General features: G+C 41.1%; 4 protein-coding genes across 4 annotated transcripts; 1 reads left to right on the plus strand and 3 right to left on the minus strand.

Annotated features, from left to right (window-relative positions):
- Positions 1-3,084: 3,084 nt before the first annotated feature.
- pane1 (proliferation associated nuclear element) lies at positions 3,085-14,926 on the minus strand. The gene is made up of 6 exons (XM_076295609.1): positions 14,826-14,926; positions 14,617-14,696; positions 12,102-12,200; positions 3,934-4,013; positions 3,705-3,796; positions 3,085-3,483 (listed from the first exon to the last, which is right to left on the minus strand). Exons 1-6 carry the CDS (start codon positions 14,874-14,876, stop codon positions 3,337-3,339), a joined length of 549 nt encoding a protein of 182 aa, XP_076151724.1. The 5' UTR covers positions 14,877-14,926; the 3' UTR covers positions 3,085-3,336.
- Positions 14,927-18,099: 3,173 nt separating this feature from the next.
- On the plus strand, positions 18,100-21,820 carry smdt1b (single-pass membrane protein with aspartate-rich tail 1b). The gene is made up of 3 exons (XM_076295620.1): positions 18,100-18,283; positions 18,536-18,677; positions 21,510-21,820. Exons 1-2 carry the CDS (start codon positions 18,140-18,142, stop codon positions 18,671-18,673), a joined length of 282 nt encoding a protein of 93 aa, XP_076151735.1. The 5' UTR covers positions 18,100-18,139; the 3' UTR covers positions 18,674-18,677; positions 21,510-21,820.
- Positions 21,730-43,367, minus strand: triobpa (TRIO and F-actin binding protein a). Its single transcript, XM_076281242.1, has 15 exons — positions 43,325-43,367; positions 41,786-43,055; positions 40,994-41,162; positions 40,732-40,797; positions 36,749-36,805; positions 36,067-36,135; positions 27,538-27,627; positions 27,266-27,369; positions 26,062-26,449; positions 25,639-25,963; positions 25,437-25,530; positions 24,709-24,865; positions 23,098-23,217; positions 22,252-22,338; positions 21,730-22,161 (listed from the first exon to the last, which is right to left on the minus strand). Exons 1-15 carry the CDS (start codon positions 43,365-43,367, stop codon positions 22,006-22,008), a joined length of 3,195 nt encoding a protein of 1,064 aa, XP_076137357.1. The 3' UTR covers positions 21,730-22,005.
- Positions 43,368-46,035: 2,668 nt separating this feature from the next.
- dla (deltaA) lies at positions 46,036-51,679 on the minus strand. The gene is made up of 11 exons (XM_076277725.1): positions 51,243-51,679; positions 50,823-51,125; positions 50,506-50,566; positions 50,140-50,397; positions 49,297-49,357; positions 48,977-49,107; positions 48,568-48,737; positions 48,020-48,236; positions 47,080-47,899; positions 46,847-46,970; positions 46,036-46,728 (listed from the first exon to the last, which is right to left on the minus strand). The coding sequence occupies exons 1-11, from the start codon at positions 51,291-51,293 to the stop codon at positions 46,723-46,725; spliced, it is 2,202 nt and encodes a 733-aa protein (XP_076133840.1). The 5' UTR covers positions 51,294-51,679; the 3' UTR covers positions 46,036-46,722.
- Between the last annotated feature and the right edge of the window lie 14,237 nt (positions 51,680-65,916).

A 65,916-nucleotide genomic window follows, 5' to 3' on the forward strand; every position in this document is an offset into this window, starting at 1 on the left:
AATGAATGAATAATTTATTCTATTATTTAGAATAAATAGTTATAATTGGTTCACCCTGATATGAAAATTCATGGGCAAAAACTTTATTAATGTGTTTATAATACTTTATGAATCATAGGTTAACAGAAAGTGTCACCAAAGATTCTCTCTGATGGAAAGCATTTTTCACTAGCCTGATGATATGATATCATACTATACTTGATCAAGGTGCTTCTTTGTTGGCACTAATTTGTTCCTGCAGCACAGTGTGTATGCTCCAGTTCTCATGCATTAATAAACGGCTGATGCTGATATTTGCTCATTTATCCACTTTACACTGTGTAATGAACCAGAAATCAGTCAATTTGTGGCATTTTGTTTAACATTTTTATAAATGTGACCCGGGATCGTCTTTGTAGTAACATGTTACGATGTGCATACCGCATTAAGACCCCTGTGTCCTTTAAAATAGTTAATTTTCCTAGTTTTTTCTGATGATTTTTTTTTCTGGAATGATAGAAAGGGATATTAGCCTGGAAATCCAGACCCAAATCTAGAAAGATTTAGGGTCTGGCTGTGAGTAATGAAAATTTTCCCAGCTGGAGAGGTGGCACCAAGCATGCATTTGAAAATATCACTGCACGCAATTAGATAACACTATGAACAATGTTTACTGACTGATTCCGGACTTTGACGCAATTGGATAATACTACGACCAAAGTTTACTAACTGATTCTGGACTTTGTTGTCGCAGCGATGTCGTCATCTGTTTAGCTCACAGTAGTCAGCACAAATACACTCAGTCAACGTAAAACATGAGATAATAAATAAAGACATAATACACATATACAAACTGCAAAATCACATACCCTTGTGGAAGATTGTCTGAATGTCTGAATAAACATATCAATGATAAGCAAATGCAAAGTTTAATGGTGATATTAGTTAAAATATTTACCCTACTCACCTTATGTCTCACATTTACATCAAATGTATTTTGTGCTCTATTTGGAAATTTTAAAAATCTATAAAATCTTTACGGAAGCCTCATGTAAAATTTGGTGTTTGTATCCACTCTGTAACAGTAATTTCACTATGCCTCCCCTGTTATTGCTGAAACATATGAGTAGTGTTTTGGTCCTGCCCCATTTAGTGAGTTTACAAATAGCAGTGTTTTAAATTCAATTGAGTTAGGAAGATTTGTGTTTATTTAGTAAAGTGATCTAAGCATTCAGTGCGCACGGCTCTCCGTAATATTGTCACCCCTGGTGAAAATGAGTAAAACCTGCTCTATAAAAAAATTACTTTTTAGTCAGTCGCTTCATCTCACACAAGTGAATTGATTCTGTGGGGAAAAATCAAGAAATTCTTATCTCTAAGAAAATCATGTGCCACAATTACTGGCACACCAACAAAATCTTTAAAAAAAAAGGTTAACTAAAGGCTGTTCATTTTCCATGAAGGCTGTAGCCTGTTGGTGTATTTTTGTACTTTTTTACTTCATTGTAATCTTCATTGAAAAATCCAACCTTGAAGGGAAGCAAATTTATTTTGAGAAAAAGGAAAATCTATTGTTTTTAACATGTTTTTAACAAAAACATGTTGCTCACAATTATTGGCACCCCAGCTTGTAATACCTTCTTAAGCCTCCCTTTGCCAATAAAACAGCTTGCAATATTCTCCTATGACACCCCATAAAGTTAGAGAATACAAAGCAAGGGATTTAAGACCGTTCATCTTTACAAAATCTCCCCAGATTGTCCAGATTCCTAGGTCCACACTTGTGTATTCTCCTCTTTGACTCACCCCACTGTTGTCCTATGGAGTTTAGATCAGGGGACTGAAATGGCAATGTCTGAAGCTTGATTTTGTGTTCAGCAAACAATATTTGTTTTGATATGGACGTTTGTTTTGGTTCACTGACCTGATGAATGATCCAATCATGACCAACTTCTAGTGTCTTGGCAGAGATAGACAGATTTCCTTTGAAAATGTTCAGGTTTTTCTTGGTGTTCAGGATACCATGTACCTTAATTAGGTTCCCAAGGTCTTTGGGAATAAAAACAGCCCCACAATAGCACAGCCCATCCACCATAATTCTCATTAGGCATGAGGTTCTTTTCAGTATAGCCATTCTACTATGTATGCCAAACACAACTAAAGTGTTTCTAGCCAAATAGCGCAAAGACCACAGTTCCAGACAAAGTCACTGTATCATTCAGTAACTCCTGCTGTTTACATTGGTAATTAAATGACTAGACAGGCTTTTACCTGGCATGCCCTCTAAATAATCAATTAGTAGTGAGGTCACTTTTGAAATAAATGTTGGGGACTTGTTGACCCCAAGATGATACCTTTGTCTGTAACTCTCCAACAGTGGTTCTTATGGAATTTTTTGCATATCTTACCATCCTCCATACTGTAAATGGGGGCATTTCCAGATAATTAGAACCTTTTAATCAGTTTTAACTGTAAATATAGGCATTTTCAACAAAGTACCTAGTTGTCATAGACATTCTTTGACTGACAAATGTCAACACTTTCTTTTTATTTAAATTTAGCGTATTCTCGTCTTTCCGATGTTGAAAAATGACTAGAGGACTTAGCCTCTGTGTGACTTTATTTTCATACCATAGTGAACAAGAAAGTCATGAACTACTTCTGAAAGTTCATAGACACTCTGATTAACTTAAATAAATTTAAATTAGATAGGAAAATGCTTCTGGTTTTGTATATATGATTTTTCAGGGGTGCCAATATTTGTGAGCAACGTGTTTTAGTTAAAAATACTTATTTCTTTATGAGATTTTCCTTTTTCTCCAAATATCTCAATTTGCTTCCCTTCAAGGTTGGACTTTTCCTAATTTTTTCCCTAAGATTGTTTTTTATACCGGTTTTTAGTCAACTTTAGCAGAGGTGCCAATAATTCTGGAGGGTACTATACATGGAAAAATACCCATTTTATCTTGATTATGACTTTTTTTTTTTAAATACAACTCTTTTTTTCTAAACTTAACCAGCGGTTGTGAGAATGCTTTATGAATGATTCTGTTGAACCATTTTATGTGCTACATTCGCAAACATGAAACGGGGCAAACTTGAAACTTTTGTGAAAACTGTTTTTTTATTCAAATGAAACAGTGAGTAGATCAGAGAGTATACTGATCCAGTTTAAATACCAAAAATACAGTTCATATACATTGCCTAACCCACCTATAGGCTTACACATTTAAAAGTAGGCCTACATGTAGGGGACACATACATGCATATACACACAAAGACAAGGACATTCACAGGTTTAACGGCAGATGCATATATATACATTCAAATTCAATCGAGTTCCTCTCATCAGGTTGGTCAGTCAAGATTTTGCTCAAGGTCAGAGGGTATCATGCAATGACTCAGACTGTTAAGATAAAGCCCTGTTGCCAAGGGAACCAAACCAGCAGCCACTTTAAGTATACCAAGTAGTCTCACTGCAACTGTAATCACTCCTTCATTTGTCTACACAGGGAAAGAGGAGAAAGAAAAAGGCAAAATGCCTAATCAGGATCAACACAATAGCACACAATCACCTTCAGAACAGCTGCTGAAGCTCAGAGAAAAGCATTTTGCGTCTATGATTGACCATGATCACACAATCATGCTAGAGACTCAACTGAGCAAAAACATTTATCATTTATGACTTATACAATGTGACAACGTATTTTACTGGTGAAACAGACCTGATCTTCTGCAAACAGCAAAGGGCAGTGCAGAGATGCAGCTAACTTCCTCGCAGTCAACAAGCGGTTACTGGAACCTGACAAGCAGCGAGCTGTAGGCCAATTACACATGAACAAAAAATCATTGCAAAAAACCCCCAACACAAAACATTGGAAATATTTTTGCTATTTTATAAATAGTATCATCTCATTACTATGATCAGAGTAGTAGGGGGAAAAAAGTCCATACCACCAGTGACCAAAAAGCACACCTTCCCCAAAAAGAATCCAGGGTCCAGATACTTAACGGACTGTTCAGCAGACTGAAGACTAAAATGCATAAAGGCAACTCATTGGCATGAAACACTACACAATAATAAACAATAAGGTGTTTAGATTGAGCAAACAGAATTGCCTTTAAAAGCAGTACTATGCAAGGTTTAGACTACAACCACCAAAAACACAGCCTGGCCCTGTGAGTCTGGTGAAGCCAGGCTACCTAGGCATGCAGATGCTTGTAAACACCACCCAGAGTCTCATGGCCTGAGTGGTACGGTTCAGTTCAGTACAGTACAGTACAGTACGATTTGGAATGGTAAACCCTGACCTGGCTTGTGTTTTGACTGCCAACAGTACCCTTACTTGGTAGGCGGCGTGTAGGTGCGATGACAACGAACGCCACACACCGACAAACAGTGGAGGACATCCAGCATTTTTTCTGCTCGGCATCTGGCTGTTAATTTCAACAAGGTGTCAAGCTTTGTTTGAGAAAAGACTGCAGGCAGCGTGGAGAAGAAAAGATGCAGAAATCACGTGTTTGTTACACAAACTACAACAATACCCTTAGAGATAACACATAAAATACAGAATGGTAGCGCCTTGCTAGTTAGTGTCAGCTAGTAAACAATGGGACGCTAACAATCCTACCTTAATAGTTAACAGACTTGCAAATAAACAACAAGTTGTGCACTGATCATGGGTTTCAGTAAACCTTGTATACTGATTTAACAACTATTTGTGTCTGTCTGAAGAGGAAGGCAGCTACCTGCTGCTCAGTTAACCAAAGATTCTAGAGTGCTACGCTCATTCTTAAAAGATGCATTCAATCCAAATGCATGTGTGTCTAGTGACTGATTAAATAGTGAGACCGCTCTCTATCGTTATTTAAAGGGCTTTCAGACATAACCTCCAGAGTATATGCGGAGGCTTGTCAAACGGAGGTCCGACCCTTCGGATGATTCAGATATGATGCTAACATGCGGACCTTCTACTGACCTATGTGTGAACGACATACACGCACATTACAGAATCTCTGTGTGGTTGTCGAGTGAGAGGTGGGGGCTTGCAGAGTTCGCAAGAGGCGAGATATGACACAGAATATATGCGGCCGTTGTCACAGCTGCTGTTTTTGTTTACAAAATGTATGCATTATGTAGGCTAAAGAAGAAAAATCTATTGTGCGTAGGCTAATACTTAAAGTAGTTACGTAAGTGCGCATACTTGAAGCTGACCTACAGTATTTGTATGTGTGCTTCAAATAAACACATTTATCTGTTCTCAACGTTATGTAGCGGAACCCAAATCTAGTTTGCGTTGGAGAGAATATACACAAACTTGTAGGCTTTATGGTACCATGCATTTTCGTTGAATGGCTAAATGATAATTTTCCATTCACATGCCTTTTGTGTGCTCCTGCAAACTAGTCAAATACTGTAGGCTATGTGTCTATTGCATTTACGTAAGGAGCTTGGAACAAAGTTGGGTTTTCTTCATTTTCTCTAGGCATTGTTCATTCTCAACAAATATCAGGCTCAGCAGTAAGGTCATGAGAAGGCTATTAATGAACAGAAAACCGACCGTGTTGGCTAACAATTTATTAAAGGGACACCAGGCAAGCCTGAGTGCTTTTTCTCTACGAAGCTCCCCCTAGCGTCTGTACGTGTTGATACGTTGATACGTTTCGTTAGCCTGCCTCTGTGCTGTGGATGCAGGATGTAAACTGATCCTGCTTCTCGCAATGTCTGAGACTTTGTGAGACTGAAGGTTGCGGGTAGGATACACCGAACTTGCAAGCGGGATATTCTTCCTACAGGCAGTAGGGGCGGGCGAGAGTCTTCATTCGCCCTGTAATGAGTCATTTAACCATATAACGACTTACGAAGATGATTAATTAACACAAAAATGTTGCCTGGTGTAGGCTACTGCCTTTTCAGCGCCTTCTGCTTATGATGATTTGATCTTTTGAATTTCTTTGGCCTTGCGATGCGGTTGTACATCAACGTGTCTCTTGCCCTTCCCTTCATGTGTTGTATCACAACGCTGTCTGCCCTCATGGACAGTAGCTCTGTGATGTCTTCGTCTTTCCAGGTCGGAGATTTTCTGAGCAGCACTATGCCACTCCATCATGACACTGGCATTTAAGTGCCCCCGCCACATGGACGCACAAAAGAAACGCCCTCTCACTAGGTGTGAATTTTAACCGTATGTTTTACGCTTCGTTCAGACACAGCACATTTACATAATGTCCGGAGGAAATACTAGGAGGGGAGCAGTAGAACAACCGGCTAAGTTCGGACAGCCATATGACCAGTTATGTTGTTCAGATATGCGGTCCAACCGTTTAACATCCGCAGAACCTTCGGTCTTACACCTATGTCTGAAAGCCCTTTTAGTCAGGGAGGCAGCTAGTCGCTGCCTTCCGTTTCGAACAGAGCCTACATCTACGCTGCCTGCAGGAAAACGATAGGAAATGATTTTCTCGCAAAAACCAACTGACTGAAGTGGATCGAACCTGGTCTAGCTCAGAGGTTCCTAAACTGTGAGGCGCGCCTCCCCTGGGGGACGCCAAATAATTTGAAGGGAGGCGCGGAAGGTTGATTCAAAAAAGAAGGAAAAACGTTTATTTCATGTTAGAACTATGTTTTTTTTTCAATGATTATGTAATTGTCAACATTATACAATCTAAATAAATCATAGAAGAGATACTAAATGCTATACTAAATCTTTGGGATAGTGGAAAGTATTATTGATCCCCATCCTGAGTGAGAATGGATTGTGCCACACTTCATAACGTAATTTAGGCACAGTGCTGCCAGCCGAGCTAGCTGCAAGTTACCAGTGAACAGTAACTTGCAGCTTGGAGCTTGAGCTCCAAGCGGATTTGTACACGCAGCCTTACAACACTGTTTACAGCTCTTCGAGTCATGGTAAAATGTATTTTTTTGGTACATAGCTAATTTAGATAAACTTATGGTGTGGGTGCTTGCGTTTCTTTAGGAATCCGCCACCTTGGTTTGTATAGAAATTAATATTAAGTAGGGTTGCAAAGGGGTGGAAAATTTCCAGTAAATTTCCGGAAACTTTCCATGGGGAGTTAAGCTGGGGAATTTTGGAAATATTCCAAATTGGAAACTTTCATGGAATTAAAGGAAATTATGGGAATTAATGGGAATTTACGGGAATTAACTGGGAATTTTTGGTAACTCCTACTGTTTCATATACAGACATTAACATTTTGTTTCGTATTAAGCAATATGATTTATTTGTTCGTATTTTCGCTTAGCTTAGCATACAAAGATAGCTAACATGCTAGCGGGAATCCCATTCTCTGCCTATGGTTTACTAGCGTGCTAAGCTAGCAACACTGAAACCACTGAACTGCCCAAGATACACCACGCCACTCAACAACAAAATCCAATTGGTTGGAACATTGACTGACAATCAGTTTGTTCAGTTAAAATCCCAGAAAATGGTAAAACAAATAAAAATATAATGACACAACATACCACCCCAACCAAACCTTATAGATTATGTAAATTATATATAAATTGTCAAGCTTAATCAGACAGATTAATTGTCCCATTACAGTTTATGCAAAATGACGTATACCCATTTGAATGAGGACAAAGGTGACGACAAGCCCATAACTGGGCAACTCTGTTTGCAAACTTCCCCCAGTTTCACACCATAGTAGGGGGGCCTATGTGTCTAATATGGGGGCTTGTGGGATTCGCATGTTAATTTTTGGAGAGTATTATATTTTTGTTCTAGGGGTTCTTAAGAGTAAAAAAAAACATGTCTCCAAGGTTTTTAAAGACCCAATCAAAGGTCAAATTCAGAAATGGTCAAATTTGGTGTTTTTTCCATAAACCTCACATTGCTGGTATCATAGCATAGGGTTTGGTGCCAAAAAGCAAATATATTCTACAAGGTAGTGGGCCACATAAACAATACAACATTATAAAACATTTTTAGGCTGATGATTGATCTCTTTAACAAGAAATTGTGCCTAAAATTCTCGAAATTGTCCGCTTATAAAAAATAATACTTCAATATCAATACTATCAAATCATGCCTATTAGTGTGCTTGAGTGTAGGCCTAGCCTGCTCTGTCAGTTCTTGTCTACACCCATTCAGAGCAAAAAGTGCAGAGATCTCTGTTAAATCAAGTTTAATAGACTTTTACACAGTACCAGCTGAAGTCTGTAAGGCCTTCTGTAGCCTATGTAAGTGTGAAGAAAAGAAAGGGTAAAGGATGAGATAGACAAACAGACAGGTAGGTGTGTGTGTGTGTGTAAGAGAGAGAAAGAGACACTACCAGCAAAGACGGATTATGAACTTTCAGGCCCCTTGGCCCAGATGTATTAAGGGCCCCCCACTAATTGTTGCGGGGGTCATTTTTTCAAATATATTTGATGTGATTTCCTGTATTCTGGTGCATTTTGGGGATGGCCAATACTTTAATTCAATCAGATTCATAGCCTATGTGTTGATATGATATGATGATATTGAGGCAATGATTCCATGCAATGGCTTGGGCCCCCTGACTCCTTGGGCCCCTGGGCTTGGGCCCGGTAGGCCCGTGCAGTAATCCATCCCTGACTACCAGTGACAGTTGGCTGATGATAGCTGGCAGTGATAGAATTTAGAATATCGAATAACCTGAAGCACATAGTGCTCTGTTCTTCATGGTTGGTGATATTAGTGACCTTCTAGCCTTCTACATTTGAGCAAGCACATTTTCATAGTTCATGGTGGCACAGTCTAGTTAGGTTAGGTTAGGTTATATTCTGAGGTGTGTCTTTCTGTTAGTCAGGTGATGGCACACATATTCTAAACAGAAACAGATTTTGGGCTATGTATCCAGTGGCAGATATGTGTGGACTGGTGAATGATCCATCACTAAAGACATATGGCAAATTTCTTGTTTTTGTCCATGAGAGAGTATGGAGATGGGGATCACAGATCAGCCTACGATTACATTGTTACAGTGCAGTTATTTTACAACAGAACAAAGCAGTTTGGCACAGGAACTGCTACAAATCCACCTGTAAGTGAGCATCTGCAGCATGCTAAGATTCACTACTAGAAATGATGTGAAGCAGGCAGGACTCAGTGTGTTCAGAAAAGACGTGGTAGACCATCTTCTGAACCTGCAGCAACACCTGCAACTGCATCAAGTCCATCTAGAGGGACTTTGTACACTTTTTCAGCAGCAGCTGCTGCCAGCATAGATAAGTACTTCTTCTGTCAGAAGCAGACAAAAGAGCGTCTTCATGAGGTGTCCTCTTTCAATGCAGGCAACCAACCAAGAGATATAAGTAATATTTTGAAGTCAATGACTTTTAACAGGTAGCCAGTGTACAGATGCTAGGATGGGGGAAATATGTTCATATTTTTTGTGTGTGAGCAGCTGCATTTTGAATAAGCTGTAAGCTCTTTAGACAGGTATTATTACAGCCAGTATGATAGCATTGCAATAGCATTGCAATATTCTATCCTTGAGATGACAAAACATTAATCTCTTGGCATCTGGTAAGGATAAGGACTTCCTTATCTTTGAAATGTTCCTTAAATGGTAAAATTAAGTTTTGGTGATCTGTTTTATGTGATTACTTAGTGCTAGGTTCTGGTCAATTATAACTCCCAGGTTTTTAACACTTGTGGATGAGGTCAGCGGAAGATCACTATATGTAGCCTGTGATGTGGATAGGATATCCCTCATCTTTTTAGAACCTAAAATCATGACTTCTGTTTTATCTGAGTTCAAAAGCAGGAAATTATTCGTCATCCATGTCTTTATATCTCTTATACATGTGTCAAGTTTGGCTAACGGGGTTAATTCATCAGGTTTTATGGAGAGGTATAGTTATGTATCATCTGCTAAACGACAGGGGCCCCAGTACTGAGCCTTGAGGCACTCCATATTTTACCATAATCTGGATAGATGGTTTATTGTGGACCTGTACAAATTGTTGACGGTTAGGAAGGTATGATCTAAACCAAGCGAGTGCTGAGTCTTTGATGCCTATCAAATTTTCAAGCCTAAGTAGTATGTCATGATCTGTGGTGTCAAAGGCAGCGCTGAGGTCCAGGAGGACCAGTATCGATACAAGGCTAGGTTTTTTGAGGGAGGGCTTAATAACAAATTAATCTTAAATGATTGTGGTACATGCCCTGATAGAATTATTTATAATCTAGAGCAAAACATTATCCAGGAAGACCAGTCTTAAAAAGGTAAGTACAAATAGGGTTCAGTAGACTAGTTGTAGATTTTGATGAGGAAATTGTGGAGGTGAGATCTAATATGTTGTGTATATGTAGATTAATTAAATGTTGTTTGAGGTCTCATCTGTGATTCTGTAATTTTGCATCTGTGATCTTTCAGCAATGGAGTATGTGTATTTGGTGAAAGTGATTGGTTATTGATCTTATCTCTAATTGTTTGACATGCAATCATAATACTGACATACAATCATACTGTTGAAAATAAGAAAATAACTGTTTTGTGAACTTTATTCAACATAGCCAGTGATTTAGGCAAGATTTATGGTGTTAATTATAGTGAAATATACAATTTCACAAAAATAGGGTTAAAACAGGTAAAAAAATGGAGACATCATTTTTCTCCATGTTCAATGACCTCTAAAGACAGTCCAACCACTCTCCAAAAATTAACATTTCAATCCCACAGAAACCACATAGGCCCCCTGACTACCAGTTATTCCCACATGAGATGACATTTTCACTGGGAATTTATTTTCCCCATGCACATGAACGCATCATAGGTTTCCTTTATGTCTAGTAGCCTATGCTGATTGCTGTGTGCATGGGATTGACGTATGTGCAGGGTAGAAATTTGGTTGAAAAAAGGTTGAAAAAGAAGGTTGTTTTAACTAATATTATGTTGCAAGATGGGGTTTTGTCCACTACATTTAAGTTCCCTGTTATAGACTAACTTGCCATATTAAAAATTCCCAGTTTATTCCCATTAATTCCCGTTTATTCCCGTTAATTTCCGTATATTCCTGTTACTTCCCATGGAAAGTTTCCAACTTTGAAAATCCCCGAAATTTTGCAACCCTAACATTAAGTGACAGATACACATAAGAGGTTGGACATACGTGACGGTAATATGTGACGTTCCGATAGCTAACTTAAAATGCTATCGGATGGATTGGAAACAGATTTGTCACATTTTAAGTGGCTTAACTGAAGTGAATATCATTATTTGAAAATGATTGGAGGTGTCACTGTTTTCAGAGGGGAGGCCAACATTGACGGAGTTTGGGAACCCATGGTCTAGCTTCACCCTTTTAGGTACTGTACCATTATGATTGGTACCCCAACGGTAGGGTGCCAAAAAATGGTGCGGTACAGGTCAGTTGTTTTGGTACCATCCCAAAAACAGGGGGGCAGCCGTGGCCTACTGGTTAGGGCTTTTGGCCTGTAACCGAAGGGTTGCCGGTTCGATCCCCGACCAGTAGGAAGAATGTGGGCGGAGGAAGTGGTTGAGGACTGCTCTCCCATGGACTGCTCTCCCACATCCACGGCTGAAGTGCCCTTGAGCAAGGTACCTAAGCCCTCTCTGCTCCCCGAGCGCCACTGTAGCAGGCAGCTCACTGCTCCGGGTTAGTGTGTGCTTCACCTCACTGTCTGTTCACTGTGTGCTGTGTGTGTTTCACTAATTTACGGATTGGGATAAATGCAGAGACCAAATTTCCCTCAGGGGATCAAAAGAGTATATACTTACACTTACTTATACTTAAAATAATTGTGTACCGTACTGTAACAAACTGTACCGTACCACTCAGTGGAAACACACCATTATTGGCACTGCTAGAAGTTTGCCAATATGCCAACTGGTGTCTAGTCAGCAATGGTTTGTTTTGAAAAGTTGTCTTATTTTTGTAGCCTGTTCCTACACAGAACACAACATTGTAAGTGCATATTCTGGTGGGAATGACATGTGTTTCATCTCTCCTTCATTTGACCATATAATATCAAAATGAATTTCAAGATGATGTCAAAACTAGTTGTATAATAAAGCATACATCAAAAACTGAGACATTACTGCATAGCTGCAATTGTGGCTTCAACATGATAAAAAAAACACATAAAATAACAAATAAAGCCTACCTGCGCTCAGACCTGAGGTTTACTATAAACACTATAAGGTCAATCCGTGGACGGCTATCCTGGTTCTCTTCTGGCAGAGGGAGTTTTCGGGCCAGTCGCCTGTCAGAATGAAAATGTAATGTTGATCAGGCCTATGACAAGACCACATCTAGTAAACTTCAAATCTCAATTACAACTTCCAGAACGGCATCACACTTTGGTCAGTGTAAGCTGTGTATAAATGTGCTTTAAAAATAAATGTTACTTACTTACTTACTATCCAAAAATATGTTCTTTGGCAGTCTTTGATTTATAGCGTACCCTCAGAGTCTGAATTCCTGTATATCTTGACGCCGTTTAATTATTCTATCAACCATTTCACTTTGATGATAGAACATTTCAAAAGAAAAGACCTACACAATAAGAATAAACTAAATCTATGCAACAGATTTTGAGAAAATAACTTATATGATTTGCCTATAGGGTATATTATTGTAGTGACCTGGTGCGTGCAAGCTGCCAGATCTACACGTTTTGTCACTATTGGCATGTGGTTGACCATTTCAATGAGTTCAGCCTTTCACTCAAGCTACTACAGCATTTTAATACAGATTTCAGGAACAAATACGCTCTGCGTCCACAAAGAACGTTTCAGTTTCAAAATAGATCCGTTGTGCGTCCACATTATTACCATTGATTCGCAAATCTCACCACGATCATTCATCCTTTGTCAAGTCCTGCATCCCTGAGCTGTTACTAGATCAGATAAACTATGGCTATGCAGCGTGAAAACAAAAATCTGCATTAAAACTTGAAAATTATGGAGATTAACTTGTGCCATTATGTTCAAACAATGTGGGCTTAAGGCAGCATCGGACCTTTAAGCAAGACAATAATCTGAAACATCCAGCCAAAGTGGTAAATAAATGGTGAACAAGAATCAATATCAACATTTCAGAGTGGCCCAGCCAGAGTCAAGACCTCAATCCAAAAAAAGTGAGCACAAGGCAGAGTGGTGGCAAAAAATATTTCATCCAAGCATTCTTTTTCTGTTTGTACCACATTGTCTTACAACCTTTTGGCATGTGGCAGTGTCATTTTCAGTCAGAACAAATATGTTGGTCAAGAGAAAACAAACATTAAATCAATATTTGCCAGGGGTATGAATAATTTGGTTCCTAACTGTATATTCTGTATTTCTAACAGGTTGAATTGCCAAAATAGTCTTCCACACAATATGAGCACTTAACAGCAGCATGGGCCAAATTACTGATAAGCAAATAAGGAAATGATCTAGGTTACATATCATACAAGTCAGTCTCTCACTCTCTCTCACATGGATAGCAAGTTAGCTACTATCAAGTGTTTACCAAACTTAAACAGCTACTAGCTGAGCTGATAACAAAAGCATGGCCATACACACACACCATTGAGGTCACCGAGGTCCAGACCTGTATTTCTTTGCAAAGTCAGAGATAAGTTGCTTAAAAATAACACTACTTCAGAACAATATCCGTACAAGGTCAAAAATACTAGGCCTGTCTAATGTTATCATTAGTGTTATAGCTCATTGTTTTACTATAGTGGAGAGATCTTGTATTGTATTGTATTGTTGAGAGAGCTTACACTGTTTACCCATACCGGTACCAGACCTGCTGAGCAGAATTTGATTTTAATTTCCATATATGTGACACCACGCGAGGCGACAGTCTGTTTCTAGCCGAGTTGACACTAGACTGCCCATCTCAATTGAGATTGAGAGGGGGTGTGGGCACCTAGAACTTCCACGGACGTAAACAACAGTCAAATTAATTCTAAATAATTTCAGAGGTGGTGCAATCAAATCTTTTTTGTAAACAAAGGTTTTAAATGCAGTTGTTTACTCAATTCCAAAGAAAATAGGTTACACGTCCATATTTGTTTAACCCTGTCCCTATCGGTTGTGTTGAATGCACTGCTTTATTGATCATCATATATATATATATCCCATGCCGGATAAACAATTGTGATTGGTGCCTGGGTTTTTGGATCATTGGAAGTGTCGGGTTCTCCCAGCTTGGTCTGTTCACTTTCCTTGAACAGTCAGCATGGCAGCAAATCAGTATTTTCAAAACTCTGCATACGCCCTGATCAGAAGCTACTTTTCCATTTCTCCCTGAAATATTATAACGTTACAACTTCATGCACTCAATGATCATCATATCTCAGTAAGACATAAGCGACATTATTGTTACATGTAAAATTGTTATTTGGTGTAGGTATAGTTCTTTTCATTTGTAATCGTATTATCAACGTGAAATGGGTGATCCAGAATAATTCAACGGCGTGTCATAGACAGGACTTTCACATTCATGTTATGGGTTGAATGGATGTCAACAAACACCGTAACGTTAGCATAGCCTAAATCGAATTACCCTAACCAAGGGTGGCCAAAGAAATAGGATTGCATAGCGTGACGCCGCTCAGCAAAGCGACTTCTCTATAACGATAAGGTAACTTTAGGTGCACTTCTGAAAACTGGGAACCATACACTTACACTGTGATGTTGACATCTTTCTCATTCTGCACGATGATATCAGCTAACCTTGTTTGAAGTTGTTCCTCGTTCTCTACCAGCTGAAATGAACGGTAACGTTACAATGGTAACAGTGTGTTAAATGTAAAACGTTGTTAGAGATGACCTCAATGTGCAAACGGCAAAACTAGAATACATTCATTCTTTAACCCGCGTATCGCATAACTTACCAGTAAGCTGGCTGTATTCAGGACTGGAACCTTTCTAAACGGTTTGAGCATTTTAGTCTTCGACTTTACCTACCCGATACAAGCGCGGTTTTTCTCTTACTTTTTTCAAACATGCGCAGGCACGTTGATCGCGTCACAACCTATCACGCCCCACAAACACAGCCGTAGATAGTGCTGCCATCTAGTGCAGTGTTTTTCAACCTTTTTTGTGCCACGGCACACTTTTGACACTTAAAATGTCCCACGGCACACTAACATCCTGTGTGAAGAAAAAATAAACTTACCATAGCCTAAAATTTCAAATAATACACAGATATGGCCTTATTATGGCTTCTATGCAAGACCTGCTCAATAAAACAAGCGCCCTCTGTTTCATTTGTAGGTGACTATATCTAGGCCTAATTTAATTGTTGCTGAACTGGATATGTGATGATTCTGTGAATACTGGATATGGGGCCCCAGTTGTACAATGCCTGCATACCACAAATAGTGCAATCATACAATCAATGAGAGCATGTGGTTATAAATTCTTTGATGCAACAGTTGCTTTTCTGGACCAGTGAGCGACATTTGGGTAATTTTCTGCGGCACACCTGATGATCTCTCACGGCACACTAGTGTGCCCCGGCCAGGGTTGGGTCAGATTACTTTGAAATGTAATCCATTACTGACTACAAATTACATGGCAATTTTTGTAATCAGTAACGTAATCAGTTGGATTACCAAAAACATGTAACGTAATCTGATTACTTTAGGATTACTTCAATAAATATGCCCATTAAGTAAAAGACACCACCTCAGAATTGATGAAATAATTCTCATTCTATTTTTCTTCTCCACCCTTCTCCAAACATGCACAACTCAGCTTAACCTTTATAAGGGCACACCTGGACAAATAATTTAGCTTTCGCTGGATTTTTTTGACCCAGGGACATGGCCTGAGATTGGCATAAAAAAGGGAAGCGTTAAACCCAAATGACTCCATGTCCGTTTCAATTGTGGGGGTGAGGAAATTATTATTTTGGGATGTTGTTCAACCAGGGGGACCTGGTGACTTTCTCAAAGTAAACGGTAACACTAAAACAAGAGGCTACATTAAGATTAGGAGGAAAAGATCAGGCAGTGTGCCGAGAGACCTGCCCCAATAGTAGTCTATGTAACAGACTACTATTGGGGCAGGTCTCTCGGCACACTGCCTGATCGGGATATACTGATAGACTATGTAAGTTAGTAAGTAAGTATATCTTTTGATCCCGTGAGGGACATTTGCTCTCTGCATCTATCCCAGTCCGTGAATTAGTGAAGTCGAAACAACATTGTTTACAAAACACTGAAAAAATAACCCTTACAAAAAGATAGATAGATAGACAGATAGATAGATAGATAGATAGATAGATAGATAGATAGATAGATAGATACTTTATTGATCCCCAGGGGAAATTCAAGAAAGAAATTTTCATATCCAAAATACTACATTTCTGTAAAGTAAAGTATGCCACAGTACGACTGGGATGATGTGTGCAGAAATACTCTGATGACTGCAGTTGTGGAGTGTGTGAAGGATGGGGAGGAGATTGAGTAAAGAGATCTGGTGAACAGCTTTGTGGCGTGGTGTGGAAACAGCCACCAGCTCTTAAATGTAGCCAAGACAAAGGAGATGGACTTCAGGAGGGCCAAGACAAAGTTGAACACTGTCTTGATCATGGGGAAAGGGGTGGAGGTATGGATAATGACAAGTACATCTTGATAACAAACTGGACTTGTACTGCAGCACTGAGGCTGTGTACAGGAAGGGACAGAGCAGACTATACGGAGCCTTAGGTCTTTTAATGTGTGCAGCAGGATGCTAAACATGTTATATCTGCTGTTTCTAGTTCAATTTTCTATCTTCTGGGGGTAGCAGCATCAGAGCAGATGCCAAAGAACACACCAAGTTGATTAAAAGAGCTGGCTCTGTGCTTGGAAATACACTTAAGCCCCTAGACTTGGTTGTTGAGTGAATGATGCTGCAAAAACTCCTTAACATTATGGACAGCACCTCACATGCATGAACTACTGTTCAAACAACAGTGTTTTCAGCTGGAGGCTGCCTCAACTTCACTGCAATAAGGACTGCTGTAGAAAATCATTTCTGCCCACTCTATAACAATGTACTTCCCTTTGTGTCATGAGAGGAGAGTCATATTCTGAGAGACAATGCACAGTTGACAGTTTACAATCAGTTACACAGAGACTTCATATCACGATTGTATTGATTTTTATGTAGGCTATGTGTGTGATATGTTAATATCAATTGCTGTTGTAACTCCATGAAATCCCTTTGGGAATGAATAAAGTAATCTATCTATCTACTCTTGTGTTTCGGTTCCTCTTCATTGCAACAATAATAGAGTATCATAGTAAATGCTAATGTTGTGTTTAGGGCTAGTGCTGATGTGTTTATATGATCAAAGAGAGACAGGTGACAGGCCCATATATTGTTGATCAGCCTGGTTGCCTGGTGGAAGAAACTGTTACTGAGTCTGCAGGTCTGAGCCTTGAGACTGTGATACCACATGCCAGACAGCAGAAGTAAACATGCTATGATTGCGGTGGCTGGGGTCTTTAATAATTCTATAGGCTTTACTGATGCACTGTCTGTTGTACAAGTCATGGATAGGGACGGGTTGACATCCATTGATACCCTGTGTGCACGTGTCAGCACTTTGCGGTTGATGGCAGTGCAACTCCCGTCGCAGAGATGCCACCAGTTAGGATAGTCTATAACACCTTGTCTGAGGAAGAGGTGTTGTTATGCTTTTTCTACACATGGTGGGAGTCCCACATAAGGTCCTTCGTGATGTAAATATACCAGGGAACATAGATATATATAGGCTATGTTTGGAACGTTGATCAAGGATGATTACGTCAATCAAGCATCTAATGTGGGCTGTCAGTGTTTATTTTTTTGTAGCCAGATTGTAATGAAGGATCTGATTACATGTTTTTTTTTTATTTAATGTATGTATATTTGAATGCAATGTACTGGTCAATTGTAATATACATATCTCAGGCGACCGCAAGCTACTGATTCATTGCTGAGATTCATTTTGGAATTTAATCACCCTTCTAAAAGTGAATTGGGTTATATATTACCCAATATTATATATTGGGTTATATATTATATATATAAACATTTTGGTTTTGCTAAAAAGTATGCTGAGCCCAAATTAATTCCACCAGTCCGGATTTCGACTCCTCCCCCTAAGTGAACCTTTTTCTCCCTGCATATCGTCATAACTGCTTCCGCTCTCCGCTTGACCACAGTCTCAAGTATGGCGTCTACTGTCAGTCGATTCAGCCGCTTCTTTCTAAAGAAAAACAGTGGGTTTGGAGCCCACAGAAGTGGGGGAACAACGACAATAATGGTGTCTAATATTTCTTCCACGTCAGGTGGCATTTTACCCAAACCGGAGAAGGTAGGTTGAGTGGTCGGGTCGTTTCATTTGGGTGTAATGGCGAAGGTTTTGGAAAATGAAGGCGTAGCTACAAATGATAGAGAGTGCCTTGATCAAATCAGAAATGAGAGTCTACTGAAGGAGTGCCTTAGCAGCCATTCCTGTTAGTGTTTATGTATACCAAATGTTCAATGCGGAAATGTAGGCCTGTCACTAACAACAAAATATGCCGTAGGCAAGACGACGTCTTAATCTTATCCAAATTCTCCCTAGGTTCCCTTTGGTTTGATACGCATGACAGCAGTGGTTCTGCCTTTCCTGTATGTGGGCACTTTGATAAGCAAGAATTTCGCCGCTCTGCTGGAAGAACACGATATTTTTGTCCCTTCAGATGATGACGACGACGACTGATGTGGTAAGTGGTTTTGAGGTTGAGGTGTATGTTTTTAACATCGTAACTGGTGTTTTGTTTGTTTGTTAGAGAAACCCTATCCATTGTGTGTGTGTGTGTGTTCATCAGAATAAGGTGTAAAAATGTGTCAGTTTGCATAATTCATAATGTAACCATATTTGTATTTTGATTGGGTCTCTAAACAGAGTGGTAGATGACATTTTAAATATTAATATTATTTATTCATTTAATTTTTTTGACAGTTCTGGAAGTAGGAAAAGTTCAAAAGTATGAAGCTATTACACGTCACATGTCATATTTTGAAGCCTTCGAAATTGGACATGAGGTCTCTAAGATAAAACAGAGTGTTAAGACTATTGCTTTCTACCCAACTCCCATTGTCCTTTAGCATGGAGATTGCATACATAACTCATTGCGAAAGTCTATCTAAACACTATATTAGGTAATCGAAATGGCTACACTCAAATAGCCTATCATGCTTAAAAGAGCATGCATTTCTATATATTGCTCAAGGGCAATTCCATTCAAAGGTCATCCTTACCATGGAAAAAAAAGTTGTGCATACGCAAATAGAACTGTCTATATTTTATTGTTTGTAACTGATCTGATTGAATTTGATGGAGAATGACACTCTTTTTACATCATAAATATGGTGTGCAACCATACAGAAACAACATATTTCACATGGTAATATTATACATATTTCAAACGTGGATAAATGGACCCAATGTTCAAACAAATTGTGTCATTTGACAAATTCCAGATTGACAATGGAATGGTAGAGTAATGTCTATGCTCAGCTTGCCTTTAAGAGCACAACTCCTTACATTTGTAAGGGTTTTGTTTTTAAGTCAGCAAGTTCCATGGCCATGTCACATCCATAACGTTTTATAGGAAAAGTTTATGCTACACATACAGTGTTGATGCGACAATGTCCATAGTGTCTGTGCAAAGCTGATTTATATCAATGTAAAGTGTGATGACCAAATTGTGCCCCTTTCTTACTTTTAAAACCTTTAATGGTGCGTTATGGATGTGACGTTATGGATGTTACATAATGTGAATTTACAAGACTGGGGACTTTATTATACCTCAAAGCCGATAAAACGTCTGTTCTGGTGGCATGTCAGTTTCAACGCATTTCAACTTAGTGTTTACAATTGACATTTCAAAGATTATTAGGTTGATCAAAACCACAGGGAGGCCTTGCCTAACCATTATCAAAACAAACATAATATTAAAATACCTCCAGTGATTAGCCTAGCCATAGCCTATTTTCAAGTGGCCTAATACCGAAAATCTGAGCGATTATCTTCCTGTAACTGTCATACTAATGTTGTACAGTAACTGGATTATCGTGTTAGCTGGTGAAGATGGCTGACTTTGCAGCTGGAGTTAACATAGCAACCTCCTTCTGTTGCAGATCTGTTCAGCCTGCCGTTCTGCTTAACACAGTTCAATTTTAAATGTGACGCGATATGACAGCATTTGAAGTGTCAGGTCCTCTGTAGCTAATACCCACAGAGTAACATGAGTAAGGGCAGCAATAAACTAGATGTACCGCATAGTGGTACAAAATATGACCGCCTCTCAGTCCTGCATATTCTCTTCGCAAAAATAAATCACGCTTCTCAATTTGTCTCCATTTCCTACTCCTGCAACTCATGTGCATGTAAATGTGTGCATATGTGAGTTTGCTTTTGTTTATAAGAGTGTGTGTGTGTGTGTCTGTGTGTGTGCATGTGCGTATGCGTGCCTGTGTTTGTGTGTTTATGTGTGTGTGTGCGTGTGTGTTTGCATGCCCACATGCATATTATGCGTGCCTGTGTGTGTGTGTTTATGTATCTGCATTCATGTGGGTGGGTGTTTGTGCATGTGTGTGTGTGTGTGTGTGTGTACTTGCCTGTCTGTATGTGTTTATGTGTGTGTGTGTGCTTGCCTGTCTGTATGTGTGCGACTGTGCGTGTGTGCGTGTGTGTGTGTGTGCATGTGCGTGTGTGCACGTGCGCGTGCATGTACTTTATGTGTGCAAATCACAAATGAGTGGGTATGGGTTAGGTTCATGCGGGCTCTTGAGACTAACATACCATAAATATTTTGTCATCTTGGGTGCAACGGTTCAGGTAGGGCTAGTTATTTAGGGGAGTGGCCACCAAGTTTCATGTTCCCTGGTGTTTCAGTAACCTGGGAATCACTGACCAAAATTGATGACAGTAAAAAAAAAAAAAGAAAATTCTGTTGTCCTGATTCTTCCTGTGGATCTTAGTGGGCACTGAGGAAGCAATAATTTCATCGCTAGTTTTTCATGATTACTATTTCAATTGTTTCATATCAAAATTCACTACTTAATTATGTGTTTTATGTAGTTTGTCGAGGACTGGTTCAGACACGTCACATCCATAACGTGAAACCGTCACATCCATAACGCCAGTTTTTCCTACATAATGCATTACGAAAATTATGCATAGTTTCAAAAACACACTTTTTGTGTTCATTCAAGTCTCCTTCATGGTACATATATCATAGTTTCGGCAGTTTCCTTCAAAATTCACAGAGTTTGTAGAAAACCTGTAATCTCTCACAAAAGTGTGTCCATTTCATGTCACATCCATAACGCTGATAAAATGCCTTGTATTCTTATGATGAAATTGATTATATGAAATTTGAGGATTTCTCAGTATTCAGAGGACAGAGGTTGCATTAAAAGTTATGCAAATTAATTCACTGATACTAATTTTGCCCCCACTCTAAGGCATTTTGTTTACCAATATGAGTCCAATTGTCACATCCATAACGCTGGAACTGCCCTTAACACATTATTCTTTAACTTGACAGGTTTATTCTCATCATGGCTCTTACCGAAAACCAGAGGCAAGGGAGACGATGACCCCATGATCAAAGCCATATAACCTGATGTTTGCTATGTGCATTCTTCCATTACTCCGTTCTCAGAAGCGCACAAAACTGTTTACATTTGAAATCGAGTGAGGTAGCTGTTGCCTCCTTACTCCTGTTTGCATGCTCATCTCTACACTAAGCAAAGGACATGGAGGCGTTTCTAAATTATAACTTTATTGTTTCCTGTTAAAGAAGATGACTATGTCTCTGAGTCCATTCTCTTTTCAAAATAAAATTCCTTCAACTGATCACTATGTGCAAAGGAGCGGTATAATTTAAATCTTAATCATTAAAATCAAAAAGCTTTTGTTTTCTTATTCATACCACATTGCTAACTAACACATAGCTTGTCATCATTTTGAAAATAATTTGACAAAAGAGCTTGCATTTGACCGTATGGTAAAACACTGTAGTTGGAGACTGGTGTCCAGGGCTACGTGCTGCTGCTCATGTGCTGTTGCTCCTGCACTGCCGCTATAGTGAGATTCAGGTGCTCCCTCAGACAGCCCAGCTCCCGCTCACTGGCTCCTCTCACCCGGCTCAGCTCCACGTACACCTCCTTAAAGCGCTCACACACAGACTGCTTCTCCTACAGCACAAGAAACAAGATTTGACTTTGCACAGACATGTCCTGTACATGATTTGGTACACACTGAGTAATGGCACATAGAGCACATACCTTCATCAGAGAGACTACTTCATTTCTGAGACAGCTGATCTCCTTCTGCAGATACATGATCTCATTGTCTTTTGCTCGTAATAGCACCTGAAAAAACATAATCAATCCATATCTTTGTGTAGACTTTGACCACTAGGGGGCAGTATAATGCAAAATGGTCCTCATGCAGTACAGAATGTACATCTGTGGGCAGGACACAGACAGTTGGAAAATGTCAGGTGCAGTTAACACAGAATAGTGGAAAATGATCAAATAACATTTTCGGCATTGAAAGTCACAGTTAGTCTCTTCTGACGGTAACATTCTCTATTCATATAAATGCCAGTCTGTGGTCTGAATATCCAGATATATCAATTGTTTGGCATGCTAATTTATCTATAAGGTAATAAGATGTTTATTACTACATTTTTTCTGTACTCATGCAGGTTAATAACATTCAGAATTGGTGTTTATGTAAACATGTATAAATGGAGGGAACATCATTTTATTTTTAGCTATTGTTTGATCTGTGGTCTGTATTTTTTCTTTTTTTACAAATGTTATTGCAAAATTCTAAGTGATGAGAGAGTGTGCTCATCCAGATCAAGCTGGACTGAAGTACTGGACACAGGTTATCGTTATAGTATACAGAAACAAAGAGGATGAATGATGAAGTAGGCCTATACTACTGGACACAGGTTAGTATACAGAAACAAAGAGGATGAATGATGAAGTACTGGACACAGGTTAGTATACAGAAACAAAAAGGATGAATGTCCTAATCCTGGAGTTTGTGCTCCATAACAAAAAACTCCCCCCAATAAAACCCCTCAAGTCATATTGTTCCATGCATTGAACACAAATTACCTCCATGTCAGAGGAGCTATGGTCGTGACTTCCATAGAAAATCAACTGTGACTGTGACCTTTGACCTGTGATGAAGGCACGCATGAGGGTGATTTCTTCGGTCAGCCGAGACTGCAGTTCCTGCAAGAACACAGTAAGGTGAAAAATTGAACGGTATACCGAAAAACAGAACTTAGCCTGTGCACCCGTGCAGTGAGACAGGATGTGGTGGTGTAACCACATGTGCCGTGTGTGAAGTTTTAGGAAGCTTTCCTGCTGACACAGTATCAGTGGACAGTGAACGGATTACTGAAGAGTGGGCTACTATCAGGACTAATATATTTAAGCTAGAATCAGAAAGTTGCAATGTTGCTTGTTGAATGTTAAGACCTTTACATTTACAATCAACGGCACAACACTTATCAGCTATCAGCATTTATTTTAGCTGTGTGCAGGTAAGGGATAAAAGACAACATGGCGTTCAGGTAGCAGATAACAATGCACCTGGTGTTAGGTGGTAATACAACAACAACACAGTGGAGTGGCCACTGCAACTAGGGGGCAGCCGTGGCCCACTGGTTAGCACTCTGGACCTGTAACCGGAGGGTTGCCGGTTCGAGCCCCGACCAGTAGGCCACGGTTGAAGTGCGTTTGAGCAAGGCACCTAACCCCTCACTGCTCCCCGAGCGCCGCTGTTGAGAGAGAAAGATGCAGGCAGCTTACTGCGCTGGGATTAGTGTTTGCTTCACTTCACTGTGTGCTGAGTGTGTTTCACTAATTCATGGATTGGGATAAATGCAGAGACCAAATTTCCCTCACGGGATCAAAAGAGTATATATACATATACTTATACTATACCTCAAATTACATACTTACTTTCTGCCACCTGAATGCCAGGAATTATGTTATCCTCCTTCAACCAGTTGCACCCTTGCAATAGGTTAAGTTTCAGTTATAATTACCGTTTTGACCTCCAAACAAATAAAGTAACATTGTTTGCCACTTGAGTCCATCACATAATACTGAGCTGCCTGCAACAACAGCAGTGCTCAAGGAGCAGTGAGGGGTTAGGTGCCTTGCTCAAGGGCACTTCAGCCGTGCCTACTAGTCGGGGTTCGAACCAGCAACTCTCTGGTAACAAGTCTGAAGCGCTAACCAGTAGGCCACGACTGCCCACAATAATGTGATAGTATCACCTAGTGTGCCATATTTGGGCATAAGCCTTTGCTTTCTTGATCTTCCTACGAGAATGGTTTTCACAAATGTATATTACTGTGGTCCATTTCTGTTGTGTTGGGGGTTTGATTCTGCAACAGGCAACAGTGCCTAGTTATCATCGAACAAGGAAATTCACTATTAGAGTGAAACTTCATTTGAGTGACACATGCAGATTCAATACACAAACCCACACAGACTGAGTATCCCAAGCTATTTTAAAAAGTAACAGTAAATCAAAGCAACATCACACTAGCAACAACACAAGTTCACACATTAAATAACAACAATAGAAATGAACCTTGACCTTGAGGTTTCAATGTCAGAGTTGGAATTGAACCAATAGGCAATTTAAGATGATGGAGTATAAGTGTGTCTTCCCCAAACCCCTAACACTTGCTCCATCTGTATTTGTACCTGGTTTTCTTTCCTGAGGTGCTCTATGACTGTCTGGTGCTCCATCTCTGAGTAGGTGTCTCTACTGCTCTCCTGTATGCGGCTGAGCTCCAGACACTTGTCTGAGTACCTCTCAGACAGCCCATCCAGCTCCACCTGCAGCTCACCTGCCTCACACCTGGGGAAGGGGGGAGCAGAGCCAGCGGGGGGGGGGGGGGTGGGCAGCAGTGGGTCAGAATGCACTGCTGGTACAGAGGTCAGTGGTAGAAACATCCAGCAACATGTCAACTGAGGTATGGAGGGAGGGAGGTATGAGGTATGGAGGGAGGGAGGTAATGTGGAAGGGGTGAGGAAGGAGGCTTTAGCTGTCAGGATAGCACTTGATGTTGCTATACTCTTTTGTCACAAATGGAAATACGTTAAGATTAATGATGCTGCATGATAAATAATTTACTTTGTACTTTCACCCTTTCCTAACATAATGTTTGCTATTCTATGAGCAGCTTGTTGTTTATAAACATGGTAATATGTATGTAACAATGATTTATTAATATAACGTCTTTCACTGACCATAAATGATCAGATACTGATGTGATCATCTGGAAACAAAGGACCAGTAAGCTGTATTCGTTTGACCTTCTGTGTCACACAGCACATTTAAGTCTAGTCAATATGATTAGCTGCTCTAATTCTGAAAACCCAAATCCTGTGAGTGTTGTTGAGAGTGTAGGATGTCTCTCAGAACTCACAACGGCTTCCTGCTCTCTGTTAGAGCCTCTCTTCCCACCAAACCTTTGGCTTTCTCCAGCTCCTCCTGATGGGCCTTCCTTAAAGCCTCCATAGCTGAAAAACAGTACAAATATCTAAAAATTGATTGTAACACTCAAGAAAAATGGAGCTTGCGAGATGAAAACAATTCTCCAATCTTGTGTGTGCGAAAACTGTTCTCACTCTTGGCGGCAGCTTGAGCTTCCTTCATCAAGAGGCGCTCCTTCTCCTTCTGCAGCTCCTCTATCCGTCTCTCATGGTCCCTCTGTGCCGCCTCCAGGCTCTCTTTATAGAGCTGCTCCAGTGCTCTCAGCCGCGGGACACATGGGGCAGTGGGGCCGCACGGGCCCCCCACACCAGCACTCGGGCCCCCCACACCAGCACATGGGCCCCCAACACCAGCACATGGGCCCCCAACACCAGCACTCAGGCCCCCCACACCAGCACTCGGGCTACCTTCTGTTTGTCCAGAGCGTAAAACTTCTCTTCTTTGTCTCGGTGACAAAACCTGTAGCAAGCAAAACATTGTATTGAAAATGCTATTGTTTCTGTTAGAAACAATTCAGATAATTTCACTAAGTGTGTCATTGCTAGTGATAGCCCTACCTCTCCCTCATTACTGGAGTCAAGGTTTGGAGAACCATCCAGACAAAGGGACTTCATCTCTCCAAATGGCAGCCTCTCAAAAACTTCCCATTTCCTGTCAATGTCTTTGGTTTTTCCAACAATATTCTCTGCTAATTGCTCTGTTGCTTGGGATGTCCCCTTTTTAAGTTCAATTGTGTCCCATCTGGTGCTCACCCCATCAATGCACAGAACACCTTCCTGGAACCACCTGGTTCGATCCTCCAATCTCCTCTCCTGATCACGATCACGTCCCTCCCCTGCCTCTCTCTGATTAGTCAGTGGAGCTCTCACTAGATTTGACTCATCCTGATCAACATCTAGGGAATTGGCCTTGGAGCCCACGATCTCAGATCTGGAGCCATGGCATCTAAAATGTGGTAGATAATGTTCAGATGGAGGGTCACAGATCATGGATATTTCCTTGTCTTTCATTCACTGCTAGAAGCAGAGCTGTCATTTATTTATGCCACAAGAACCTGTACAATTATGAGTTACTCTTCATTTCCAGAAAATAAACCAGTGTACACTTGAAGATAAGGTTGTATGTTCATAGTAGAACTCTATAAAATAAAAATCAATCAAAATATTTTAACACAATATTATTAAATACAGAATAATATAAAAAGAATATTATCCGTAATTAATTTAGGTATGATACATCATGTACGCAATGTTAAGATAGTACAATCTGAATGGCCTAAAAAACAAACAAAAAAAAGAATAAAAAAAAAAACAGACCACTTCTCACACAGATCTCTGTTTCTTGAGGGATAATTTTTTTGTTTGTTTCGATTTTTCACATCTCTGTTTCTCAAGGTCAATGAGTATTGTTGGTACGGGGAAAAAAACGAAAAAACCATCTGCGCTACCTAGCTTGAGTTGCTGCAGTCAACAGCTAGAGAAACCAGGCAGCTAGTGCTCCACTCTGAGGGCATGATTTTAAAGATTTGTTTGTACCGACAGTACTTGTGACCTTGAGAAACACAGATCTACCGGTATGTGAAAAATCCTTTAAGGTGAAATGTACTGTACTTGTTAGTAGGCCTATAGAAAAATCTGATACGGTCATTTGAAAGGGTAAATCCATATGAGATGACCATGTCTGTGCACCATCTTCATAACACACAGCATGATCACCTGAGTTTCTGTGAGTTTGTGCCTGTTAAACATGAGAAAGACTTACTGATCCGGAAGGTTGTCTGAAAAAATATTCCTTCTTAAAATCTCAACCCAGCTCCTCCTGATTCTGGAAGTCATGGCAGACAAAGTGATCACAGACTCTTGGGTCTGAAAAACAAAGACAAAGAAATTGATCACATAAAAACATGAGATTAGCACAGTGTATGTGACAACTCTCTTGTTCAGGTGAAAAATGTAAAACAAATTATTGTCACAGTTATTTATTTGATACACTACAACATGATTTGTAGGACAGATTTTCAAACCTCTACTTACATGAACCTGAAATCCATAGTTCTTCTCCACGTCACACTCAACAATATCTGCACAAGAACCTACGTCAATCTCTCCTTCCAGTTCATCTCTCTGGAAATGATAAACACAATTCAGAGATAATAAGTTAACTTCTGAACAAAGCCATTGTTTCCAATTCATCAGGAAACAATAAGTAATAAATATAGCCGCAAGTGGCAATGGCGGGCCCGAGCACCTCCGGTCCGCAACCCGTGACATTTCGGAATCGGAAGCACTGACGCGGTGCATTTGTGAAATGTACATATTTGATGCGTGTGCTATTTGTTGTTGTTATTTTCTGACACATTTTCTTGCTTGGCCAGGTGGGGGATGCTATGCTAGGCATGGGTATTACACATGTGAATATCATCAGAATATTGATATCCAATATTTTATAAAGTTTGAGATCAAACAGTTAAGGCATTGCCCATTTCTGGCACATTTCTCGCTTGGCGTGGTGGTGGTGCTATGACAGGCAAGCCCATTGGATGGATATCATCATAATCATAATATATATTAACCTGTTAAGTTTCAGACCATTCATTCAAAGCATAGAACTTTTCTGGCACATTTCATGCTTGACCAGATGGTGGCGCTATGCTAGCCATCTGAATGACATATGTGCACATCATCACAATAATGATTTCCAATATTGTATACCTACTCGGTTTCAAATAAATCAGTTAAGGTATTGCCCATTCTGACACATTTCCTGTTTGGCCAGGTGGTGGCGCTATGCCAGGCAGGCCAATAGGGTTTCTGATTATTCTCATAATCATAATATCTATGAACCTGAGAAGTTTCAGACTGTGCATTCAATGCACTTTGACTTTATGACACATTTCCTGTTTATGTGCAAGATATTAAAATCACAAAATATTACAACATATCAAAAATCCCTTCACAATTTAACATCAGCGTCATCTTGCCATCATATTTGCCAAATTTCACATGAATCTGTCAAACCGTCTAGAAAAAGTACGTTCAAATTAGGGCTGTCAATCGATTAAAAAAATAATCTAATTAATTACATACTCTTTGATTAATTAATCTAAATTAATCGCATATATACATTTTTGCTGTGAAAGTATTTTAAATATTGAAATTCAAATGAATCATTGAATAATCAGCATTAGTGACATTAAAGTTCAGAGACTCTTTTATTATTATTTTCACTGTTCAAATAATTGCCATAATAATCTATGATATGACCTAATATGCTGAGGAAATAAATTCAAAAGTGCTTCGGGAAGAAGTTTTTTTCACATACACGGCATTTCAGGCCACAGATATAATCTAGGGGACACAATGAAAATAAATTAACACTCCCCTCAATGTCAACACTTATTTATTTGCATTGATGTGCGACTATAGAGTTGATGAACTCCGGTGATATGCAAATTCCTTGCTGCAGGCATTGCAGAGGACTTTATTTTCAACACTTTATTTTTATGAACACCATCAGGCCGTTTTTAAAAAGTAAATGTTCCAATCAATGATCCAGGCAGCACGTTTTCTTCTCTCTCCTTCATTTTACAGTCTAATTTTTACTGACTAGAACAGCTCAGGGTCAAAGGTCATACATAATCGATTAATCTGCACAAATTTTTTTAATCAGTTATTTTTTCTCAAATTAATTAATCAAAATTAATTAGTTATTTTGACAGCCCTAGTTCAAATCTATCATGTGACATCAGTGTTCTTGTCATGCTTTTTGTTGCCAGTGGGGGGCGCTATGCCAAATATGGATTATGGGCTTGTGAATATTGTCATTACCATGGTATTCAATAACCTGTGAAATTTAAAACATTTCAAGCCATGCATGGTGAATTAAGACACATTTATTGTTTATGTGGAAGGGTATTACAATTCATAGTTTCGCCATTTCATCAAATTACAACATATCAAAAAAAGCTTTACAATTTAGAATCAGAAGCATATTGGCATCATGTATACCAACTTTGTCATGAATCGGATCAACCATCTAGGGCAGGGGTGGGCAAACTTTTTGGCTCAAGGGCCACATTGGGTTTTGAAAATTGGCCGGCGGGCCGCACAACAACCCCCCCCCCCCCCCCACCCCACACACACATAAAAAAAATTGTTTATTGTACATTTTTTATAGCCTATAATTTAGTATGAAAAGTATTTCTTTTAAAATATTAATTGCTTAAACATACTGCTAATTTTATGCTGTTTAATGTATAAATTGTGCACTGTCGCTTTAAGACAGTCGCTTTAATTCACGTTTATTTCTCAATGATCTTCTGCCTGCTCCGCTATGGCTAGTGCTGTACCTACCGCTGGGCCTCACGTTTTTTAAATGGTCAGTAGTGGGAACTATACTATTGACTTCATGATTTCCTTTTAAAAGATTCTTATAAGAAGGAGATATCAACTAGAAATGCAATTCCAAGGAATTACCAGTGCATGAAAATGCTAAAGTTGTGATGTAAAATATCATGTATAGTTAAAACAGATAATACAGAGATGGTTACTACGGTGATGCTAGGATAGACATGGTGGTTGCATAGCTTAATAAAAGTTAATAGTCTAAAAGTAGACTGTTTAAAAGCTGAATGTAGATAGTTTAAAAGTTGTTGATAGACAGTAGATAGTTTAAAAGTTGTTGATAGACAGCTAGCTTAATAGATAGTTTAATGATAGTTTAAAAGTAGACCGTTTAAAAGTTGAAGGTAAATAGTTTAAAAGTTGTTGACAGACTGGAAGTTGAATGAATGTTGATATTCAAATAGTTTAATGGCTGTGTATAGGTAGATATTTGATGATAACTGAAAGTTGGAATGGCTCTAATGTTTGCTAGCAGTTATGCTAAGATTTTTAACTATGCTAACCATGCTACTTAGCTAATGTTTTATAGCAGTGCTAGCAATGCTAACCTGTTAACCATGCTACTTAGCTAACGTTTTCTAGCAGTTTAATGAATGTTGATATTCAAATAGTTTAATGGCTGTGTATAGGTAGATATTTGACGATAACTGAAAGTTGGAACGGCTCTAATGTTTGCTAGCAGTTATGCTAAGATTTAATTCTGCTAACCATGCTACTTAGCTAATGTTTTATAGCAGTGCTAGCAATGCTAACATGCTAACCATGTTACTTAGCTAACTTAACTAACATTTTCTAGCAGTTTTGCTAAACATGCTAACTATGCTAGCAATGTTAGCATGCTAAGTATGTTAACCATGTTACTTAGCTAACTTAGCTAATCATTTTAGCAGTTATGCTAACTAGCATGCTAACATGCTAATTATGTTAACCATGTTACTTAGCTAACCTAGCTAATCATTTTTAGCAGTTTTGCTAAAAATGCTAACTAGCATGCTAACTATGTTAACCATGGGTGTGTTCCAAACGGGTAAAGTTGCTGCCTTTTAAGATATCAAACTGGGGAGCAAGGAAGCAAGTGCGGTTCGAAACCGAAAAAACAAATTCTGCTGCCTTTTAAGATATCTTAGAATTCCCAAATAACGGTCATTTTTGAAGGCAGCATCGATGCACACTTCATGCTCCCTCCTACCCATAATCCCTTGCGGCAACGTCTGAAACAGCTGTGAAAGGTAAACAAACATGGCGGATGACATCGGTAATGGCTGCTGAATCTGTTTAAAATGTCATTTGTGTGACCTTATTTTGCTTAGATTTGTAGATTACAGATTAGAAATAAACAATTTACTATCTGATTATGGCATTGTTGTAACCATTAATAGCGTCTGGTCTGATATATCTGCCGGCCGTAACTATGTTAACCATGTTACTTAGCTAACTTAGCTAATCATTTTTAGCAGTTATGCTAACTATGCTAACTAGCATGCTAACATGCTAACTATGCTAACCATGTTACTTAGCTAACCTAGCTAATCATTTTTAGCAGTTTTGCTAAAAATGCTAACTAGCATGCTAACATGCTAGCATGCTAACTATGCTAACCATGTGACTTAGCTAACCTAGCTAATCATTTTTAGCAGTTTTGTTAAAAATGTTAACAATGCTAACATGCTAACTTTGTTAACCATGCTAACTAGCTACAGTGGGTAGGAGTCATAGTTGATGAAAAGTGTTGACATAGTTGATGACAAGTTAAAAGTTGTTGATAGACAGCTAGTGAATGTATATAGTTTAAAAGTTTAAAAGTTGAATGTAGATAGTTTAAAAGTTGTTGATAGACAGCTAGTTTAATAGATAGATAGTTTAATGATAGTTTAAAAGTAGACCGTTTAAAAGTTGAATGTAAAAAGTTCAGTAGTTTAATGGGTTACATTGTTTAACAGTGGATTATTGTCAGGGTTGGGTAGTAACGTATTACATGTAATCCGGATTACGTAATCAGATTACAAAAATCAGGTAACTATAATCAGCCCAGATTACAATAAAAAAATTGTGTAATCAGATTACAGTTACATTGTTGGGGATTACCTGATTACATTTTATCATGCAAACAATACAACTTTTTTATGATAGCCTAGCTATCTTTTAATTTGACAAGCGGTTCATTCGGATGTTCACTGTTTAGACTTTTTAAAGATATAGTTAAGAACAAAATTATTCATACTCCTGGCAAATATTGGGCCCTATCATGACATTCTAAAGTGCATCGTCACTCGTCAAAAGTCTATTCAAATTTAGTAGGATGTCCAGTTCACATTGGGAGGGGTTTCGCTATCAAAAGTGGAGTGCATGGCGTAACAAGGTGTTCCTAGGTCTTTTAATCAGTCATATGGGTGTTTGGGGCGTAACATCATTTTAAACCAATGAGAATGACATTTGTCATTCCCTTTAACGGCGCAACGCGCGATATGTCAAATAAATGCATCGGTATTTTGGCATTCAAAGACGCATTTGAAGGAGGCTGCTTGCGAGACCGTATAGAATAGTCATTCTTAAACCATGCTTTACTAAAACCTAGCATAGCCTTCACGCATTTGCACTCGTCTATTTTGAACTCATTGGCAAAGTGAAACTAACTTCACCAAGGAGTCAGTCAACGACAAGACAGTTATATGCAGTTACTTTCACTATTGACTGACAATGGGTTACCACCGAAAACATAGGCTGGAAAAAGCAACACTTACCCTAATATTGCTCAAATGACTGAATAAAACAACATTTATCCTGCAGAGGAGTTGCTTATATCTCATGACAGTGCGTCTTCAGCTGTGCTCCATACGTGTCTCTCGCCGTCATTACCAATTTGCAAATGATGGTGAATAACTACTCATTATGAGATGTACAGTATTTCGTAATATCTTTGTTCTAATTATGTTTCCCATTGTAATCGTTCAATTTGTAATGCTTTGCATGGACGTGCGCTGGTGTGCGTTCATGAATGATAGAAGGATGGTGCGTGCACCTGCCAATATGACATGCGCTCTTAAAATAGCATATGAACAACTCGCCATTGACTTCTGACCAGGTTTAGGTGGTGTATGATAGCGATTTTTAGACAACGCGCTAGGCCCCTCCCTAGGTTGTTAATTGCCACACCCCTGGGCGCAATGCTTAAAAAATAAACGTGCAAAATACCGAATTCAAATTTGAGCGGGTGAATAACGAGTATTACGCCATGCGCTGGTGACCCAAAATACAGCCCATTGATTTTTCTCTTGACCAATATGTTTGTTCTTACTTAAAATTACACTTGCACATGCCAAAAGGTTGCAAAACAATGTGGTAAAAACATGGAATCAAAAAAAGTGTTTTTATCTTTTTTTACATTTTTATGAAAAATTGCGTGTTCAAAAGTTATTCATACCCTTTTTAAACAATCACTGGAAACATCTTTATTTACCACCACAGCTCTCAAAATGATTCATATAATACCCACCAAGCCTCTTCATGTCTCCACAATGATTGTAGACTGCACCTTTTTAGCAGCAATCTGGGTTTTGAGGCAGGAACAATTATTTGCCATCACTTTGGCCTTGTGCTAACTTTTTTGACGGATTGAGGTCTGCTCTAAAATGTTGATATTGTTCTCTGTTAACTATTTATTGCCTTGTTTGGCTGTACAGTATGTTTTGGACCATTGTGTGGTTTAATGTTCAAATGCTGCCTTTTGGGGCAGCCATGGCCAACTGGTTAGGGCTTCGGCCTTTGGGCTTGCCGGTTCGACTTCACTAGTTCACTGACTGGGATAAATGCAGAGACCAAATGTCCCTCATGGGATAACAAGATATACTTACTTACTAACTGACATAGGCTACTATTGGGGCAGGTCTCTCGGCACACTGCCTAATCTTTTCCCCCTAATCTTAGCCTCTTGTTTTAGTGTTACCGTTTACTTTGAGAAAGTCACCAGGTCCCCCTGGTTGAAAAACATCCCAAAATAATAATTTTCTCACCCCCACAATTGAAACGGACATGGTGTCATTTGGGTTTAATGCTTCCCTTTTTTATGCCAATCTCAGGCCATGTCCCTGGGTCAAAAAAATCCAGAGAAAGCTAAATTATTTGTCCAGGTGTGCCCTTATAAAGGTTAAGCTGAGTTGTGAATGTTTGGAGAAGAGTGAGAAAAATAGAATGAGAATTCTTTCACCAATTCTGTGATGGTGTCTTTTACTTAATGGGCATATTTATTGAAGTAATCTAAAAGTAATCCTGAAGTAATCAGATTACGTTACATGTTTTTGGTAATCCAACTGATTACGTTACTGATTACAAAAATTGCCATGTAATTTGTCGTCAGTAATGGATTACATTTCAAAGTAATCTGACCCAACCCTGATTATTGTAGTGAGGACTTTTATTTTGAAACAGTTTTGGGCAGAGGAAACAGTTGAATAGGATGTGTAGTCTTAATTGACCCAGATTGTATGCTTAAAGCCTGAGGCTGCAGGTGGCCTGAACACCTGCCATAGGATTCTAATTGCTTAATGGCCGTATTATGATGTAATAATCGGCAATGTTTTTTAAAAAGTTTTTCTTTAATAGTTTAAAAAGTATAAAAGTTTCAAAGTTGAAAAGTCATACCAACCCGATCTGTTTGAAGACCTACGTTACAAAGTTTGAACGAAGTTTCTAAGTTAAACTGTTCAAGAGAAATTGCGTACGGAAAAAGTGGTAAGTGGAATAATAATAAGAAGTTGTTATCAACATTGACAAGCCAGCTGGAACCTGCGGCTCTCTCTCCCTCTCTAAGAGTTACTAACTAAGAGTTAACTTAGTTTAACATGATGCTATCTCTATTTAACATGATGTTTTGACATTGACATTGTAAACGTTCTCTAAGAAGAGTGAAAAGCAGTTTGCAGTAAAGCTAACCAACGTCGTCTCTATCGCAGGAAAAAAAATAGCGAGCAGCCTGATAACCAAATGAAATGCTCGGCGGGCCGGATGAAAGTGCTTGGCGGGCCAGATCCGGCCCGCGGGCCGCAGTTTGCCCACCTCTGATCTAGGAGGAGTACGTTAAAATTGATCATGTCCACAACACACAAAATCTCAATTACCTCACTTCCTGTGGGCGTGGCTAATACAAAAGTTGTTTGTTTGTTTTTTAGATACACCCCCCAAATTTGGTGTGTGTATCTAAAACTATATGCCAACCACAAGTCACAGTGACATAAGGGGGCGCTATGGAGTTCTTAGGCAACGCCCGGTGCCAAGCTTTTATCCCTGTCTATTCACTGTATCACTTGATGTGTGTGCCAAATTCCATGCGTTTTCACCCATGGGAAGCACCTCTTTTGGCATCATGATTCATCACATATTTCATCACATATTAGTCTGCAAAAATCCCAAATATCTCACTTCCTGTTGGGCGTGGCTAATGCATTGTACAAAGGAAAGTTGTTCATCTTGGGGAGATACAGACACCCACCAAATTTGGTGTGTGTAGCTGAAAGTATATGCCGGCCACGGGATCAGTCACCTAAGGGGGCGTAAGGGGGCGCTAGCGAGTCCCTGGGCCATGCCCAGGGGCCAAGCTTTTTTACCTAGCTGCTTTGTGTGACACCTGATGTGTGTGTCAAATTTCAAGACTTTTCGATTATGTTAACCACCTCAAAATATATGCCAACCACGAGATCAGTCACCTAAGGGGGCGCTAGCGAGTGCCTGGGCCACGCCCGGGGTCAAGCTCTTATACCTAACTGCGATGTGTGACACCTGACGTGTGTGCCAAATTTCAAGAGTTTTCGACCATGTTGACCACCTCAAAAACAGGAAAGCAAAAAAGTAGAATAACAATAATAATACTCAATAATAATAATAATAATAATCCTTACAAAAACAATAGGGCCTTGCGCCCTTCGGTGCTCGGGCCCTAATAATAATAATCCTTACAAAAACAATAGGGCCTTGCGCCCTTCGGTGCTCGGGCCCTAATAATAATAATCTTTACAAAAATAATAGGGCTTCGCACCTCTCGGGCCCTAATTATGCCAATGTTAGCCAAAAATCAACTTCAAGAACTGCTTTGATAAGACATAACTGAGATGTGGGTTTATAACAACAGTTAGTAGGCTAATATCTGTATATTTGGTCATATCTTACCTCCTCTGCCTGAGAGTCTCTGTAATATTTCAGCCTTGAGTTGGCCAAAACAAACCAGTATTTTCTCCACTGCAAATATAGACAGATTTATCACAACCATGTAGCAGCATGCCTCTGATAACTCAAAAGTCGGCCTTCAACTCTAGCAAACAAAATTCCAGAAATACTCAAATTGATTTTTTTTTTTTTTGCAATACCCCTAGGTATGCTCTAATTTGCAGGCTGTGTTTGTTGATAATGGTGTTTCTAAATAGTTGAAAGGTAGTCTATATCTTACCAAAGTCGTGCTATGTTTTTTGTCCACCAGGTGAGCAATAAACATAATAACACAGGCACTAAAATGTTTTATCTGAAAGCTGCGTTAAGGTATACCTAAGAGTGGTCCAAACCAACCTTATGAAAGTCCAGGGCTCAGCGTTAACTTTTTTAAAAGTGGTAAAAGTGGTTGCCAGCTTGGCAACCAGGCATGAGGTTTTGGTTGCCAAAGCCAACCAAATCTGGTTGCCAATTGTAACAATTTGGTATAGCCAAGGGAAACTGGGCGATTAATGTTGAGCCCTCAAGACATATGTTTCGAAATGTTAAGTTAGGTGTACCTAATGACACAGTGTTAAGAAGGCTTTGGGAAACACAGCTCTGGGGTTTTAGTCTCATAATGTAAGCCATGACTTGAACAACTTACCTCTTCATCATCATCCAGCCTGAATATCCAACCCTTTTTGAAATTTAGAATATTCAGCTGCAACAAAAACAGAAAATTATGGAGTTAATAACTAGGTCTATTTTTAAGTGACGGATAGGTTTTCCATGTACATCTCTCTCATCTAGGCCAGGACTACATGCTGTAGGATAGGTGCAACATTCTGTGCTGCAACATACATGTCTTGAAATATCAATTATTTCCACCCAGATAACAAAAGGTCAGTGGACCACTGTCTGCCCAGTGGGGATAGAGCTGTCAGTCTGTTTATTAATTTAACAGATGTGTTTATCCAAAGCAATTACAAAATGAGGAATAACATTCAAGCTACAATGCAAAGGATTGTTAGGTAACAACACATTCTACTACAGTAAATACCACTATCAGAAGATGAAGGAGGAGAGGGAAGAAGGAGGGGAGAGAAGAAAAGAAGTGCATGGTAAGGGCTGATTCAGACTGCCTGCGTGGTGTGAACGTGGCGTGTCTGTTGCGTCTCAGTTGCGTGGTGGCTGCGTGGCGTTTTCTGTCTTTCCACACCAGAAACGTGTGTGACGCTGCGCTGCAGCAGCCCCTCTGCCTATTAAAACATCTATTCACTTTCTCTTTTGAATGGAAACGCTTCCAACACGCTTGCGTGTCGCGTGAAAAAAAAAAGTCAATCCTATTTCTAGCATGCACGTGTTTTGAGACATGCGTGTCACGCAGGAAGTGTGCAAGGTCCAACCTGTTAACATGGGAGCTGAAATGAAAACGGACACGCCACGCAGCTGACACGCTCTCAGCCAGTCTGAATCAGCCCTAAGTGCATGTTAGATGTGTTGGGTTGTTAGGAGAGGAGGTCCTCGCTGAGGAGTTGGATCTTCAAGAGCTTCTTGAAGATAGACAGGGACGCCCCTGCCCTGGTAGCACTTGGTGGTTTGTTCCACCAATGGGGAACAACAAGTGAAATAGTCTGGATTGCTATGTGTGTAGGGGCAGCAGTGCCAGACTACATTTCCTGGAGGAACGCAAAGGCTGAAGGGTAACATAAGCCTTGATGAGAGCATTTAAGTAAGTGGGAGCAGACCCAGCAATCACTAGGCAATCGTTAATGACTTGAATTTGATGCAGACGGCAAAGGGTAGCCAGTGAAGCTCAATGAACAGTGGTGTAATGTGTGGGGTGTAATGTGTGCCCTTTTTGGTTGATTGAGAACCAGACATGCTGCTGGGTTCTGGACCATCTGTAGCGGTTTCACCGCAGAAGCCAGGAGGCCCGTTAGAAGAGCACTAATAGCAGTCAAGGCGAGAGATATATGGTCTGTACCAAGAGCTCAGTGGCGTGTTGGGTAAGGTACCAAGAGCTCAGTGAGTGTTGGGTAAGGTACCGAGAGCTCAGTGGCATGTTGGGTAAGGTACCAAGAGCTCAGTGGTGTGTTGGGTAAGGTACCAAGAGCTCAGTGGTGTGTTGGGTAAGGTACGGTGTTGGTACGGCCTGATTTTTCTTATAATGAATAGCGTGAAGCCGCACGACAGGGTGAAGGGAATGCACTTGGAAGGCTCCATTGGGAGATGCTTCCAGTCATTGCATCCTTATGGCCTTCCGCTTCATGTTAATTTTGTAATCATGGACCACCCTAACCAATCGCATTGAACAGTATAGGGTCTCTAAAGTTACTTCCTACTTCGCCACTAACCTTGCAAGTTGATAATAAATCGCATTGGCAGTAAGGAAGCAATGTGTTTACGTTTGATGTATACATTTACACATTCTTCTTGCTCAGGCCTGGCGGCAATTCTTTGATGTTTGCTGGTGTTGCTACAGTCGTGTTGCCTTGTCTAGCTCTAGCACTTCTGCCACTGATTACAAACTGTTCTATGCAACATCATCTGCCCGCCCACTGCCCACTGATTGGTCCACCATCCTGGTAGTCGAGCGAATGCAAAAGCGAACAGGGTGTCCATACTGTAATCTCAGTGAGAAAATGAACTGACTGACAGGTGGGTGGAGCCAGCAGCCAGGTAACCTCCATTCTGCCACTTGCTTTCAAAACACTTTTTTCTTTCTTCACCTTATTCATTTTCACCAACGATGTTACCAATAGCCTACATAACGTGTTTCATTAGGCAAGTCAATGTTAATAATCTTAATAACATCTAACAGTGAACCAATATGCAGATTTTATCTGTCCATTTAGACACTTCACTTCCAATTCAGTGGAAGTGAGGTGAAGTGGTTTTTAATGCATCACCAGCACTTGCATGGATGAACACTTTGGAGGTATTACAATAAGAAAAACATCTGACCCATCTGACTAGCACAAAGTGTCACAAAGTTGTGTTTGTTTTTAAGATGAATCATTGAAATGGAATCTACTTATATGGATGATTTAGGGTTATGTTCGAATTATGTAAATGTGATCTATTTACATGGATGATTTAGGGAGATGCTCGAATGATGGGTGAACATGTTTGATATGCTTCCTCTTTTGGCAGTGCATTTACTCCAGTAGCAACCAGCCAAATTTTTTTCAAGCAAATTCAATAACCTTAGTCTTCCATGCCACAGTGTAACAATATATCAGTATCCCCCTACAACCCAGTGACTACTATGGTCTTTCTCTACCATTGAATATTTATTTTGTCCACATGCAGTTCTGCTTCCGAAGGTATGATGTGCACAAGATATCTATCCCAATTCATTCTGTGACTCAGAATTATGAATAAGTTATATACTGAAGGTTTGATGTTCACAAACCCTCAGTCTACTACATTCAGTGAGTTAGCTGGTTACAGATCACAGTATTAAGGGAAGGCCTAGGCTGCTTGAATATATCGGACCTTTAAAGACCTGATGTGCACACAAACACCTGTATGCATATCATAGGCCTTCCCTTGATACATTCTTGGAAACAATACATTTTGAACTTAAGCAAATTGCTGTCTATGATAAATGAAACAGTCTTTGCTTAGCTTTTGTTTTTGTTTTGAAATTTGCCAACTCACAGAATGTATGACCCAAAGTCCTTATGCATTCAGTAGCCTAGTGTATGATAATTAATTTCGCATTCAACAAAACGTGAATACGTGCGTACGCACAAAACCTTGCTTTGGACTAAATACAAATTAAATGACAGGAAATAAACATCATAGTAGCATAATTCGGATTCCCATGCTACTGAAGTAGATATGTTGGGATGAACAATGATTTTCCGTTTTTCTGTAGACTATAGGCAAGAGGGTACATAGAATATTAATGCATAGCCTTAGCCTAGGAGCACAGAATGTTGTCTACAAAACACTTGGCGCCCCATATGCAGTTTGCCGTTTGTGTGTTAACTTCCATCATAATGCGCCAACATTTACAAAACACAACACAACCGTCGTGCAAAACATGAGACTGAAAGTATTATGCAGCAGGCCAAAATAGAATAGACTAGGCAGACTTACCGACATGTTGAGAGAATATGATGTCCGGCGGACAATTTGCAAAAAGAAGAAAGTTATCTTAACCTCACATTCTGCAAACATGCATAGTGGCTTCGCTGTCATCAGCAGTTCACACCATACGCCCAGCTATCGCCGAGGTCAGCAATACAAACACTTCACATCACAGCATAAGTGGTAAATTCTTGAACCCAACACTTTTTTAAACCAAGTAGACTTTAGGCTACTTGAAAGTAGGCTAGTGTGAATAAGTTAGACACAAACATTGCATCATACATCCGACCTATGAAGCTACAAAGTAGTCTGCACTGTCTCTGGCACTCTCATTTCCGTGAAATTGCTTGAGGACGACAGTAGGCTACCGCCTAACGGTTTTAACCCATATCTAGAAGAAGGCCTAAGGGTGCGTATTAGATGCGGTTGGCCCTGAAGCAATCTAATTCACATGACTTAACCAATTTTTGCACAATGAGTCACTTGAGATAAAACAGTCACAAGTGTGAACAAATGTTATGTAGCCGCCTATAGGCCTAATGTTACCTGTGCGGGTTGTATGAAATGTTCCTGATGATGAGAATCACACTCTCCAGCTGCACTGGTCAATCTCTGTTATAAATGAAATACAAAGGAAAACCCAACAATATTGAAATTGTCAAGGTACTGTAACTTCCACTTTCCTAAGACCAGCTCTAGATTGCCACCTTGTGATTTCACTTTGCCAGTTCACATAATGTTACTTTAGATTCCCAGTGGTTCAGACGCTTTGTGGGTTTTGTGTCCATCTGATGAAAGCAGGTCTTACTGTTTCGGCATGTGATGATGTGAGCTTGGTCTCGGGTTGTTTCCCAGCGTATCTCTGTTGATGCTTGCGCTCCCTCTCCCTACGGTCTCTTCCTCGCTCCCTTCCTCTGCCTCTCTCTTCAGAGTCCCTGTGTTCAGTGGAGTTGTAGCCATCCGGCATGCCAGAAGACCTGAAAGCATCACAAAGGTGAGGCAACATAGATCATATCAAGAGATGTTGTTGAATTTTAGCATTCTACCATTATTATGAATTTCAATCATTTTTTTTCTTGATATTGTAACCTAGGTTACTCTTTGCTCTCAATGCTTCACTGTATTTGTTCTTTACAAAGGCAACAACAGCAATGGAAAGCGCTTTTAATGAAGAGAATCTTCAAGCAAAAGAAAGAGGGGATGGGTGACTTAGGGAGGGAGGAGGGGAAGGAATGGACAGACGAGAGGAAAGAGAGATGACAGAAAACAAAAACAGAAGAAGGCAGCCTACTTAACACACTCGTTTTTGCCCAGTTTAAATATGAGTAACCAGTTGGAGTCTCTTCAGTGAAATACTGGTATTACTATTAAGGGGATTGCAATAATGGGATTTGATCTAGACTCGTAATCTAGTCTAATAAAGTAGTTCAATAAAGGGTTCATTATTATTTATTCCTTTTTAGCTATATTATCTAGATCAGAGAAGGACATTTGCGAGAAATGTCTGTGTGCATCAGATCAGATTAGAGGCCCTCATCAGCAGCATCAGACATGTAAGGCCTATCACTAGTTGTCATAACAGCTCTCTGCTCGTCCACACCTGGAGGGCTGGTGTTGGTAGTCCCTCTGTGGGCTCTGACTCTGGGGTCTCCTCCTGACCATCTCTCCATTCTCCTCCCCCTCTTCATATAGCCTGGTTCGAGGAATATCAGCTATGATCACATAATCCTCAAAAGTCATTGGAGGAGAGGTACTCCTATCAGGTCGTCTCGTTTCATCTGATGAAGATAAAATGAGAGCCTCCAAACCCCGTCGGATAGTACTCCTGCTCCTGTCTGTGTTGTTTTTGTCTGCATTTGGGAGCTCTCTGTGTGTCATGGACACATCTCTGTGTGCTTGTTGTTTTGAGCTGTGTCTGTTTGGTGAAGGACTCAGTGAATGTTGTGGCGAGGCAGAGCTGAGGAGGGAGTGAGTGGAACCGTGACTTGAGTCAGACTGCTCTGGGTGAACTTTTGAATATCTGTCTGACATGCTCTGTGGGTATGTCTTCCTGCTGTCAGATCCATGGTTAGTGTGGGCAGCAGTTCTGTTAGACATCTGTGCACCACTGTCCCTTCTTCTGCGAGGAGAGGAGGCTCCACTGTTATGAACACTGTTTCTTCTACTGTGATGACTATTGGAACCACTGTTATTACTGTTACTACCATTAAAATGACCATTGTTGTAATAACCATCCATCTCAGTGTTTTGCCAGGTGTTTTGCTGAGATCCTGTGGAAGTAGCTATAGATGTTAGATTATTGTACAACTTCTCGGAGTCTAAACTATGCCTCTGGGAACTCTGACAAGGGCTCCTGTTCCGGGTGCTCCTGCCTGAAGAACTAGCCGGTCGCTTCTGGGTCGGTAAGGCAACCGAGTCCTGTCTGTCAGATGGACTACAGTTCCCAGACCGGCGATGGAAAGTACCATGGGACACAGCTTGGCTTCGAGAGGTGGAGCCCCTCCGACGTGACAAACTCCGAGATTCCCCCCAGCGGGACGGAGAAGCATAACATGAGCGTGGATTTGGAGAACTCGGACATGTCTGTGATGGGCTGTCAGAATGTCGGAAGTTGGAGTATGTCATCCGCCGCTGGGGTGAGCACCCGCTGGTGAACTCCATGTGTCTCCTGTGAGACGGCAGGCCCAGGTGCTGGTTGCGGAATGGGATGGCATCCTTGGGCGCTGGGTTGTGGTTGCTGGGCAGAGGGTGGCCTCGTTCATAGTGCCGGCGGGGCGGTGGGGAACCGCCATCTTCTGCACTCGATTGCCCCCGAGTGAGAGAGCAATGGGAGCGACGCACAGGCTCTGGGTCCCTGTTACCAAGTGCTTCTGAGGATTTAAGTCAAGAGATAGAAGTAAAACACTGACACACAAACTCATCAGTGCCACATATGTCAAGATAATCCTACAGAATATATTGATTACAGAGAGGGCCATTCCTGTACTCTTCAGTGCCACATATGTCAAGATAATCCTACAGAATATATTGATTACAGAGAGGGCCATTCCTGTACTCTTCAGTGCCACATATGCCAAGATAATCCTACAGAATATATTGATTACAGAGAGGGCCATTCCTGTACGGATTGTCCTCTTACCTGTGTTTTGAGATCTGTTAGGAGAGGGGTCAAATCCAGTCATCGCCAGTCCTGCTATTCAGAGCTTAATTCCCGGGCTAAGAGTTTGTGCTGTGTACCTGGAGATCTGACAGTTGAAACAGAGAGAAGGCAAACATGGTGAAGGTGAAGTTAAGTGAAGTGAAGGTGATGTCATCACTGTCATGAGCTCCCCATCTCAATTTTGTAGATTGGTGGAACATGACACATTCTGACCGGTAGCATACATAATTTACTCACTCAAAGTGCATGATTCGACTTTTCGCCCGTGAATGTGAATAGTTTCTATCTTACATAAAGTTCATACTTCTTTTTCTTCCAGTACGTTAAATGATAAGACAATATTATTCCTTTGCAAAGTCTTGGTGAAATTACTTTTGATTTAGTCAAAAGAGCAAGACTGTTATTCACATTCCATAGAAATATTTAGGCCTATGTCTACTGTGAATAAAATCTGCTATACATACATCCCCATTAGAAGAGTCATGTGGAATGAGGCTGCATAGTAGTAAAGAGGTAGGGCCATCCCACCGTACAAACATATTGCACAGCATGATACATGTTAATATAGACAGATTTAATTTCCATTTTACAACAGTTTGTTTTACAAAGTGCAAAACCAATGGCTTAACCTCCCACAGCACAGCACGCTCTTGTTGACAGCAGTGGCGCAGAGTTTTGACAGAAAGCAAATCTAAAGCCACCAGCCCAATGCCAGGTGGAGAGAGAGGTAGCTGTGCAGACAGAGTTCTTAGAACACACACTTACACTAGCACACCAGCCCAACACGCTCCAAATATGAATGTGTACCTACCGGCGCAGGTTCCTTGTGGTAATCCCTACAAACAACTGTGCTTAATGGCTATTTCCTCTTCCTTTCTTACCCTCTCCTGTTTTATCTGTAAATATTCTCTTTCCCCGGTCTCTCTCTCTCTGTCTCTCTCTCTGGCTCTCATTCTCTTCATTACTTTAGGACTGTGTAACTGAGTTAGAGTGTAACTGAACCTAGTCGCTGCTGCTGCTCATTACTATTTTATTGGCTTTGCTGAGTTCAGACCCTTTCCCCTGTATCCCACAAGTTGAGCTCTCTCATCTCTGTGTGTCCATCTCTACTGTCTCTCCCAAACATTTGGACTTTTGCAAGGATACTGAACATGCAGATACAATGTATATCAATATCAATATATCAGCTGATAGTTGAAACTGTGTCTGTTGCTGTTTCACAGAAGCCATTGTAACTGATAGATTGCAATATTTTTTTAGTTTTCAGTTGCATTGTTGAAGTGAGCTTACTGCTCCCCCACCTGGTCACATTTGATCTTCCAAATAATTGATGATAGAATCACAAGCCAGTTGGTTTAATCCTCTCTATTTCCAACAAGTCATCTCACCATTACACACACACACACACACACACACACACACACACACACACACACACACACTCTCTCTCTCTCTCTCTCAACTATCATTAGAAGTAAGCTCGACGAGGATAAAATTATACAATTTACATGAATCATATAGATTCTAAGTAACCGTTTTCACTGTGCAGCTATTTAGAAGCCGGCTGCTGTCGCCTGCCAGCAGGGTTCCATTACTCAAAAGGCCCACAACATCTGTTGCTGTTGCTCCCATTTCTCCCTCACTCACTGGGGCACACTGGCTCTTCCAAATGCTGGCCTTTGTGTTCTCCCCATTGTCAGTTCTAATCATTGTCTGCCATGTTTGTTTCCCTTGAGTCTTATTGAAACCCTCAGAAACCCTAAGGAAACCTACCAAGTGTTTTCTTATCATCTCTACAACCTATCTTTTATTGTAAGTTAATTTCAAGATAATTTGTGTATGGGAAATATGACAAATTGGGCTAATAACAAAATAATTTAAATCATATTTTTTCTAAATCATATAATGTAGCCTATAACTCCTATACTTTCCGAGTCTGACCATAAGATTACAGTGTTTACAAGGACAAAAACAGGTTTGAGGCGTTTTTCATATTCATTTTCTTCCAAATAACTTTTCTCCCCCACCCCCATCCCTCCAGAGAGAAGAGCCCCAAACTCACAGCTGAATATAGGTTGTGAATAGCCCTCCATGGGGTAGGTTGTGGGGGACAGCAGATGTTGGTTATTAACTTTGCTCACAGCCCTCACCATAGGGTCCCCAGAAGACTACAAAAAGACAGACTGTCATTAAAATAAAGTCTTCTGGGGAAATGCTTTTAAGATAGGAGAGATGAAAAGCATGATTACATTTCTGTTAAGTATAATATAAAAAAATGTTTCAAATATCATTGAAGGCCCGTTTAAGATACTGATTGAAATACACATTGAGTATTCAATAATCTTTATTTGAAAAAATAATTTAAGCTAAATCCTTCATTAAAGTAACAAAAACAATGACAATAAAAACATTTTTACAATCCTTCTTAAATAACATTTCTCAACACGTCCCAATGACCCGAAGTGCCTTTGCAAATAACAGCGACAACTTAAAAAATTCGAATTAAATAATTATTTAAACCATAACAAATATGCAAAATACAGCATAGTAATTAAATAAAAATAAATTAAATAAAATCATACAACTTTTTTTTATATAAAAGCAATTACCAAAACAAAAAGTCAATGACAAGCAAGGACATTTTTCAAAGTATACTCACACTCTTGATAATAATTACATATTCAATACCATACAGAACATTACAAAAAAGAAGGGAAAATAAAAAAAATGCTCGGAGGACTTAGAGAGATGCACTTTTTGTTTTCTTTTTTACACAGTGATCAAGTATACATACAGTCTCCACAGGCTATGTGACAGGATCATGATCATGTGACACAACGTGTGAAGAATAGGCCATTATGGCCAAACATCCACCTTTTGATGCAGTCCCTGCACTCAGCAGCAGCCTATGGGGCTTGAAGAATTGGCCGGACAGCAAATGTTGCCAATATATTGCTAAAACATTGCCACAATGTTGCCAGAATTAGACCCGGTAAATGGCAAAACACTGAAATACTTTTTTACATTTTTGTTACATCCTCGTTTTCTTACTAATTGCATCTCACATGTTGATGAATCCCTTAAAAACATGGTCTGACGAGCACATATTGCCCAACACCTTTAAACAACTTTACAGGTAAATTATTTTAAAGGGTACATAACTTTGGCCCCCGACAGCTTTCTGTCCCACAGGCCGCCACTGCCTCCATTCATTTCAGGAAGAGAACCAGCTCACTCTGAATATCAGTTAAAAGTCTCTATTTGAGCAGCAGTCACAAGGCGGGACACCTCCACCTAAGGTTAGAGCAGCACTTTCTGACAGGGAGTCAACACATTCCCCACAGGCTAAAAATGAACCGTGTAGACCTGCAGGTCCCCTACACCTGGAACAGAGAGGAGCAACAGGGTTAGAAGAAGTTCACTTCTACAGAGGATGCTTATATAGACACATATAGACAGGATGTTAAATAAAGCCAAAAGTAAACAAATCTAAAAACTCACCTCTGTTGCAATTACACATTCATCTTTCTCCTCAGACATGACCAATACAGATTTGTATTTATTGTCGAAACACCCAGGCACCACCCCTTGGTAGTTCTGCCTTTCTGAACATTCTGATGCATCACTGTGGGGAAAAAGTCAAATATATCCATTACCTCAGCATGCTAACATAACTGATAAGGTGTTTCTCAACATTTGTATAATATTATTAGCATGTCATACGCGGTTATTACCTTTTCAAACGTTTGCTGCGCTTCTCCTCGTATTCGCTGCCCGAGTCGAAGCAGTCGAGTGATTGGCACATGTCTTCACAGCTCGCTGCTGCAGCGGCCGCCTCCTTGCCCGTGTACTCCAGCTTCACCTCGTGCTTGGCCTCGCTCTTCACCTCGTGCACCAGGTTGTAGTCCACCTGCGCGTGGCGAGTCTTGTAGCTGCTCTTCTCCGGCACCATGTCGTCCTGCTCACTATGGTAGTCCACTTTTTTGTTCGTGTTCTTCACGGGCGTGGATCCCAACACACTGACCGACAGATCCTTGTCTCGCTGGCAGTTGTTGGACAAATTGTTGATGGTCTCCGTCTCGCCCTGAACCATGTCCACCTCACGCTCCCGCCGCTGCTGCACCTTGGAGCGGATGCAGCCCACCACCAGCGCACAGCCGGCCAGCAGGAGCACCACCAGGAGGATGCCAGAGGCCACTGCAGTCCAGGGGATGTGGCCTGCGATCTGCGCTGCATGGTCCGGCAGAAGGAACTGGCAGTTGCGGCCCCCGTAGCCCGGCACACAGGCACACACGTAGCGGTTGTTGCGCTCGTGGCACGTGGCCCCGTTGTGGCAGGGGTTGTGCTGGCAGCGGCTGATGGGCGCGGTACAGTTGCGGCCAGTGTAGCCTGGAGGACAGACACAGGTGTAGCCCTCGGGACCCTCTTGGCACGTGCCGCCATTTTGGCAAGGGTACGCAGCGCACTCATCACTGCTGCGGTCACAGTTCATACCGGTGAATCCCTCTGGACACTGGCAAAGGTAGGAGTTCACTAGGTCAACGCATCGGGCACCTGAAGATCGAGATAGAGGGAGCAGGTATTAGTAACATGCAAACTTGTGGAGGAAACAAATGACAGGAGGCTCTGGAGACTGCGCTGTAAACAAATGCAAGGTCCTGCATTGGGCCTCACCATTGGAACATGGGGCGGAGGTGCAGTGGTCAATTTTCTTCTCACAGTTGAAGCCAGCGTAGCCTGTAGGACACTGGCAGTAGTAGCCACCATCTGGGTTGTCAGCACAGCGTCCTCCATTGAAACAGGGTCCATCAGCGCAAGTCATGGCACTCAACTCACAGTTCTTCCCATAGTAACCTGGTGGGCAGGCACAGCTGTACGTGTTCTCCATATCCTAATAGGAAAGACAGAAGGGAACACTAAACCACTTAGTTGTTTAAAAATCACTTATATTATTTGTTATTAAATTATCTAAACAACAATAATCAAACACAGGGGAAGTATACTATTGCCAACAGTATATTAATGCTAGGCAGCACCACTGGACTACTGGATTATCTGTTATCAAAAGTGAACAAGAGGGAGACAGTGTACAGCATCCACAGCTAAACCACTATCTGAGTTTGAGGCTTATGACACCATGCGCTCCAGCTGTTCTGTGAGGCAGATGCAAGGATGAGTGGAAGATGAAGTAACAGTGGGATGAAATGTGGAGGGGCACTTACAGTGCAGCTGCCACCATTCCTGCAGGGGTTCCCAGCGCATTCGTTCACCTCGATCTCACAGCTGGCTCCTGTGTAGCCAGGCCGACAGGAGCAGGTGTAGCTGCCCTGGCCAGTGTTGCTACAAGTGGCTCCATTCATGCAGGGCTTGTGATGTGTGCAGTAGTTGAGATCTGAGGTGGACAGACAGACACATGTGTGACACATGTGGATTATTGTCTAAGGAAACACAAACCAACAGCACCAGTGCAGCTGCTTTTTAATTCTCCTCCTCCCGCCCACCCCACCGCCGCGTTCTGCCATCCTTTTGAATTCTGTTTCTGTTTTGCTTTTTCACGCATGAGCATCCTTTTAGTCTCACTCTGTTTTAAAACATAGTCTTCGATTTTCTCTTTCTCTCAGGCTGACTCACCTTGATTGCAGAAGAGGCCACCCCAGCCCTCTTGACAGTTGCATTGCCACGGTTGCTGACAGGTCCCGTGCAGGCATCCTGGGTAACGGATGCACTCATCACAGTACCGACCCTCAAACCCAACTCTGCATCTGTTATAACAAACAAAACCTTCGTAAGATATTGAAGCATTTTCTGATGTTTGGACACCAGACAGACAGGCCTCAGTGACTATAAGTCACTAGTAGGTTGATTACAAAATATCCTTTTTAAAGTAATATAACTGTCGACTAAACATCTGTTTTGATGCAAAACTTAGATGTCAATCTGCCGATACTTACTTGCATTCACCAGGTTTCTCACAAAATCCATGATCTTCATCACATCCTGGGAGGCAGATTGCTACAAAAGAGAGACAACACCCCACATAAAAACCATGGCAACATAAAACAACCCCGAACACATGTTCTTTGTTGAATTTTACTTCCAGTAGAAACTTCTACCCTAAATCGTAACTAATTAATTTCATTTCAGAAAGGGGTCACTAAACCTATTAGCTGGTACTCTTAAAAAAAAAAAAAAAACTAGAAGAACTTCTGCCTAACAAGCAGTCACAATAGGCGCCCACAAACGGGGCGGGGGTGGGGTGGGGGGTCTCCCTACTCTGTGGGTCAAAACTCTCTTTTCATTCAGTGCACACAGCACCCCTTAATGTCTCCGGGTGGCGGAGATAAGAGTGGACAGCTGGTGGATACGCGGCCAGTGCTCGACAGCTGCTCCATTGTCTCCGTTCTCCCGGCAGCTGCCCACTTCAAACAATACCTCCCCCTCGTAAGCCAATCGGCGCCAAGCCCACTCCGGGAGTAACGAATCGGACGTAAGCATGTAAATTTATGGCACGCGTGAGATTATTCCGAAAAAACTTTCCACCTCCTGATTTGAATAAATCAAGTGGTCTTGTGTGTTTGACGTGGGGAGGGAGGGGGTCTGGGGCGCTAGTGAATTTTACAACCAAAAAAAAAAAAACGTTAACTTTCTACCGAAAAAAAAGTTTCAAGTAGACTACCACATTTATAGCCTCCTTACCAAACTTTAATTAACGTGAGAGCGATAAATGACGCGGCCTATATGAAACCGTCTAAACAATAAACAGCATGGCATGAATAGTCACACAAATTACTTACGTTCAGTACAGTATTGTCCTTTCCATCCAGCATCACAAATGATCTCGCCTCGTTCCCCACAGGTGAAGTGCCCAAAAGCATCATCTCTAGGGCGACAGAACACTGAACAGCCGTCACCGTAGTAGTGCTCATCACAGACAAAGCGGTAAGAGTATCTCAACTCAGTCCTTCCTCCGGAATGAAGGTCCTGGGACCAGTCGTCCCCCACAGTCAAGTGTCTCTGCGTAGCCATGGTACTGATGATTCGCTCAGGATTTTCTGAAATAAGATACAGTTGTGAACATTAGACCCTTCGCAGCCTAATAGCGTAATCAAAGTTTCAAATAAAACTTGATATTGCGAGCGCGCCATTCTATTCAAACATACCGGTTGTAAGATCTTCTTTGGAATCGGCGTGCACAGCTTCAACGATAAGAGAAAATGTCCCCTGTTAAAAAAATAAGGTGAATCGAGAAATTAAACGGAAGAATTTTGTTCTGCCTAAATTACTCACGCTGCTGCACATAACATAAAGAGTTGGGAATGGGCTTTAGGCTACCATAGAAACACAACAGCTTGCGCCTATTCATGCGTAAATGATTCATTCATTTCAGAGACAAGTGGCCAAGGCTGGTCATCGGAACTTTTGAACTGCTTCACAAACAACAACAAACTGTGCTTGGTCTAAAGAAGAGAACACTCACCGGCCAAGTAAAACCGAAATTCATCCTTATGGGATTTGTGAAGGAGCCATCCGGTAGCGTGTCGGGAACTTTGAAAGAGTTTGAACCAAGGATGGGGGTAACAGCACCACCATAGGTACAAGGGGGCTCCGGAGATGCGTTCGGTTGATAATGTTTTAGACAAATTCGAAAAAAGGTTTTGCATTCACACTGCGTCTGGTATGATGGTGTTAAACCAGGTTTACAACAGTTCCTATTTCCTTGTACCCCCTTCTTGTTCAAAAACTCTTGTAACTTGAGTTCAAAGACTCCAGAAGAGAGGATCTGTGAAAACATAAAACGACAGATTAGCATGGAAAGCTACACTGTGAACTAAAAGTGAGTGATGCAATTGTGACTAAAAGTAAAAGAAAAGGCTTAATACAAAAGATGGAGTATTACCTGGCATATGAAGACTTGTAGGAGTGATAAGGTTAGAAGGTAGCGTCCCATGATGAATAATAAATAAATAAATAAATAAATAAATACAAATGGTTTTCGAGTAACTCCGTTCCCAGCTCAGTGTTGTTTCCTTGACAAAGGAGTCCTTTCAGTTCCGTATTCTCTTCACTGAATGATTCATTGAATGCAACTTTCCCCTAAAAGACTCTTCAGACACTGTCCCGCATCAGCCACGCTGTTCCCATTCATGTCATATAGACACAAACGAATCCTAAAGTTTAAGTTTAAAGTGTTGCTTTCCTTTGCTGAGAAAAAAAATCCGTTCCAAGGTGATAATCCAAGATGTGATCACAGCAGTGAAGAATGAATGTGCATTTAGAGATATAGTTCCTTCTTGGTTCTTAAACCAAGCTTTTTCTCTCTTCCAGCAAACCTCCTCAGAGGCCTGTACCTCACGTCTTCCTGCGTCCTACACTGTGTGTTTGTCTATCACATTCAAGCGCTTGCCTGTGGTTATATACCGGGCGCCACATGCCATGGTAATAACATGCAAATGAACCACCTCCTCCCGGAGTGTGTCTCGAGTTCTGACAATGAGGTATCCCTGCACCTCCACAACTCCCACCTTCCAACACTAAATCTACCGTTACTGAGAGCCCTGAATCTTTTTGTGATAGGGACATTTCATTTCCTGTTTATAGGAAATGAGTGAGTCGACAGACGCCGAGCATATTTATGATTTCATTGCAAAAGTTTAGTGATTCAGATATTGTGTAGGACAGAAGTATGGTGATGTATTTCCCCATTGTTTAAAAACAGTTTTCTACTGATTTAAATGTGTTTTCTTTATATATAATACATGGTAACGGTAGTGCTCGTTTTTATTCCAAACGCTGGAGATAAACTTCAGAAACTACAAGTCGACAGTTTTCTCCACTTGCTTTTCCCTTTTCACTGTCCCCCCTCTCTCCCTCTATGTGTGTGCGTGTTGGGGGTGGGGTGCGGTGTGCGCGTGTGTGTACAATGAATGAAAATGTGTGCGAGCGCGCGTACGCGTGTGGTTTGTGGGATGAGATGGGGGTGGGGACTATACTGAAGTGTGTGTGTGTGTGTGTGTGTGCGTGTGTGTGTGTGTGTGCGTGCGTCCGCGTGGTCGTCCCCGGGGCACTTTGTTATTGTGAGCTGAAGGAATAAGTTTGCTCTCTGCTCGCTCAGCTGTATGGTAATTCGCGCAGCACCTGCTCTCCCCACAATTTAACGGGGTGAGCGAGCTAACCTCGCCCCGTACTAGTAGTCTCTTACTATACTGTAAGTCAAGGGAAGCCTCGCCATCTTCAAAATAAATCATTATCCGATTGATGTATTTTAATCAAACCGCGATTTAGACCAAATGCATGCCTGTATCTAGTAACTAAGCATTAGCCTAAGTCAGAGTTGACTCTGAATTGAATGAAAATCCAAGAGATAAAAGGGTTGGCTGCGCGGGTGGAGCAAATACTGTTTCGTTTTTGTGGATTTTATAAACAAAACTTTTTCAGGCACAATTACAGGTGGCTATACTACCTACTATGCCTACGTAATATTAGTGGGATTCGTTTCTCGTCCATTTTTTTCTCTCAGTTGACGAAGAACTGGCTGCCGTCTGCCGTAGATGTTTTGGCTTGTTGAGAAAGTGGTACCAGTCCAAATTAATTGAGCTGACATCCTTGTTGGAATTCCCTGTCCTCCTGTAGAGGTCTACAGAACTGTTCATTTGGGCCCGAGACATTGGGATTGGCGTGCATCTTTGAAAGAATCTCTTTATTATTTGTATATCGTACTTCTTGCACAAGAAGTGCAAGAAGTAGGCCTAATTCACTTTTTTAAAATATTATATGTAATATTTCCTTTTACTTGTTTTCTGAAGTTAAGGCTCTGATCCTAAGAATAATGATATCATTGCTGATATCAAGTAATGAAGTTACCAAGTAACAATCAAGTGTGATACTTACTTGTAATCATTTATTTCCTGTACCTTAATCTGACGCCATTCCAGAAACACATAGCCTAATACCCTCTTTCTTAGTTCTCGCCTCTCTATAGAGGCTATATTGACCTGAAATATGATAGATCCTGGTTTCTGTACATTACAGGCCAAAACGATGGATTTGGGAGTGACTGTTTAACCAAAGCGCGACTGTAGGGGGGCAGTTGTACTTTAACTCCTGCCCACCAGTAGCTGCAGTGAACAAAAAGGTTGACTCGAGCTACGACCATTCATTCTTTTCTTTTGCGCTTTCGTTTTCATTGATTGTGAATGCGCGCGGAGCCCTAGGGGATTCTCTGTGAAGGGGCACGACACGCCTCAGACGCGGCCAGACCCTTACAAGCCATCTGCTCCCGAGCTAACGCCGTTTTTTTCATCCCGTCTCTCTCCATCCTCCGCCTCCTCCTCCTCCAAGCGCACGTCTCTATGTGGCACTTGCCAGAGTGCTCCGTCTAAATGAAGCAAGTAGCATGTTAAAGGAGCTGTAACGGTATGGGCAGCCCGTGGCCAGATGGCTAGGGGAAGCCAGAAGTTTTCGTCCCAGTGGAGTAGACAGCTCACGAGCGGCCGTGGGAACGTAAACACGGACCCCATCACACGATATCGATCATACGAAGGATCCCCATTATAGTCTATTATGCTGTTTGTAAATCAGTGATCAGCAATCCTCGAATAATACATAGGCCTCAAATGTTGACTAGAGTGGTATGTCTAAGAAATCACTGGCTTTATAAATGCTTCCAGAAAAATGCATGCTAGTTTATGTTGTTGTAGACATACAATATATGATAATTTTAAATGTTTTGAGGGGGAAAGTAGATTTGAACAAGTTATTTTTAGATGATTCCAGTGACCAGTCATGGCTGTTTCCCTCTCAAAATGGTAGCATAAAACCAAATAGGAGCTACAATTTAGATATTCAAGCTACCTGTGAATGCGGGAGACGACCAGGAATTCCATTGTCTGTGGATCAGATTACCCTGGCCAGCTGCCCAAGGAGGGACACAAGCCAATCCGAAAGCTTTTGTGGCCACACCGCGCGCTCTCACATTAACATCGCCTTGTTGTTAGGGTCGCTTAGGAAACGCTTCAGTGCGCGAGGGCTCGCCTGAGACATGGCAGCCCCACCGCGATACAATTATTCAGTAATTACATAGAGACCCGCGCACATGGCTGCGCGCGCGTATGTGCATGCGAGTACGCGCGCGCTTTTGTGTGGCTGAAAGTGCGTCTGTTTGTGTATGTAAGCTTAAGAAACAGAATGTATGCTTGGAAGGCGTTGACAACGTGAATAATTAACGCCCGTCGCGTGGCACACATCTGCCCATAACTGCTGGAGTCTGAGCATCAGAAAAAGTCAGATTAAGAAGTGTGTAGGGGTGTAGCGCAAGATGAAGTCGCATTTAAAACATTGGCACTATTATACTTTAGCAAACCAGACCCAAAAGATCAATTGTAAAAATACTAGCAGTATAAGGTAGCTGTATAAATTGCCCTTATATAATATTAAATATTGTCTTGTATTATGTTTATATATATTTATATCGCCTAAATATTGGCCATTATTTTTGGAAGGTGGAGGGGGTTCCTATCTACAGTTTATTTCAGTTGTAGATTTGCTTCATCTCTCTCTTGTCTCTCGGTCCCTCTCTCTCTCTCTCTCTCCCTCTCTAAGCATCTGTCCTGTGGAGGAACAGATGCAGACACCTGTGCTGTGGGTTGACATATGCACAAGTCCCACCCCCATCCTCTTCTCCTCCCCCATCCTTCCGTATGCCTCTCCCCTTCCAGCCTCCTGGCCCTCCGCAGCCCACAGCAGCAGCAGGCTTCACAAAGGAGCAGAGGAGGGGCCTGGTGACCAAACTCCATCTATTCCCCCAGGGCCTACGCTCTGTTAGAGACATTGTCAGCACTACTATCACCTCGCCTGCACCAAACAATCTGTTGTATGACTGCTCACTTTGAAACATACCATGACCCGAGTTGAAATAGAGAGTGTGTCTGTGTGCTTGTTGGGGGGAGGGCCATGATTGAGTATTGTATATGGGACTATGTCAAAGGTTTATGGGTGTGAGGGGTCTCAAATGTTGCAAAGACAGCAAGAGAGCATAAGAACTACAGGGAGGATGGGTGGGGGTCGGGAGACACAGCGGCCTAAGGCTTGAGTTTGATGCGACTTTAGGGGGGAATCTGCTCAGAGAGTATAGGCGTTAGTGCTGTGTATGCTATACCCCTGAGAGACAAGATGATGCCACTGACACACACACACACACACACACACACACACACACACACACACACACACACAGCCAAAATGAAGTCTACAAAGGCTAGAGTTCAGATAAGATCTCTCCTCTCTGTAATGGCAGTGTAGTGGTAGCAGGTGTTTGAGGTGTAAATGTCAGAGAGGGGGAAACAAAGGCCCATGGGAAAGGGAGATTGTAAGCAAAACAATGCACAGGTTCATATGACTTATCTCTCTCTTTACACATTTGTCTTTTCTGTTACTTCTCTTACTATCTTCTCTTTTCTGCCAGTATGTCTTTCTCCATAGTCGCACCATGCACCTGTTGTCAGCCTAATACTTCAGGAATGGCCGGCCCATCCTTGGCCTCAGGGGACGAGGGGGTTGGGGAGCGGCGCAGGAGGTGTAAGGGCCTTCTGGACAGGATGAGGAGGGGGTTTCTGCCTCCCTCCCTCTCTCCTGTTGTTGAGATGTGGGCCAAGGACCTCTGTCCTAAATGGTTGCCCCCAGGGGGAATGGTCTCCTTTGTGCTGCAATGCCCCTGCAAGCTGGACATACAGCTGCCAGCACACAGAGGCCACGGTTGCCTGACCCACACAATGCCTCCACAGAGCACCCGGGGGTCCAGAGGCACTCTCTGGCCAAACCTCTGCACTCATGCAACACCCACTCTGATATGCAGGGACACTTCAGCAAACTTTAACAATAATAAACAACACCAAACACAGATCTCCAGACTCCAGATCGGATTGATATGTTGAGTTTTAATGTGGTCCTGATGGGCAAGATCTAAACTGTCACCACTACAGCAGAAAAACAACATTCAAGCAGGTATACAATAGGGTTCTGTTATAATATGGGTACTCAATAATGACAAAAAAATTAAATATAAATAAAAGGAGTAAAACTGTAATGTTTTAGGTTAATGATGATTTGAATTATGAATAAATGTTCACTGTGATTATACATCTAACCCTATTGCTATATCAAATCTTTACAAAAACAATCAATCAGAAGCCAGTGGTACTGACTAAAGAAAATAAATTAAGGTGTAGAAAATGTTTTATTCTGGCAAGACTGCTCAACTAGAGCTGTATGTGTGATCAGTATGTGTGTCTGAGCAGTGGAGGAGATCCAGAGGAGGAGCACTGCAGACATCCTGCAATGTCACTTCCCTCAATAAAACCATCCCTCTTTCCCCTTGACCATTGTGATGTCGATCCTAATGATGCCTGTTCTAGATTTAATTAAAAACTGCACACAGGTCATTAAAGCGTGGGGTCATTCCCATGGCCTGCTGAAAACCTGGACAGCAGGCATGAGTGTCAGGACAACACCCCATGGCACACGCCTGTTGACCGTGCAACAAAGCAATCTTGTGACATTGCAACAACATGAAGCAACCCCCCTATTACCACACACACGCACACACACACACACACACACACACACACACTTATACGCACACAAGCGCACAGACACACACACACACACAACTTTTGTGCTCTTTAAAAACACTCCACTCTCATAATCAATTCTATCAGCTGACTGATATCTCCTCTCTTAGACGCACACACACATGCACACACACAAATTCTCTCTTTCTCTTTCTTAGATAAACACTACAAACGGCTGCCCGGGGATTCTATTTACTGTGAGGAAAGCCATCGTTCTGCTAAATTCAAACAACCCCCCACACACACACACACACACACTCTCTCTCTCTCACACACACACACACACACACACATAGATGCAAACAAACAAACTCATTGGTATTCAGAGGGGAGTGGTCTCTGATTCAGTGATTCACACAGTATATCTCATCTCTGTGTAAGGACAGGATTGGAGTGGAGTGTGTGGGTGTGTGTGTGCAGTGGGGAGGGAGGGGGGTCAATAAAAGAGTATGTCAGAACAAGCATGTGTATATCTTGTGGGGAGCGAGGCTGGCAGGGTCACTCTGTCCTGGGAAAGTTGGGCTCCCCTTTTAAATCAGCACATGTTGTCTCCTTCTGGTGGCTGTGTGAATGTGCCCCATGACAGATGGCTGTGGCCCATTACTACAGAGCCACAGCTCCTCTGTCCCACTGGGGGCTGAGAGGAGGGCCCGCAGCAGCTCAGCTGATCCCATCAGGCCAGGGGGATGGACAGAGGGAGCAGGCCAAGGACAGACAATGGCAGAGGAGCACAGGATGAAAAGCTAAAAGTAAAGAGAAGAGGGACCTATAAAATCAGTATTATTTCATCTTAATCGTAATCCATACCAGGCCGGCATGGATTGGCCAGTCAACACATTATCATGCCTGCTATGTCACTACATTTTCACAATTGCTGCACAAAATGAAGATTCAAATTTAAATAATACTTCTGAAAACACGAAATACTAAATCAAATGGGATTAATGAACTCATTACAATGAAAAAAGGGGAATATCTTTTAGAGTAGAGTATTATTTAGTCTTCACCAACATTTTTGTTCCTGCTTTAATAAAATCATGCATGGGCAATGGCAACATCATCAACAAACATCACAGCTATGATTGCAACTCATCCCCTTTTCTTGATGAATTATGTGGCATGATTCTGAACAATATTGTGAGTGATTAAGTGATTACTTTAAAGCGACATGCTCACCTTTTTTGTCTTTCATATTGGTTTCCAAGTTTAAGTTTTAGATAAAAAAAATCTTACTTACCTGGTCATGAAAGCTGACTTTCTGTCTAACAAAAATTGATTCTATTTCTCTCATCCGCATTTCATTATTTGGTTCAGAAACACACCCACACTACAGTTAAAAATATGTTTTAATGTACATAATGTGTTTAGACCTAGCTTTGCTGTACATAAATACACATTCTTTCGGCTACAATTTATTTGATGTTTGCAGGCGTTGCTGCTATCATTTACCATGGCCGTTTTCAGTTTCGAAACTAACATCATCCCTTTTTTTCGCTGATTGGCCAGCCACCCTGGTGGCTGAGGGAAATGTTTGTGTATTGTAAGGCGCAAGACTTATCTCAGTAAAATGAAAATGAATGGAAATACAAGGTGGGTGGGGCCAGGCTTTCAGATGATAAAAATGAACGTTCAATCCACCACCATAAAATGAACAGTTAGTTATGTTTATCAAAGTGTGTTAGCTAGAATGAATAAAGTTCAGGATATAAAGTCAGATAGATAAGATAACTGGTTGTTATTTCATGCATTCTTTGGCATCTAAGCCACTGAAAGCTAGTGACAATCTTGTCAGCTAGTTACAGTAATGTTAGGCTATAAAAAAATATTAACCAATCACGGTTGTTCGCGATGTAACCTGAAATGAAGTTTAATTTATCATAATTAGCCCACCAATAAAATACAATCTTGGGTACAAAGTCATCACCCTTAGTGTTTATGATACTACATGGCTTCTGATTCTCAGACATAATAAAGTCCTTAGAGAAATAACTGGGAAAGTTTACTCTGACAGGCTACCATAGAGGTGAAGTCCCCCTTCCCCTTTGCCCTTTTTGAAATGCTACTGGCACTGAGACTTAGGTCAATTAATATAAAGGTGTAGGCTAGCATTCAGACTGGACTCCTACTTAATGCATGCTAAATAAATTATATTTCATTATAGGTAGTTTGTAAGATTTCATAATTCTTATTTTATATGTTTTTTAGGCCATTCTGATATAGTTTACTGACTACATCCTGACATATCAGTTCTCTCTTTATTGTGATTTAATAAACTTCATAGACTTTAACCATATTTATTCATTCTGGAGTTAACAATGAACTTCAATTAATGTAAGAAAATAAATAGTGATTGTATGGCTTATGAGAGAACACCCAGTGATAGGCCTGATACCATCAAATGGTACAGTAGTCCATAGCGATGTGGTCAGGATACACCGGTATATCGTGGTCCGCCTGATCACAGAATTTATAGTTTACCACCTCTTTTTTTACCACTACACCCCTGTATGTGACAGCTTCACGATACGGTTGTGATGTTTCATGGTTTACTGTAATACCACTGATATTGTTATAAACATTGGACAATAACCACCACCATCATCAAACATGTTCTGAATGCCTTTTCTAAAAATCTGATACCGCATGGTGCAGTCCACCTTACCGTGATCACAGAATTCCTAGCTTACCCACCTCTTATTTTCCACTACACCCCTGTTCCTCACCCCATGCCACTTTCTATCCCCGCCCAACTGGCATCATCATAAAGAATGTATTCGAGTTAACAATTGTTAATCAAAGTTTGTAGTAGCTAGCAGTTAAGCACTGCCCTAGTTCAACTTAAAAAGAGCAGATCGGTATCTGTTTTTTCCAATTGGTATTTCATGGTTAAATGGTATTCTGCAACTTTCACATCCAGTTAATGATGGCTTAAGAGAGGATGACAAGTCAAGCCAGTGTTTTCTTGGCAGTTATACTTGATTAGTCCTAAATTTGTCCTCTGCATTTTACCTATCCGGGGGTAGTGTTTTGTTGTTGGATGTTGTTGTTTTGGATGAACAAGAGTGGTGGACACCGAAATTTTGACGATGGGTCCTGTTTCGACTTTCTGTCGACTTTCTGTCGTTTTGAATCGCCTTTGACTGTTTGAATCGCCTTTGACTGTTTCAACGTTCGTTTTCAAAACTGTGCAACTCACCGAGTGGTTAGTGGTGTTCGTTGATTATTAAAAAAGAAATGTATCAGCGCAATGTATGATTTCAATACGTGTTATGTGCTATTGTGGAACTATTTTTTCAGATACCTCACAACCGTGTATAAACCGCTCAATAGTCTGAAGCATAGACAGTAAAAGGTCTCGCGGGGGAAAGACTTCAACCGTAAACGGACCCCCTTTCCGTTTCCGGTAGCACAGTGATATCAAGGAGCAATGAGTCTTCCAACAGAAATGAATGGGATTTTACAAAATGGCAAATAAAACATGACAGAAACTGTATTTCGCTATGCTACTTGTTTTGGAACATCAACGAACATCACTAAACACTCGGTAAGTTCCACAGTTTTAAAAACGAACGTTAGGGTTGTTTTAAGGACATGGTTGTGCATGCCCATAGCCAACCACTTTGAAACAATCAAAGGCAATTCAAAACGAGTCAGAAAGTCGAGACAGGACCCATCGTCAAAATGTCGGTGTCCACCACTCTAGTTCATCCAAAACAAACCAGAAAAGGGACTCAAAGTGCTAAATACCGGAATTATCCTTTAAAGGTGCCATGTGTAATGTCCGCCAAAAAAATCAATTCATACTCCACATTCCATAAAAGATGGGGCAGTATACCTCCAGAAAGTGAGTTGGTCTACCCTAGAGTAACAACCGAGACACGTGTATTGCAGTTTGGCTGGTGGTTATGTTGCCCGCATACCGCCTCCCATGGCCGAAACTGGTATTATGACACCTGTCGGGCTGTGGCTAGTAATTTAGCATGCTAATTTAGGTTGATCTCTCTGCAGCACTATACCTTGTCATTTTTTAATGACATCATCACCCTTATTTCTTCTCATTCTTTTGATGCGTGTAGCTCATTTTTTTGGATATTTTTACCTCAATTCTTACACATGGCACCTTTAAGGGGAGTGAATAAGGATTGCAACCATACATGCCACTAATATTTACATGATGCAGCACAGGAGTTATGAAAACAGTTTTAACACAGAATCATATGCCCCCCCCCCTACTCAACCCACACTCACCGTATGTGAACAGGATGTCTGAGGCAAAATGTCTGTAAAACACAAGGCCCTGATGGTGTGACACCATCCTGTCTCAGGGCCTGTGCGGTCCAGCTAGCACCAATCTTCACACAAATATTCAACAAATCACTGGAGCTATGCAAAGTCCCCTCATGCTTCAAAAGCTCCACCATCATCCCAGTCCCCAAGAAATCCTCCATCACTGGACTGAATGATTATAGACCTGAGGCCTTGACTTCGGTCGTCATGAAGTCCTTCGAACGCCTGGTGCTGACCCACCTCAAAAACATCACAGGTCACCAGCTGGACCCCCTGCAGTTGCCTACAGGGCAGACAGATCAGTAGATGATGCAGTCCTGTTTGTGGACTTCAGCTCAGCGTTCAACACTATCATACCTCACCGCCAAACTCTCTCAGCTCACTGTATCTCCTGCCATCTGTCAGTGGATCTCCAGCTTTATAAGTATATATACTCTTTTGATCCCGTGAGGGAAATTTGGTCTCAGTGTAACGGATGCCAGCTAGCTTAGCTGTGCTTGTGGAACGTTGGTAAACTTCACTCCCCGACGCCTCAAGAGTGCAACGCATGCGAGCCTGGGCTATTGACTCAATTGTTTGCGCGCTCGCCTCCTGATCCAAGGTGCTGCTGTTCGCGGGTTCGAGTCCGGGCGTGTGCAGGGCTGAATCGCGCAGGTTCAACACAACGCAGGTTACATCTGCACCTATCCCAATCTGTGAAACACACTCAGCACACAGTGAACAGAAGCACACACTAATCCCGGCGCAGTGAGCTGCCTGCAACAACAGCGGCGCTCGGGAAGCAGTGAGGTGCCTTGCTCAAGGGCACTTCAGCCATGCCTACTGGTCGGGGTTCGAACCGGCAACCCTCCGGTTACAAGTCCAAAGTTCTAACCAGTAGGCCACGGCTGCCCCTAGCATGTGCGGCTTCACATCTGGAACACGGACAACCAGCACTGGTGCACCACAGGGGTGTGTCCTTTCCCCACTGCTCTTCTCCCTCTACACCAGGGATATTCAATTAATCTTCAGCGAGGTCCAGTTACGGAAAATTTCCTCAAGCAAAGGTCCGGAGCATCATAATGTTTAGGCTATGTATATGTATGTATGTATAATATATATACAGGGGCGGAGCCAGAGGGGTGGCTCCAGGTGGCACAGGCCACCCTTGAGATTCGATTGGCCACCCCAGGTGCCACCCCAAATCCTAGTCTACGATTGGCCATTAACATGGTGTAAAGCGGGACCTTTCTTGATGCACTAGCAGCGGTGTGAAGTGTCAGACGTCAGAAATGTAAGTGGCAAACACACTTGCCTTTATTGGCCTGCGGCACAATTGAACTGCGGAACGAAAGGTTTCCCCGATCAGGAAATACTCCTTAATACACAACTTTGTGTAGGCTTAACAGAGGTAGCCTAAATATCGTGCCTATGACGATGACAGCTTTAAAAAACAACAACATTTATTTCACTTGTCTCGCTGGATTGAAGGCAGAATGTGGGCAGTTGCGCAAATAGATGAATGAGGGTCGGGAGATTCCGTTAACAAAAACCTAAAGTTTTGCTAACATTTTCTCCATTATTATCGTAAAATATGTCTCCATGCAGGGCAGGGCTGGTTCTAACCTAGGCTAGGCTACTATATTTGGGTGGGCTGGTAGAAGTTTTGGGTGGGCAACATAGCAAAGCTGTCAAATTGGATCAAAACTAACATAAACACAAAACAAACACAAAACAATCAGTACTACCTAGCTTGAGTTGCTGCAGCCAACAGCCAGGGATAGGCAGTATGTCTGATACATGTATGTAAAATACAAAATAGTATGTTGTAATTTTTATTTTATTTAGTTGGGAAAAAATGGCATCATATTTTGTATCAAAATACTTTATAGGTTTGTAGTTTAAAAATAGTGGCAAATTGTTTTGGTAAAACCAACTTTTGGTGATGTGATTATAAAAGTGCAAAACAATGAATGCAGCACTGGTGCTGACTTGTAATTTGCCCAGAGTTGTTGTGATCAGAATATTGAGATTCAGGCAGATAAGTTTCTTGAGAACTTTAGTCATCCAATTCAAACACATGGAAGTCATCCAATTCAAACACATGGAACCGGTTATGTGGTTGCCCTGCAAGAAGTTGCACCATGTGAAAATGTATTTAATATTTTGCCCAGACTTGTTGTGATCATAATATTGAGATTCAGGAAGATGAAATTGCTCACATACACAATACACTCCTTCATACCAACCTCAAGTTTCTTGAGAAAATAAACAAATAGACAAAAAAGCAGGTCAAATTATTGTAACAGCTACAAAAATAGATGGCCATAGAGTGGAGGAAATGTCTTGGATGAGTATATTTTGTATATCTTCATTTACAGTAACATGGAGCTAGTTGTAGATAGATAGATAGATAGATACTTTATTGATCCCCAAGGGGAAATTCAAGACGATTGTAGGCCTTGGCCTAATGTTTAATGTGAAATAAAATAAGTATAGCCTAAAAGGCAACATTCGAAATGAGGAGAAATATGGCAAGATAAGAGTGATTGGGGAGAAAAACTGAGTAGCCTTGGCTATTTTTAAAATCTTAACGTGAACTTAAAATAAAATAATTTGAGCTGAGACAAGGCTGGTTCCTTGAACCCATTCATCAGCAAGTTTATTTTAATTTTTTTAGTTTTTTTTATGTTGACCCGAAATCCTGGAAACCCAGGAACATCACGTTGGGCAGTGAATACATGTCGGCTTAAGATTGTGGTGGATCAATCATATTGCCTTCTTAAATCGTAAAATATTCTGTGGTCTCAGTTCACTGTTGAATGGGCCTAGCCTACCATATGCTTGCTCAATATGCTTTGTCTAGTTAAGGTGCTTCAAATTGGCGCTTTTAAAAATCGCCTGTCTCAGAATAGAAGAGGTCCAGGGTAGGGATGTCCGATATTGGCTTTTTTGCCGATATCCGATATGCCGATATTGTCCAACTCTCAAATTTCGATTCCGATATCAGCCGATACCGATGTCGATATGTGGGTTATTTTTCCTCAAAACTAATTTAGGTAACATCACATATCTCCTGTTATGGAATTAACACAACATGCTTAATGTTATTGTGATGCCCCACTGGATGCATTCTTGAATGCAACAAGGCTTTCCAAATGTTAACATTGTCTGTGCAAAATAAGAAAAATACTTCAACTTAATTTAGGGAAAAAGTGCCATGTTTATTTTTTTTTTTTTTTATTGTCTCAAACAACAGTTTGGATTACACTCTCCCTGAGAATCTTGACAATGCCCACAACAAATAGGGCAAATTTGACTTCTTCACAAATGATAAAACATTGTACCTGAACAACTATGTGCAACATAGCAGAATGTAAAGCCAACTAAAATAACAGGCATAGTGTATGACAGGCTACCCTTTTTCTGTGTTAAATGAGCCTGCATTTGTAGGATGCTTCATGAACTGTTTCTTTAACTAAAACTCAATCACCTTAATTGAATGAATGCACAAATATGAGTCACGGGTGTCTGTTTTTACAGACAAGACAGACCCTCACTCTAAACCCGTCCTTCCTCATATACAGATATCTAGGCTATATTTAACATTTATTTTATATTTGGCCTGTTATGAAATCATGTATTGAACAATTTAAGCACAGCTCAGCTTTAAGAAACTCAAATAGCCTAGATGCATGCTTAGCATTTTGTGATCATGAAGGCTACTTTCACAAACTCTTATAGTCAGCTGTCCTCTGATTTACCGATATCTAGGCGACATTTGTAATATTTGTTTTGTATTTGCCCCGTTATGAAATAATGTGGAACAATTTAAACACAGTGTAAAACTTAAATCCCAAATTTGGAGACATCCATGTTGAAATTTACTGCAAATTCAAAACGGGATTAGTCTGGAACGGCTAACTGTACAGGGGACTGCTTTACACCTTTCTGTTCGGTAAGGTCTGCTGTTTATTCTGATATATGGTTTGTCATGTGTTAAACGAAGGGTTCTGAAGTATTCCACCGAGATGAATGGGTAGGGAGATGGACGCAAAACCTTCGGTAGAATTTATGATTAAATTGAATGATATTATTTACTTTTCTCGCGAACCGTTCACCACAGCAATTAGCGGCTAACATCGATTAAAAGCTGAGAAAAAGCTCTTTCGTGTGATACTTGTGATGTCTGTGTGATGAGTAGGATGGGTTAATTTGGACGCACTTTCTTTCTTGCGCTGTCACTTTCTCCACTGCGTAATTTGGCCATAGGCCATAGGCTAAATATATATCGCTATTAGTAGGACGCAAAGCAGAATATTTAAAGAAGGGGGCACCAAGGCCACCGTGGCCTGTAAACCTCTGATTTTCAAAGGGGCGTCACGGCCAACGCAAGGGGCTACTACGGCCACGAGCAAGTTTGTTACTGCAGCCATCCACGCTTGTTTGTATGCTTCAAGACGCAGATTGATGAGGTCATCATCTGTGCGCCGGTAAACGCTTCAGGAGCGCATAGGCACTATTTGTGTGTAACGCAAGCATTATGTTATCGGTTTTAAGGCAAAAAAAATCCGATAACGATATTAACAGATATTACATTTTTATGCTAATATCGGGCCGATAATATCGGTTGGCCGATATTATCGGACATCTCTAGTCCAGGGCAATTCTGCGCAGAAC

The sequence above is a fragment of the Alosa pseudoharengus genome, unplaced genomic scaffold, assembly GCF_046254945.1.
Source record: "Alosa pseudoharengus isolate Yale_2024_CS ecotype anadromous, Long Island Sound unplaced genomic scaffold, YU_APseudo_1.1 YU_APseudo_1.1_scf_1, whole genome shotgun sequence".
Taxonomy (NCBI): domain Eukaryota; kingdom Metazoa; phylum Chordata; class Actinopteri; order Clupeiformes; family Clupeidae; genus Alosa; species Alosa pseudoharengus.

Bases quoted from the DNA above. Each gene is read 5' to 3' on its own strand.
- pane1 (XM_076295609.1), bottom strand. From the start codon at position 14,876: ATGCTCAAACCGTTTAGAAAGGTTCCAGTCCTGAATACAGCCAGCTTA. The intron at 12,201-14,616 runs GTAAGTGTATGG...TCATTCTGACAG, and splicing joins AAAGATGTCAACATCACAGT to GCGACTGGCCCGAAAACTCC. The intron at 3,797-3,933 runs GTATGGACTTTT...ATTGGCCTACAG, and splicing joins GTGCTTTTTGGTCACTGGTG to CTCGCTGCTTGTCAGGTTCC.
- smdt1b (XM_076295620.1), top strand. From the start codon at position 18,140: ATGGCGTCTACTGTCAGTCGATTCAGCCGCTTCTTTCTAAAGAAAAAC. The intron at 18,284-18,535 runs GTAGGTTGAGTG...AATTCTCCCTAG, and splicing joins TTTTACCCAAACCGGAGAAG to GTTCCCTTTGGTTTGATACG.
- triobpa (XM_076281242.1), bottom strand. From the start codon at position 43,367: ATGACTGGATTTGACCCCTCTCCTAACAGATCTCAAAACACAG. The intron at 36,136-36,748 runs GTAAGTTGTTCA...CTATATTTGCAG, and splicing joins GGCTGGATGATGATGAAGAG to TGGAGAAAATACTGGTTTGT. The intron at 25,964-26,061 runs GTAGGGCTATCA...TGCTTGCTACAG, and splicing joins ACTCCAGTAATGAGGGAGAG to GTTTTGTCACCGAGACAAAG.
- dla (XM_076277725.1), bottom strand. From the start codon at position 51,293: ATGGGACGCTACCTTCTAACCTTATCACTCCTACAAGTCTTCATATGC. The intron at 48,237-48,567 runs GTAAGTGCCCCT...CTTTCCTATTAG, and splicing joins GGAATGGTGGCAGCTGCACT to GATATGGAGAACACGTACAG. The intron at 47,900-48,019 runs GTGAGGCCCAAT...CTCGATCTTCAG, and splicing joins CTCCGCCCCATGTTCCAATG to GTGCCCGATGCGTTGACCTA.